This window comes from Triticum urartu, chromosome 2A (genome assembly GCF_056163025.1).
Source record: "Triticum urartu cultivar PI428250 chromosome 2A, HENAU_Tu73, whole genome shotgun sequence".
In the NCBI taxonomy this organism is placed as follows: domain Eukaryota; kingdom Viridiplantae; phylum Streptophyta; class Magnoliopsida; order Poales; family Poaceae; genus Triticum; species Triticum urartu.
The window spans coordinates 522,477,473-522,549,561 of NC_141874.1; the positions used below are offsets into that span (position 1 = coordinate 522,477,473).

The 72,089-nt window shown below is 47.5% G+C and overlaps 1 protein-coding gene and 1 non-coding gene across 2 annotated transcripts; both read left to right on the top strand.

The window, feature by feature from the left end:
* Nucleotides 1-22,329: 22,329 nt before the first annotated feature.
* On the top strand, nt 22,330-24,585 carry LOC125538503 (plectin-like protein). The gene is made up of 5 exons (XM_048701783.2): nt 22,330-22,741; nt 23,115-23,256; nt 23,343-23,444; nt 23,932-24,005; nt 24,167-24,585. The coding sequence occupies exons 1-5, from the start codon at nt 22,561-22,563 to the stop codon at nt 24,262-24,264; spliced, it is 597 nt and encodes a 198-aa protein (XP_048557740.1). The 5' UTR covers nt 22,330-22,560; the 3' UTR covers nt 24,265-24,585.
* Nucleotides 24,586-25,250: 665 nt separating this feature from the next.
* On the top strand, nt 25,251-25,323 carry TRNAA-CGC (transfer RNA alanine (anticodon CGC)). Its single transcript has one exon. It is a non-coding gene; the product is annotated as a tRNA-Ala (tRNA).
* The last annotated feature ends 46,766 nt before the right edge of the window (nt 25,324-72,089 follow it).

Consider the following 72,089-nt stretch of genomic DNA (forward strand, 5'->3'; position numbering starts at 1 on the left):
TTTAGTCACATGGTTCAGTGCAAAGTCATAGTAACCATAGTAACTGTGTGTCTAACACCAAGGGGAAAACCCGAGGAATCACCCCCGGTGAATTCCACTCGATGTTGTCATCAAGGTGAACGTAAGAGGATCCACCCTCGAGGTTCACGTTTGATGGGTTGCATGATAGAGCCGTAACGGAAGTGGTTAAGGAGGAAATCACCCTCGATGACCTCGACCGTAAAGCTACACTACGGAGATCTCATCAGGAGTGATGTAAGAGGTTCCACCCTCGACACTCGATGGTAACTCTGCAGAGTCGTACAACTAAGGGGGGTGATGTGCGGTGTCGGGGCCTGGGCGTCGATCACGTTGATCGAGTCATCGAACATAAAGCGGGGCAACTGGGACAAGGTGGGGGTCACTGATGGATCACTAACCATCCTATTCTAAGCAGTTTAGGATAAGCAGGTAAGGTATGAAAGCAGGTAACAACAACAGGCTATGCATCAGAGTAGGATCATACAGAAAACAGTAGCAGTTCTAATGCAAGCATGAGAGGGAAAGAAATGGGCGATATCAGAATGCTCAAGGGGGGTTTGCTTGCCTGGTTGCTCTGGCAAGGAGGGGTCGTCGTCGACGTAGTCGATCACAAGGGCAGCATCGGTCTCGGGGTCTACCGGAGAAAAGAGGGGGAAGAAACAGTAAATATAAAGCAAACATAGCACCACAAAGCATAACATGGCAATAAGATGTGCCGGGTGTGACCTAACGCGGTAGGAGGTGATACCGGCGAAGGGGGAAAACATCCGGGAAAGTATCCCCGGTGTTTCACGTTTTCGGACAGATGAACCGGAGGGGAAAAGTTGCGTGTTCGCTATGCTAGGGATGCGTGGTGGACGAACGGGCTGCGTATCCGGGTTCGTCTCGTCGTTCTGAGCAACTTTCATGTACAAAGTTTTTTCATCTGAACTGCGGTTTATTTTATAATGATTTTTTAAAGTTTAATTGAATTCTTAGGATTATTATATTTAACTTAAACCGAATTGACTAAGTTAATTTTGACTAGTCAAAGGGCAGGTGTGGCCCACATGTCATAGACTATTTACCTAAACAAATCTAACTTATTTAAAAGGGCCTACATGTCATCTACTACTAGACTAACTTAACACTAATTAAACCTAGTAGTACTAATCTAAGCTAGGGCCGGCCACTAATGGGCATAGCCCAACCGGCCACACGCATGATGCACACATACACACACAGGAGCACACGGCCATGGCCAACTGTACGCACACACACTATGCAGAACACACACTCACCCACACATAGCTCTGTTTTCTGCTAACAAAAGATAGCATTTTGTGATTTTCATCGAATTTAATCTATGCACTAAAAGGATTTGGTCCAATGGAAACATTTGAGCATTGTCAAGTGTACTACCTCCCCATAATTTTTTTAGTCCTGTTAGTAGTTGTTTAGCCTGAGTTTAGGGGCTGTTTAGGGGCTTAGTCAACGTAGAAATCCAAAAGCTAACTAGTAGCAGCTATAGTAGGTAGTAGTAGTACAATAGAGCAGCGAGCAGCATGGGCAGTGGCATGGCTCGGGCGCCATACGCGGGCGGGCGCGGCAGCCGCAACGGCAGGCGAGGCCATACTCGGGCGGGCGCGGGGTGCGGCTCAATGGGCGCGGTGAGGCTGGCCGACAGCAGCAGGCACGGCCGTGGGCGAGCAGGCGGCAGCACACAGTGCCATCAGGGGCGAGCAGCGAGGACGCAACAGCAGCAAAGCATCAGCAGCAGCCGAGCAAGTGCGGGGGTGGCTCGGGCGCGGCCGGCGCGAGGACTGGGCGGCAGCGGCAGGCGCGGGCCACAGCAGCAGCAGCGTGGCAAGCAAAGCAGCGCATCAGCTGCACGCATGTACGCGTACGCGAGAGTTCGAGCACGACAGTGATGGCGGCCTACGGCATGCAAACGAAGGGGAGGGACAGAGGGATTGTACGGGCGGCTCACTGGGATCCCGTAGGGGTGCAAAGGCGGGCTCGGGGAGGATCGACAGCGCCGGAGTCGTTGACGAACGGCGACGTCCGAAGGAGGAAGGAGAGCTCGATCCCCGCGATGTGGGGCTCTCCATCTTGGTCTCGTGGATCCAGGCGACGAAGCAGACCATGGCGGGGCGGAGGGACATGTCCTTAGGCATCGGGGAGGAGGGTAGCCATGCCGGCGAGGGCAACCCTAGCGACGACGGCGTCGGACGCGGTTGGATCTGGAGGAGGGGGTGTAGCGAGAGGGGGAAGAGGAGGAGGGGGAGCGCGAGGGCAAGTGGGGAGGGCTTGGCGCAGCTATATAGGGCAGGGGAGCCGGGGATGCTCGACGCGTGCGGCGCCGGCCATGGAGATGGCGCCACGGCTGCCCTGGCTGCTCCTGTAGCTGGTAAGAGAGGATTGGGGGTGGGTTGGGCCAAAACTACTACCTTAAGGCCCAGAGGCATAGTGATAGGTTTCCCTTTTTTTCAGTTTACTTTACTGTTTGCCTTTGCTCCTGTTTTGCATTATTTTGTGATACTAAATGATTTTTGTAAAAGATGAAATTTGACACATAATTACTTGGCAATATACTGAGTTGTCTCAAAAAGGTTGAGACTGGTTGGAAACCATTTAAATTTCCTTTAAATAAAAAAGGGGTTAAAAGTTGTTGTTTTGACACTGTTTTAAAAAGATTAGGGGCAATTTAATAATTCAAATAATATCGGTTTCTACATGAAAATTACTTAGTAATTATTTTCAACCTAACCAACAATTTTTTTAAAGTTGCAGAAACAATAAATTTGACTTGAGAATTTAATTGGAATTTGACTTCAGAGTTGATCAAGTGATAGCTAGCTCAGTAAAGCATGGTTACATGGCATCATTAACAGGGGGTTACTGTACCATGACACTAGGGGTGTTACAATAGTTTGCTTGTTTTCTACTTTCTATGGTTTATATTTCTCAATATAAATTAAAGAAATGATTTGGTACAGTAGGAATCGTGTGAGAACAATTATGAACCTTGTCTTTGACAGTACCAAATTGAATGGTTTACTCTTTATCATACTAACCTATCTCATGAAGTTTCGTTAAGTTTTGTGTGATTGAAGTTTTCAAGCTTTGGGTGAGATATCGATATGAGGAGTGGAAATACCCTAAGCTTGGGGATGACCAAGGCACCCCAAGGTAATATTCAAGAAAGACTCAAGCGCCTAAGCTTGGGGATGCCCCGGAAGGCACCCCCTCTTTCGTCTTCAAAACTATCGGTATACCTTACTTGGAGCTATATTTTTATTCGTCGCATGATATGTGTTTTGCTTGGAGCATATTTTCAATTTTACTTGTTGTTTGAATAAAATCTTTGGATCTGAAATCTTGAATGAAAAAGAATCCTCCCATGGCTATTTAGTTATTTGACTACTCAGTATTCTTCACTTATATCTTTTTAGAGTAGTTTGTCATTTACTCACGTGCATCACATATATCCTATGAGTAAATGGTTGAATGAATTGAATATCATAAATCTGAATTTATATACGTTTCATATGCTTACAACATGGGGAGTAATGACTTCACACATAATAAGTATAGTAGTAAACTTATTGGAAGTTAGCAAACGTAGAATTGATCACTTGAACAATTCATGAAAGAATATTGAAGGAAGAGAGATTTCACATATAAATATACTATCTTGGACATCTTTTGTAATTGTGAGCACTCATCAAAATATGACATGCTGAAAAGTTGATGTTGGACAAGGAAGATAACTTAATGGGTTATGTTTTTCTATATTCGAAACGTTATATTGTCTTGGATCATCCAACATGTTGAGCTTGCCTTTCCCCCTCATGCTAGCCAAATTCTTTGCACCAAGTAGAGATACTACTTGTGCTTCCGAATATCCTTAAACCCAGTTTTGCCATGAGAGTCCATCATATCTACCTATGGATTGAGTAAGATCCTTCAAGTAAGTTGTCATTGTAGCAAGCAATAAAAATTGCTCTCTAAATATGTATGATCTATTAATGTGGAGAAAATAAGCTTTACACGATCTTGTGATGTGGAAGAAATAAAAGCGACGAACTGCATAATAAAGGTCCATATCACAAGTGGCAATATAAAGTGACATTTTTTTGCATTAAGATTTTGTGCATCCAACCATAAAAGCGCATGACAACCTCTGCTTCCCTCTGCGAAGGGCCTATCTTTTAGTTTTATCTTCTACCCTTATACAAGAGTCATGGTGGTCATCACCTTTCCTTTTTTACACCTTTTCCTTTGACAAGCACTTTATGTTGGATCGATCCGGACATATATATCCACTTGGATGTAGGTTCTCATAAATTATTATTGTTGACATTTGAAAGTGCGTTATATCGAATAGAGGGGGGGGGGTGAATAGGTGATTTTTATGAAAGTCTTCAAAACGTGGAAGTTATGAAGACAAATAGTAGAGATATGCCTATCACTATGCAGCGGAAGTTAGATTACACTAGGCAAGCCATGGTCAAGTATTCAATAGAGTGAAAGCACAATGACAAGTAGCTGTAGTGTAATAAGGATCAGGTAGGAAGAAGTTATGAAGCCAAACAAATCATACAGTTACTTTGTGAAGACAAAAGATATAGCAAGCATGCAATGGCTTCACAATGAGTAACAGTAAGTAAGAGGAAGTGAAGATGAAACCAGTGACTCGTTGAAGACAATGATGTGTTGGACCAGTTCCAGTTGCTGTGACAACTGTACGTCTGGTTGGAGCGGCTAGGTATTTAAACCTTAGGACACACAGTCCCGGACACCCAGTCCTGAACACGCAGCTCAGGACACCAAGTCCTCACCGTATTCTCCTTGAGCTAAGGTCACTTAGTCCTCGCCCAATCACTCTGGTAAGTCTTCAAGGTAGACTCCCAAACCTTCACAGACTTCGTTCACTGGCAATCCACAATGTCTCTTGGATGCTCTGAACGCGACGCCTAACCGTCTGGAGGATGCACAGTCCTCAAGTGTAATAAGTCTTCAGATCACACAGACAAGAAGACTTAAGTGATGCCCAATGTTCTCTGGCTCTGGGTGGTGAGGGCTTTATCCTCGCAAGGAATTCTCTCTCTCAAAGGCTTCGAGGTGGGTTGCTCTCAAACGACAAAAGCCGTGCACTGAAATCTGAGCAGCCAACCGTTTATGGTTGTAGGGGGTGGGCTATTTATAGCCACTTGGCAACCCGACCTGATTTGTCCGAAATGACCTTGGGTCACTAAGGAACTGACACGTGTCTCAAGGGTCAGATTTCAAACTCTCATGGCAACTTTACTTGGGCTACAAGCAAAGCTGACTTGTCCGGCTCTGGACAAGATTCGCTCTCATTGTCTTCACTCGAAGACATAGGTTTTTGGTTTAGGCATCACTTCAGTCATTCTAACTGGTTCTCCTGGACCCCACTTAACGGTACGGTGGTTCCTATGACTCAACACAAAGGAAAAGAACTACGAAAGATCTAAGTCTTCGAGCTCCATAGGCTTCATAACGTGTCTTCTTTTGTCATAGTCTTCAATGTGAATATCTTCATATACCACTTTTGACTTCAATGTCTTCATACATTTTTAGGGGTCATCTCTGGTAGTAAAACCGAATCAATGAGGGACTTCTACCTGTGTTATCCTACAATTCTCACAAACACATTAGTCCCTCAACTAGGTTTGTCGTCAATACTCCAAAACCAACTAGGGGTGGCACTAGATGCACTTACAATCTCCCCCTTTTTGGTGATTGATGACAACCCAGTTGAAGTTTTCAACGGGGAATATAGTCTGTGAAATTGTAAAGGATAAGGAATTGTCTTCATAAGTTGCAAGGGCTCCCCCTGAAGATGTGCATACAAGTTAATTTGCTTTTGGAATGCAAATGCACATGGCAGGTTGTACTTGTGGAGATCCACTTCAGCTTATGATGACAATCCACTATGCATGTGAAGATATATGAAGATAATGACATGCATAATGGAAAATGGACGTCTGCAGAATGAGATAAGTGCGGAATTTATCGTCGCACATGCGGAATTTATCTTCGCAAAACAGAGTGGCAAACAAGTAGCAGACGACCATCTGGTTTAAGTGCTACAACTCATAAGAACCAAATGTAAAACAAGAGTTGTAAGCACGAAGCAAAATATAACAAAACATAAAGCACCCGCCCATATGGACCCGCTTGAAGACCCATATGCTTCTCCCCCTTTTGTCAGCAAGGACCAAAAAGGTTTGAAGACATAGAGTGTCTACTCGTTCCTAGGAGCAGCAGGGTCGTTGGAGGTGTTTGGCGGTGCAGAAGAGCTTGGAGGTGCTGAAGCAGGTGGTGGTGAGGTAGCATCGTCTTCTTCATCAATGATTCTGGCAGTGACTGTGGCAGCAGATGAAGAAAACTCAGAGGCTTCAAGTGATGGTGTGTTGCGCATCACAGCCCTTCTAGGAGGTGTGGTGTCAAACTTGAATCGCTCAGTGAAGCCATCCTCTTCAAGTTCTGCTTCAGTACACATCATTGATAGCCCTTTCCATGTACGACGACAGGTTTCATGAGTGACGAAAGCATTCTTGGTGGCAAGATTTCGAAGACGATTAACATCCACCAAGAGGCTTTTCATCTGACGCTTTAGCCAGTCATGATGCCTATCTTGTTTTTGATGAAGGGCCACAAGAAGCTCTCGGTCAGTGAGAACACGAGCGCGCTTCTTGGGTCTTGAAGCAGTTGCACTGTCAGTGGCTTCAGTTGAAGCCGGGTGTGGTGCACGTGTAGTGCCAGCCAAAGGATACACCCTGGAGATGGCTTCAACACCTTCAACGTTTTGAGTGAAGCTCTGGTGTTCTGCATTCTGAAGACTCAAAGGTTGCTTGGCAGGTTCAGCATAGATGGCTTCAGCAGAGGTATCCACATCTGGCAAGAAGATCCGATGGTTGCGGGCTGAGGGCTGATATGAGATCGCAGAATGAAGCTTGATCAGTCTCATTACCCAAGGAGCATAGAACTTCAAACCAAGTAAATCTGAGCCAGATGCAACAAGTTGGCGTATGAAAAAGTCCTGTGCGTTGAAGCATTTTCCATGAAGGATACAGAATATCAGAGTCTTCATTGCACCCTCGATCTTGGCATTTGGAGAGTGCCCTTTGATAGGCCAGAGAGTCCGCCGGATAATGTGATAGATGGTTCGGGGAAGGTACTCAAAGTTTTCAACAAAGAACTCTGTTGGATAAGGAGCATTGAGGGGCAACGGCTTCATCATGGAGAGCATCTGACTCATATTCGGTTCAGGCCTCTAGAATATGCTCTCAAGAGCTTCAGTGTGTAGTGGACAGCCTTCCTCGAAGAATTCGCCAGGAGTGGGCAGGCCGGTGAGCTCAATGATATCAAATGCATTGGCTTCATGATGGACATTGCCGGTCATCCACTCCAGGGTCCAAGTCTTCGGATCTCTGTTGTATCCTTTGATGTGGAGGGTGGCATAGAATTGCACTAGAAGCTCTTCATTCCAGTGCTCTTCATCAGTCACAAACTGCAGCAGACCCACTTGCTTGAAGCAATCCAATGCTTCCTCTAAACATGGCAGACCAGCAATGGCTTCAACATCAAGGCGCTTGTGCGGGAAGATGCGACCTTGGTTGTATAGGATGCATGAATAGTAGCTGCGCTGAGGATAGCTCCAGAACCAATCTGATGAAATCCTTTCCCTTGAATAGGGGTTCTTGGAGCTGTTGAAGAACGTATTATCTGCCATGAAGCTATTGATGTTAAAGGACCCAGGTGCTGATGCAGGACCTGGGAACCTCGGCAGCCATGGGACTGGCTTCTGGACATGAGGCCTGTGCTCAACATGGTAATCAAGTTGAGGACCTGCAGCAGACTCAGGAACAGAAGTGTCTGGATCAGTAGCTTCGCTGTCTGCTGAAGCTTTTGGTGAGGAGGGCTCCACATTGGCTTCAGTGTTGGTTGTGGCAGCCTCAACATTTTCAGCCTCCACTTGACTAGCTGGAGGGTCAGACTTAGGCACGTTCTCCTGGAGAACTGCTTCATGGTGTAGCGGGGGAGTAGGATCTTGTGGTACTTCTTCAGTTTCTTCGGCTGATGCAGCCGGAATGTCTTCAGCATAGACTTGAGGCCTTGGACCTCTGCGAAGCCTGCGGAACACAGACGACGCCTGTGGGGTTGGAGTGGGCTGGGCCTCAAAGTCTTCTTCCTCTTGAGGGCGATCCGCCCATGACGCATCTTGTGCAATTGGCGTCAGAGGACGACCAATGCTGATGAGTTCGCTGTGTTCATACTGAGGAAGGGTTGTATCATCTTGTACATTGTCCTGATGACCAATGTCTTCAGCAGCGATGAGGTCGACTGCTGGTATGTCTTCAGCTTCAGGAGCCTCTGTGGAAGCAGGCTCATGAACTGTCAGTTGTCATTCTGTGTTCGGGTGAACCATAGAAATAGGTTCAACTATCAAGGGCTCTGTGGGAGCAGCCCGAGATTTCTTGGTCTTTCTTTTCTTCTTGCTGGGGGAAGTAGGAGAGGCTTCAGAGCTTTTCCGCTTCCGGGCTTCAGCCTCAGCAGTTCTTGTCTTCTTGAGCTCTGAAGCTGTTGACCGGCTCTTTGGCTTCGAGCCAGTCGTTGTAGTTGGGAAGACAAGCGGAACTGCTTCCTGCCTTGATGCCTCTGGTTCAGCTGGAATAGTGTTCTTCTTTTTCTTTGCGGCCATCTTAGGGTCAATGCCAGGATGCCCAAGTGCCTTGCGCTTCTCAGCCTCATTGTAGGCTTGTACACATCTTTCAGCCAGAGACTTCATCCGCTCACGTGAGCCCTGAGCTTCCGCATGCTTCTTTAGAAAGTTTTCCTTGAGCTCATGCAACATGGTCTTGAAGCTCTTCACTTCTTGCACGCTGAGCTTGGCCATATTCTTCTTGAACTGAGCCTTTTCATGATCAATTTTCTGCTTCAGTTCAACAATGCGCTGGGCAATGGCAAGTTCTGAAGCAATTGCACCTTGGAAAGCAACGCTGAGGCCAACAGGCAGCTGCAGATCTTCGAAGCTGATGTTTGGTGTGGCAAACCATTCGTCGATGAAGTTGTGGATGATGGAGACATCAAAGAGAGACAAATTGTTGAAGATTTCAGCTTCTTCTTTGCTCTTGATGAGCTGCTCTAGAGCGTCATCTCCAAGATCTTCATCACTTGACAGATCAATGGCTTCGCTGCGCAGAATGGCAGCAGCTGTGAGCTCTTTGCCGGTGTATGGCTGAGGCACCTTGGCCTTCTGGGGCTTGGAGACGCGGGATACGTCTTCAGACTGCACACTGTCTTCAGGAGGTGCAGTTGCCAATGGCTTCGCCTTTGAGATTTTTGATGAAGGGGCAGGTTTTGAAGCTTTTGGCTTCTTCGACTGCTTTGGCTTCGGTACAGCAGGAGCTTCATCAGACTCAGAGTCAGCTGGAGGGTCATTCACGGCAGTCCCTTGGACTAAGATGCGGGTGATGAGGCCCTCAAGATTGGCATACGGACCGATGATATTTGGTTCTGCGTAGCGTGTGCCATCTGCCCTTGGTGCTGAGAGACCAGGGTTGAAGTCTAACCCCAACTTCTTCTTGTTCTGCTTCGCTGATTGTTGGGCAAACTGGAAGTTGCGCTTGAATAGATTGTCGTCATGACACCAGAGTAGTGACGACGGATGTGCATCATCAGGCTGTGGCCCACGAACCATGCATGGATAGAAGCTTTGGGCAATAGCTTCATCTCTGGACCTGGGTACAAGGTTTTTGTATAAGATGTCTCCCCACGGTCTTTTGATGGCACTTTTCTCAGCATACTCTTGGGTTGTGAAGTGGTATTTGAACCATTGTTCAGCCCAATAGCGTCGAATCCATTGGATTCGGGTCTTGCGCTGCCCATAATTCTCTTCAGGATCTGTTTTATACATTTCTGCTAGGTCTTCAGGCAGATCTTTGGAAGTTCCTTCACGTCGCTGTCTGCCCCCCTTCCTTGCTGCTGCTTCTGAAGCCATAAACTTTAACTTGAAAGGCTTCAAAACTTTCAAATGCTTCAAAGGCTTTCTTTTGCTGGACCAACAGGAACTGGCTTCAGGAGAATTTATGTGATGCTGTAGGAATTCTGCAAATGAATGCAGACTATAAGAACCGAAGGATTCTCCCACGGACATGTACCTGTGACAGCATTAAAGTGCGAGGGAAGGGGAAGAGGTCATACGCATTCTCAGAAGGTTTTGAAGATTAATCAGTTTAGAAGACATTGACCTCATCGTGCGAAGACATTCACTCATAGAAAAGAAGTTGGTTCCAGATTTGTACGAACCCACAGATCAGTACAAGTGAGGAATCTAACTACTTCATGAAGCACAAGTGAATATACTAGGCATGTTATGAGATGCAGATTGAGAGATCTAACTTGTGTGAAGAGAAACTTCTTATGGTAGAAAGTGACAGAACCATGGGATCAAAAGGGGCTGTAAAAAGACGTTTTATTTACCACACTTGGAACTGCTAGACGAAGTGGGAGATGATGCCGAGCAGTTCAATCCTCCGTGCCCTAACTTGGCGACGGAAGACACCTACGGCGACGGCAGAGAGAACGATGTCCGCGATCGGCGTGAAGACGGCGTCGGAGAGGTTGCGGCAGCGAAGCGCTTCGTCGCCGGCGTCGTCGAGAGCTAGCGGTGGCGCTAGGGTTCGTGCGAGGGTGGAAGAAGGAGATAATGACCGCGGTAAGTGTGAATTTATAGGCGCAGGGGCGGCACTGCGCTATTACTCAGGTGCCCCTGGCGATTCGCATTTGAGTAGTACGTGGCCATCATGCGGTATTTTGGGGGCAGTTCCACATCCCACGCACGCCTAGATTGTCGGGCGGTCGTTCCTACTTCTCCGGATTTTATGTGGAGGAATGAGCATTGAAAACGGACTTTATGGTTGTCTCTATATCTTTTGCTGACAAGGACGCAGTGAAGACATTCGACAGTTTCAATAGAATGCATATGACTTGGAGAGATAGAATTTGAGATAGAGGGCATAGAGAGATTAGAGTCCGATCACATTCACTTAGTTCAAAAGATTCAACCAAGAAGACATAGCTATAAGTGAATGCTGTAGAGGACAGAACACTAGTATGTATACATCTATATAATCAACGTAGTGAAGATAATCATGAAGACATGTTGAGTTCGAAGCCAAACCAAATGTGAAGATATTGCAAGGTAACGCCATGAGTGAAACACTTCAAAATAGAACGTTTGGTGGTGGCGTTACCCACCGTATAGGAAGTATTAGACCCAGACACGGCGCACAACTATCGTGGCGCTCCGAAGTCAAATTCCACATTAATGTATTCACACTTAGAATGTATGTCTTCATTGATTGAAGATATACTTTACTTTGTGCGTTGCACATCAAAGTCATCATATGCATAAGTGTTAGGATGTGTGCCTGATCACAGGACATTTGAGGATTCCAGGATATTTAGCTCACACCGTAACTTGCAAAATCTCTTCTCATCCAAGGGCTTGGTGAAGATATCTGCCAATTGCTCTTCAGTGTTGACGTGTATGATATCAATGTCTTCCTTCACAACATGATCTCTGAGAAAGTGATGACGAATTTCAATGTGCTTTGTCTTCGAGTGCTGAACTGGGTTGTTGGCAATCTTGATAGCGCTTTCGTTGTCGCAGTAAAGTGGTACTTGCTTCAGATGAATGCCATAATCCTTGAGTGTTTGCTTCATCCACAGAAGCTGAGCGCAGCAAGATCCAGCAGCAATGTATTCAGATTCAGCAGTGGAGAGAGATACACAGTTCTGCTTCTTTGAAGACCAACATACAAGTGATCGTCCCAGAAAGTGACATGTGCCTGATGTAGACTTGCGATCAACTTTGTCACCAGCATAATCAGCATCCGAAAATCCAACCAAATCAAACTCTAAGCCCTTTGGATACCATAATCCTAGAGTTGGGGTGTGAGCCAAGTATCGAAGAATTCGCTTCACAACTAAGTGATGTGACTCCTTTGGTGCCGCTTGAAATCGAGCACACATGCAAACACTAAGCATAATATCTGGCCTAGATGCACATAAATAAAGCAAAGAACCAATCATGGAGCGGTATACCTTTTGATCGAACTCTTTACCATTGTCGTCAGGACCTAGATGATGTTTGGCTGGCATTGGTGTTGTGAAGCCTTTGCAGTCTTGCATACCGAACTTTTTCAGGCAATCTTTGAGATACTTCTCTTGAGATATGAAGATACCATTGCATTGTTGTCGTATTTGAAGACCAAGGAAGAACTTCAGCTCCCCCATCATGGACATCTGATATTGCTCTTGCATCATATATCCAAACTCTTCACTGTACTTCTGATTGGTGCAGCCGAAGATAATGTCATCCACATATATTTGGCACACAAACAGTTCACCATCATATGTCTTCGTGAAAAGAGTGGGATCTAGGGAACCAGGTAAGAAGCCTTTGCTCTTCAGGAAATATTTGAGGGTGTCATACCAGGCCCTAGGGGCTTGTTTGAGGCCATACAGTGCCTTGTTGAGCTTGTATACCATGTCAGGATGTTTTGGATTTTCAAAGCCAGGTGGTTGTGCAACATACACTTCTTCTTCAATCTTGCCATTGAGAAAGGCACTTTTCACATCCATTTGATATAGAAGTATGTTATGATGATTTGCATAGGCCAGCAGTATGCGTATGGCTTCAAGCCTAGCCACCGGAGCAAATGTTTCATCGAAGTCAATGCCCTCCACTTGAGTATATCCTTGAGCAACGAGACGAGCTTTGTTTCTGACAACTTGACCATGCTCATCTTGCTTGTTGCGGTATATCCATTTGGTGCCTATTATGTTGTGCTTCCGTAGATCAGGACGCTTAACCAGTTTCCATACATTATTCAGCTCAAACTGTTGAAGCTCTTCTTGCATAGCTTGAATCCATTCAGGTTCCATGAAGGCTTCTTCAACTTTCTTGGGTTCTGATATTGATACGAATGCGAAGTGCCCACAGAAATTTGCTAGCTGAGTTGCCCTTGAACAAGTGAGTGGACCAGGTGCATTGATGCTATCAATTATTCTGTCAATCTGCACTTCATTGGCAACACGAGGGTGTACAGGGCGAAGACTTTGCTCTTGCTGATCTGTGTTGTTGTTGGGAGGAATGTCTTCAGGCTGAGCATTGTCTTCATGTTGATCAGGTGCTGAGATGATAAGTTCTTCTTCAGGATGAGCTTCAGAAGGTATAATCTCTCCAGTTCCCATAAGCTTGATTGATTCACTAGCTGGAACTTCATCTAGCACATTTGGCAGTTGCTCTCTTTGTGAACCATTTGTCTCATCGAACCGCACATCCACTGTTTCAACTACTTTGTAATGAAAGAGATTGAAGACTCTGTAGGAGTGCGAATCCTTTCCATATCCAAGCATAAAGCCCTCATGTGCTTTTGGTGCAAACTTTGAGGTGTGGTGTGGGTCCTTGATCCAGCACCTTGCGCCAAATACTCTGAAGTAACTGACATTTGGCTTCTTGCCAGTTAGGAGTTCATAAGATGTCTTGTTCAGAAGCTTGTGAAGATAAACACGATTGATTGTATGGCATGCAGTGTCAATGGCTTCAGTCCAGAATTTTCTTGGAGTCTTGTATTCATCTAGCATTGTTCTAGCCATCTCAATGAGTGTTCTGTTCTTGCGTTCGACGACGCCATTCTGCTGTGGCGTGTACGGAGCTGAGAATTCATGTGTGATGCCCAAGGTATCAAGGTATATATCAAGGCCAGTGTTCTTGAATTCAGTGCCATTATCACTTCTGATGTGTTTTATCTTGGTGCCAAAATTGTTCATAGCACGATTGGCGAAGCGTCTGAAGACATCCTGCACTTTAGTATTGTAAAGGATTATGTGCACCCAAGTATATCTAGAGTAATCATCAACAATGATGAAGCCATAGAGGCAAGCAGTAGTAGTAAAAGTTGAGTAGTGAGTGGGGCCTAAAAGATCCATGTGGAGCAGTTCGAAGGGTTGAGAAGTAGTCATGATTGTCTTCGAAGGATGTTTTGCCCTTGTCATCTTCCCTGCTTCACAGGCACCGTATAAGTGATCTTTCTTGAACTTGACGCCCTCGATGCCTATGACATGCTTCTTCTTCGCAAGGGTGTGGAGGTTCCTCATGCCAGCATGCCCAAGCCTTCGATGCCAAAGCCAGCATTCTGAAGCTTTTGCAAGAAGACATACTGCAAGTTGTGTCCCTGCTGAGAAATCTACCACGTACAGATCATCTTTTCGATACCCTTCAAACACTAGAGACTTGTCAGATTCCATTAGTACTAGGCAACGATATTTTCCAAACATTACGATCATGTTCAAATCGCAAAGCATTGAGACAGACATTAAGTTGAAGCCAAGGGATTCAACAAGCATGACTTTATCCATGTGTTGATCCTTTGAGATTGCAACTCTACCTAGACCCAATACCTTACTTTTACCAGTGTCAGCAAATGTGATGTGGCTCTTGTCGGATGGACGTAAGGTTGAGTCCATAAGAAGGCTTCTTTTGCCAGTCATGTGATTTGTACACCCACTGTCAATAATCCATTCTGAAGACTTTGAAGACGTTGGTGTCGTACCCTACAGTGCAGTTAGGGGGATAGGCTTCACGAAGAGAATTGTGAAGCAAAAACATTTGACGAACCAGTGGGTTATGAAAACTTAGATCCAGATTAGGACTAATAGGGAGAGTAGCATGTGATTCAGGAACGAAGTACATAATGATGCCATTCGGGCATTTTATTTTGCGCCCTACAAGATTTTTAAGGTCCCCAGCAATAGCGTCAGAAGATTTTGGTTTTCTGCTGGAGACCTTTCCCTGCAAAAGAGAGTTAAGCTTTCTTAGCCACCCACATCTTCAAGGGTGGCTTAGAAGCAATAAGTCTAAGTGCAGCATCTGAGAATTTTGGCTTTGGAGCCCTAGCAAACAGTCTAGCAGGTGGACAATAGTAGTCATAAGAATAGGCAGAATAACTTTTGGTCATGTGAACATGGCGGTTTGATGAACCGCTCTCATATTCATATGCCTGAGTATGGTTTCCCTGCAAAACATTTGCGTTAGTGCGACTCGGGTGAGTCCTTTGTCTGTATGAAGCCTTTGGACCATATGAAGCCTTTGGTCTGAGGTTTGTCTTCTTCATGTGAGGTGTCATGAAGACATTCACAGGAAGATTTTCCAGATACGTTTTTGGCACCCAGATCTTCGTCATAGGCGGTCCATTCCTGCAGTTAGTACCAATGTACCTGGCAAACACTTCACCATTCTGATTCTTAAACAGTATATAGTTTGCATCAAAGGATTCATCAATGATAATGGGGTTAGCACAAGTGAAGCCAGATAAATTGGATGGATCTGCTGAAGGTTCCTGTGCAGTAACCCACTTGGTTTTGTGGTACTGCTCAGGTTTCCAGTAAGAGCCATCTGCATTTATTTTCCTTACGAACCCAACACCCTCTTTCCTAGGGTTTCGGTTCAGAATCTGCTTCTTGAGGACATCACATAATGTCTGATGTCCTTTAAGACTTTTGTACATCCCTATTTCAAGCAATGTCTTCAACCTAGCATTCTCATCAGCAATAGCAGTGGTATCCTCAGCAGAGGGGTTAGTTACCACATCAACAGTTGAAGATATTGCAACAGCAGTAGCAGTGGAACATTCAGCAACAGAAGTAGCATTATCACGCTCAATGCATTTAAGACATGGTGGTTCAAATCCTTCCTGAGCGGAACTGATCTGTTCGGCACGAAGTGACTCGTTTTCCTTTTGAAGATCTTCATGAGTCGCTCTCAATTTTTCAAGTTCTTGCTTCCTTTGAAGATAATCATAGGAAAGCTTTTCATGAGTTGTTGAGAGAGTATCAAGACGATCTTCAAGTTCCTGATACTTAACGTGAAGATTTTTTATGTCTTCAATTAAGGATTTAGATCGAGTCATTTCAGCACCCAACAGATCATCGCTTCTGTCTAACAGTTTTTGAATATGTTCCATGGCCTTTTGTTGTTCACTTGCAATTTTAGCAAGTGTTTTGTAGCTGGGTTTTGAATCACAATCAGAGTCATCGTCACTGGATGTTTGATAGCGAGTAGTGCGTGTGTTTACCTTGGCACCGCGTGCCATGAAGCAGTAGGTAGGAGTGGAGTCGTTCTTGTCATTTGCATCGGTGTCGGTGATGAAGTCATTGTCTTCAGTGTTGAAGATGGACTTGGCGATGTATGCTGTAGCCAGACTCGCAATGCCAGAATCAGACTCCTCCTCAGACTCCACCTCTGCCTCCTCAGAAGCGGACTCCTCCTCTGAGTCCATTTCCTTGCCAACAAACGCACGTGCCTTGCCAGATGAGCTTTTCTTGTGTGATGAAGACTTTGAGGAAGACTTGGAAGAAGACTTTGTGTATTTCTTCTTCTTCTTGTCGTCAGAGTCATATTCCTTGCTTTTCTTCTTCTTTCTATTCTCATTGTCCCACTGTGGACACTCAGAGATGAAGTGTCCAGTTTTCTTGCACTTGTGGCATGTTTTCTTCTTGTAGTCATGAGCAGAAGCTTCATCATTCCTTGAGCTTGATCGTGAAGACTTTCTGAAGCCTTTCTTCTTGGTGAATTTTTGGAACTTCTTCACTAGCATTGCAAGTTCCCTTCCAATGTCTTCAGGATCATCAGAACTGCTGTCAGATTCTTCTTCAGATGAGGAAACAGTTTTTGCCTTCAAGGCACGAGTTCGCCCATAGTTTGGACCGTAGATATCTCTTTTCTCAGAAAGCTGAAACTCGTGTGTTGAGCCTCTCAAGTATGTCAGATGGATCGAGTGTCTTGAAATCAGGACGTTCTTGAATCATTAGGGCTAGGATGTCAAACGAACTATCAAGTGATCTCAGCAGCGTCTTGACGACTTCATGTTTGGTGATCTCAGTAGCGCCGAGGGCTTGAAGCTCATTTGTGATATCAGTGAGTCTGTCAAATGTGTGCTGGACATTCTCAATGTCATTTTGCTTGAAGCGGTTGAAGAGATTGCGAAGGACACTAATTCTTTGATCTCTCTGGGTTGAGATGCCTTCATTGACCTTTGAGAGCCAGTCCCAGACCAGCTTGGATGTCTTCAAAGCACTCACACGGCCATACTGTCCTTTGGTCAGATGACCACAGATGATGTTCTTGGCAGTAGAGTCCAATTGAACGAATTTCTTGACATCAGCAGCAGTGACACCTTCTCCAGCCTTGGGAACGCCGTTCTCGACGACATACCATAGGTCGACGTCAATGGCTTCAAGATGCATACGCATCTTATTCTTCCAATAGGGATATTCAGTTCCATCGAAGACGGGGCACGCAGCGGAGACTTTGATTATCCCTGCAGTCGACATAGCTAAAACTCCAGGTGGTTAAACCGAATCACACAGAACAAGGGAGCACCTTGCTCTGATACCAATTGAAAGTGCGTTATATCGAATAGAGGGGGGGGGGGTGAATAGGTGATTTTTATGAAAGTCTTCAAAACATGGAAGTTATGAAGACAAACAGTATAGATATGCCTATCACTATGCAGCGGAAGTTAGATTACACTAGGCAAGCCATGGTCAAGTATTCAATAGAGTGAAAGCACAATGACAAGTAGCTGTAGTGTAATAAGGATCAGGTAGGAAGAAGTTATGAAGCCAAACAAATCATACAGTTACTTTGTGAAGACAAAAGATATAGCAAGCATGCAATGGCTTCACAATGAGTAACAGTAAGTAAGAGGAAGTGAAGATGAAACCAGTGACTCGTTGAAGACAATGATGTGTTGGACCAGTTCCAGTTGCTGTGACAACTGTACATCTGGTTGGAGCGGCTAGGTATTTAAACCTTAGGACACACAGTCCCGGACACCCAGTCCTGAACACGCAGCTCAGGACACCAAGTCCTCACCGTATTCTCCTTGAGCTAAGGTCACTTAGTCCTCGCCCAATCACTCTGGTAAGTCTTCAAGGTAGACTCCCAAACCTTCACAGACTTCGTTCACTGGCAATCCACAATGTCTCTTGGATGCTCTGAACGCGACGCCTAACCGTCTGGAGGATGCACAGTCCTCAAGTGTAATAAGTCTTCAGATCACACAGACAAGAAGACTTAAGTGATGCCCAATGTTCTCTGGCTCTGGGTGGTTAGGGCTTTATCCTCGCAAGGAATTCTCTCTCTCAAAGGCTTCGAGGTGGGTTGCTCTCAAACGACAAAAGCCGTGCACTGAAATCTGAGCAGCCAACCGTTTATGGTTGTAGGGGGTGGGCTATTTATAGCCACTTGGCAACCCGACCTGATTTGTCCGAAATGACCTTGGGTCACTAAGGAACTGACACGTGTCTCAAGGGTCAGATTTCAAACTCTCATGGCAACTTTACTTGGGCTACAAGCAAAGCTGACTTGTCCGGCTCTGGACAAGATTCGCTCTCATTGTCTTCACTCGAAGACATAGGTTTTTGGTTTAGGCATCACTTCAGTCATTCTAACTGGTTCTCCTGGACCCCACTTAACGGTACGGTGGTTCCTATGACTCAACACAAAGGAAAAGAACTACGAAAGATCTAAGTCTTCGAGCTCCATAGGCTTCATAACGTGTCTTCTTTTGTCATAGTCTTCAATGTGAATATCTTCATATACCACTTTTGACTTCAATGTCTTCATACATTTTTAGCGGTCATCTCTGGTAGTAAAACCGAATCAATGAGGGACTTCTACCTGTGTTATCCTGCAATTCTCACAAACACATTAGTCCCTCAACTAGGTTTGTCGTCAATACTCCAAAACCAACTAGGGGTGGCACTAGATGCACTTACAACATTACCCTTGAGGTAAAAGGTTGGGAGGCGAAACTATAGGCCCTTATCTTTCTCTGTGTCCAATTAAAACTTTGAACCCATAAATATCACATGAGTGTTAGTAGTTGTGAAAGATTAAATGATAGTTGAGTATTTTGAGTTTGCTGAATCAAAGCTCTTACATAGACCCTTCCCAAAAATAAGATGAATTGCAATTGTTTGATGACTAAGAGCACGGTTTGTTAGTTTTCAAGAAAGTTTATGATCTATACTTTAACATGTGAATAGCTTGTTACTCGATCATGGGAAGTTTTATGAGTTGAGCTACTGTTATGATATATAATGATGCTAGAACAACTGATTGAAACTATCATTGATCAAATTTATGCACTTGCTAGCATTCACACTTCATAAATTATTTCTTTTATCATTTACCTACTCGAGGACGAGCAAGAATTAAGCTTGGGGGTGCTGATACGTCTCCAACGTATCTATAATTTATGAAGTATTCATGCTATTATATTGTCCATCTTAGATGTTTTATATGCATTTATATGCTATTTTATATGATTTTGGGGACTAACCTATTAACCTAGAGCCCAGTGCTAGTTTCTGTTTTTCCTTGTTTTTGAGTATTGCAGAAAAGGAATACCAAACGGAGTCCAATTGATGTGCCAATTTTTGATGATTTTTTATGGACCAAAAGAAGCCTCCGGAGTAAAAGAGTTGGGTCAGAAGAGTCCCGAGCTGTCCACGAGGGTAGGGGCACGCCCCACCCCCCTGGGCGTGGGCCCCTATCTCGTGGACGACTCGGAGACCCCCTAACGTGAAACCGACGCAAAAAATTCCTATAAATACAGAAACCCCCAGAAAATAACCTAGATCGAAAGTTCCGCCGCCGCAAGCCTCTGTAGCCACGAGAAATCAATCTAGGCCCTCTCTGGCACCCTGCCGGAGGGGGCCACCATCACCGGAGGCTATGGAGGAGGATCCCGGAAGGGCAATCATCACCATGAAGGCCAAGGACCAAAGGGAGAACCTCTCCCCATCCCGAGGGAGGCCATGGAGGAGAAAGCATAAGGGGGAGAACCTCTCCTCCTCTCTCTCGGTGGCACTGGAGAGCCATCGGGAGTGGAATCATCGCCGCGGTGATCGTCTTCATCAACATCCCCATCATCATCACCAACCTCATCTCTTTTACGCGGTCCACTCTTCCGCACCCCGCTATAATCCCTACTTGAATATGGTGCTTTATGCCACATATTATGATCCAATGATGTGTTGCCATCCTATAATATTTTGAGTAGATGTCCTTTGTCTTTGGGTTGATTAATGATCTAGATTGGTACGAGTTGTATGTTTTATTTTGGTGCTGTCCTATTGTGCCCTCCGTGTCGCGCAAGCGTGAGGAATTCCCACTGTAGGGTGTTACAATACGTTCATGATTCGCTTATAGTGGGTTGCTTGAGTGAAAAAAGCATAAACCCGAGTAAGAGGGTTGTTGCGTATGGGATAAAGGGGACTTCATGCTTTAATGCTATGGTTGAGTTTTACCTTAATGATCTTTAATAGTTGCGGATGCTTGCTAGAGTTCCAATCATAAGTGCATATGATCTAAGAAGAGAAAGTGTGTTAGCTTGTGCCTCTCCCTCATATGAAATTGCAATGATGACTACCGGTCTTGTTAACAATTGCTTAAGACAATTTCGCACACCGATCCATCATTATTCCACACTCGCTATTTATAATATTTAGTAATATATTCTAACTTTATGATAACAGCACCTACTTTTATATTTTATCTCTCCGATACCATGCAAAGTTATCCTCTTCATACCCACAACATAGTTTTATTTCTCGTTTCTAGTTGGAAGCAAACGTTCGGTGTACGTAGAGTCGTATCAGTGGCAGATAGGGCTTGAGAGAATATTGATCTTACCTTTAGCTCCCTATTGGTTCGACACTCCATACTTATCACTTCCACCATTGGAAATTGCTATGATAATTCCCTGCACTTGGGGATTATCAATCAGCCCCACTGCGAGTCGGCCATAGTGGCGCAGAAAGGGGAGTAAAACGTAATTGCGCGAAGCGTGTAAGGGTAGCAAAAAAGTTGAGAGTTGAGGCTAGAGTTTGATCCATGTGCAAAATTGGTCGACTCCCTCAAAAAAATAAAGTAAAATTGGTCGGGTTTCTTTCTAAAAAAAACGCTAAATTGGCCGTGCCAGAACTGCCTTTTTATTTTGGAGGGAACCGGCCAATTTAGCTGCGTGTCAGCGAAATCATTAGTTGAGGAGTACTCATTGTAAAGATCACTCCAACTCCCAGGTTGCGACAAGTGACGCACATGCAGCGCGCCACTTGTTGCAACCGGGGAGTTTTCCCTTTCGTGGATCTGTTTATTTAAAATGTTTTATCTCTCAAACCGTGCGTCTAAATTTCAAACCGTTTTCACCGTTGGATTTCCCGCGTCGAGATCTTCAAAACTAGATCCCGTGTTTATAGGTTTTGACGAACTTTTTTTCACGAAAAAATCGGCCGAAAAAACCCGGAGAAGAAAACCAAACCAGGAGCATGGGTTTTTCCCTTTCCGAAAGAGGCATGCCCGTGCCTCTCACGAAATCACAACCGTGCCTCTCGCGGAAGCAAAACCGCGACTCTCGCGAAAGAAAAAGAAACATAAAACGTGTTTTTTTCATTTTCGAGGAGGCACGACCGTGACTCTCACGAAAGCTCACCCGTGCCTCTCGCGGAAGCAAAACCGTGACTCTCGCGAAAGGAAAAAAAACAAAAAAAATGCGTTTTTTGGGTTTCGAGAGGCACGACCATGACACTCGCGAAAGCACAACCGTGTCTCTCGTGGAAGCAAAACCGTGACTCTCGCGAAAGGAAAAAAAACAGAAAACATGTTTTTTTTTCTGTTTTCGAGACGTACGGCCGTGACTCTCGTGAAAGCACAACCGTGCCTCTCGCGGAAGTAAAACCGTGACTCGCGAAAGGAAAAAAAATAGAAAACGTGTTTTTTTTTCGTTTCCGAGAGGCACGGCCGTGACTCTCGCGAAAGCAAAACCGTGCCTCTCGCGAAAGCAAAACCGTTACTCTCGCGAAAAACGCGCAAATTTTTTTTTTTAAATTTTTTTCTTTTCGAAAAAGCTAAGGAAGACAGGTGGAAAACCAAGACGTGTTAAAAACCCGAAAAACCGTTTAAATAGGCGAAAACGCGTGCAAAAAAATAAAAAAAACAAAATCCAGAGAAAGCGCCCAGAGCGTGACACGTGACAAATGGCTGAGAGCGCACCAAGTAACGCTGATCGTTGCGAGGCTTTCGAAAAAGCGCTCGTTAACTAATGGCTGCCGTGTGTCAGGCTGGGTATGTGACGTGTCGTGCACGGGTGCTTCTGGGCCGGCCCGCGAAGCACAGCCGTTTCCCTCCCGAGCTTCGGACTTAAATCACTTAACACAGACCGAATTGGGTCTAGGAGGAAAATTGGAGCCCAAACCTGCCATTCTCCTAGTCTCCATTGTTAGAGAAAGTAGTCCGCCCAAATCCATCAGAAATCCATCGCGACGTCCTCCCGGAAGCCACCGGCAGCGCCTGAACGCCGGTGTCCCACGGAGCTCAATCCATCTCTCTTCCCCGGTTCGCGGCCTGTGGAAAGCGAAAGTGGTTGTTAGGGTTTTGCCGGCGCCTCTCCGATGGCGGAAGATGCTGGTAGTCGGATTGAGGTGGCCAACCTCCTTTCCCTCGGCGAGGACCTCGTCGGGGTGCTCCTGGGCAGCAAGGACGGCGAAGCCCTTGCGCAGGCCTGCGACGGGGCACGGATGCTGCGCTCCGCCTGCTGCTCCGAGTCCGGGGACCTCGAGCTCCAAGTCAAAGGTCCGTTCTCTCCGGCTCTGTTGAGATTCCGATTCATGTCGTGTTTAGAACTCCTCGTGTGGTGAAGACGATTTTGGTGCTCAAGTTCAGTGGGGGAAATTTAGGGTCACTGGCAATTTTTGAGTACCTGTGGTTGAAAATCCTGCTTAAAAGGGCCTGATTTTGAATAAAAAACTAGCATATCTAATTTACTTAGCATTCCAGCACTTGCATACCAAAGGATTCAAGGAACACTTTACATACATTAATTCAAGCACCTGTTATGGAAACAAAATAATAACAGTGGGTTACCTTTGAAATAATTAGAGAAGTGGTGATGGTTGACTAGTTGAGAATTTGACAATAAAAGTGGCATGCTTCTTTTGTGCAACAGAGTATGAGGAAAAATTAAACTCCTGCAAGGAAAAGGTTGACAAGTCAAAAGCTGAAACAGTTACTGATGAAGAACTGAACACGCTACGAAATGAGATGGAGGAGAAACTCCGGGGGGAGCAACAGCTTCGCCAAGACTTAAGATAAGTTCTTATTTCAACATCTGTATCATTATCATCTGAATTGCTACCTTAAGTTGGATTGCTGATACAGTTTATGTTGTCAACACAGCGGTGAGTGATGAGCTTGATAACCTAGACCGTCAAAGGGCTTCTATAGAAGAAAGAAAGGATGCTGTCAAGAAGAAGGAGAAAGACATGCTGAAGGCACAGTAAGTCCAGATTTGTATCACCGAGTACATGTATGTACATTTTGCTTTCGTAACTGCTCACATGCCATTAGTGGGAAACTATTTGGATGGTCAAGCTAGCTAGAAAATCTCATCTGGGCTGTATAACTAGCAGCACCATTACGTTGTCCATCCCAACAGTAAGTTCTATGTAGTGGCCTGTTTGATATTCACCGTTATATAAGAACTAGGATTGAAGTTCAAATCGGTATTTGTAGTTCATTTCTAAATTATGAATTTGGATAATGCTACCGCTTCCTTATCTTCCCCCTGACATATTTTGCCATTGCATTTCATTTCATTTCATTGCACACAAGATTGTCGAGCAAAGTTTGGTGATTTTTCTAAACACTGGTTGGAATGTAAATGAATGGTTCCTCCTAATTCAGTATGAGATGAGTTTCAGGACTGTTGCTTGTACCGGTTATCCTATTTCACAGTTAAATTGACCAACTACATTTTTGTGCAGAAGTATGCTCTCCATGTGTGTGTCAGTTACAAATATCATGCCAGATTTCGAAGATCAGGAGAAGATTTCTGGATGTATCCTTTCAATATGTTACTGTTTTGCCTTCTTTTCTTGTACTCAAGGACATCAGTTTCTACCTATGGACGTCGAATAAACTACTATTCTGCATTTTGTCACTATATTATTTTTATCTGCAGCAAACAAAACTTGTGTGCAATCCTTAGCTTTTTATCAGATATTGTTGACAAGAACAGGAAGAAGCTAGATAAGTTCGAATTTGAGAAGACAATGTCACCAGTTGAGATCGGGGACAAGCTTTGGAAAATGATGTAGGGCCTGGTACCTGCAGATTGTAGTCATTGTACATTAGCAGCAATTGCATTTGTAGGCTGTTGTGCAAGGTAACCGCCCACCAATCGGAAGAATGCAACTCTCCCAGTTGCTTCAAATGACCTAGTTGTATGGCATCCTGTTATTCATATCTTGGCAAATATACTAGCTCAGCTCTGTTGTCGATCTGGATTTGATTTCCTGCACTGGCATTTCATTCACTTTTAGTTTGAGAAACCAAATCTCCCTTATATCAGCACCTGCTACTCCATACCTCTTAGGCCTGTACGATGTGTAAAATGTAATGTTTGCCCTGTTTCTTTTTGTTGGATGTTTTTGTCACTTTTACTTGATGTTGCTCACCTGTATTGTTTAAAATCATGTTGAAATAATGTGATCATCATATATTGATGTATGATATGTAGAATATAAATGAAATATCATGTGCTCTGTTTGTTTCAATATATGGTCATTCATGTATTTTCCTCTGTCCATAATTAACGTAAGGTAGAGGCACTTCTTGATTTATTTTTCTTTGACCAACAATTTGTGTAACCATTTTAAGATTGTGCGATGCAGATATATATCATTGGCTTTGACGGTTGATGTTGAAAAGATCACAGCTATTGACTTTCATAGATGATCCACATTTAATTGGATATATTGTGGATTTTGAAAGTTGTGTGCATCGTGTATTTCTGGACGGAAGGAATATGGCACTCTGCATTTCGTCAATCTCGAAATACTAGTACTGTGAAGTTTGTCGAACTTGCAAACCCAGCCACCCAGGTGCTTTAGCTAGTGTTAATTCGAATGGCCGAAAAGGAAAAAAAAACACTTGATTCATGGTATCATCTTCTCAGACCAGGAAAGTGAAGCGCATGGAGCACCTGAATTAACTAGTTGACAGAGAACGTCGTGAGGACAATACTTTTTTGCATCTCTTATACTCTGTATTAATTGTAGGACAGATCAGATACATGCGCCAAGGGGATGTAGCTCATATGGTAGAGCGCTCGCTTCGCATGCGAGAGGCACGGGGTTCGATTCCCCGCATCTCCATTATTGTTTTGTTCTTTCTACTTTAATAATAAAAAATAATGCTTCTGTCCCTGTTTCTTGTTGTTATTTATCGATGATGTTTTAGGCTCGCATCTCCATATTTTTGTACTTAATGCTTCTATCCCTGTTCCTTGCTGTTATTTATCGATGATGTTTTAGCCAAACTCACGTATGAATCATTGGGCTTGCTAAAGCGAAGTCTCAATCTCACGTTTAGCCTTGGACCGATGTTGCTTCTGTCTCGCGACGTTGCCGTCTGTTTAGTGATGATTTTGAGGGCTCGTCAGAGGTGCGCGCTGAGCCTATTTTTGTGCTTTCCTCCTGTGTGTGTTTTGTGGTTCGTATTTGCGTTTTGCTTGTAAACAAAGTGATGCATTAGTATGGGAGAAATATAGTTAAAACGTATTGCTTGTAAAGATCACTTTCACCTTCTCTCATGGTGATAAGTGTCGTAGTGTATGTGTGATACATTTCGTAACCTGAGAGTTTTGCTTTAACGCGCCGGTCACAATCACCGGTTCAAGGCCATTACGTCTGTCATAATTTTGACTAGCCCCAAAGACCAACTAGTCTTTTTTGTGCATTTTATTCTCACTTGTGTTCACTTAGGAACAACTTTCATGTCAGTCACCCATCCTCAAACCGCACCAAGTCAAGAACGCTTAACTTTGGAGTTATTTGCGAATGAGCTCCCGAAAAAGAAAAAAAATCCTTATTGATATGAGTACTCTATCAATTACTATTAAATCAAAATATCACATTTGCGTTTTTTCCGTAGATTTGTTTCTTTAAAACGTTTTGTCTCTTGAACCGTGTGTTCAAATCATGAACTATTTTCACCGTTGGGTTTCTTTAAAACTTGACTGTGTTTTTTCCCACATAGTGTGCTTCACACTGGGAAAAGAAAAAAAGCAAAAAATATCATGAAAACCTACAAGAAACCAAGCACAATCCAAAAAAAAACCCGAAATGCGTATAGAAAAAGAAAAAAAGATGTGTCTCTCGCGAGCGCCCAAAAAACAGGTAATGCAATTACGCTGCTAACATCAACCAACCTAGTCCCAACTGCTAGCATAGATTTAGATTGATAATCATGTGCGTGCAGTTCACATTAATATTAGGCAATACATTAACTGGATTGCACATTAATATTTGGTAAGCTATAAATTGCATGTTAATATTAGGTAGGATATAATTAGTTGGTAAATGCTGACATCGATATTATGCATGATATTAATTAGTGAACTATGCTAACCTATTTAATGCTAAATACTGGAGCGTGATAGACCATTGAGTAGATGTGGCTGAACGAATGAGATTTGTTGGATCCCACAACTTGCTCTTTTATATTTGTATAACATAGATAAATTTTACATGATTTCATCTACTTCGTCATGGCGAGGGAACATGCCCTGCAACCCTCCCCCCCAAGAAGCCGATGCAGCATGGGGAGGGTTCTAGGACGTCGACTCCCTCCCTTCCATGGTGATTCATTCCCTGGGCCCTAGCCGATCCAATCTACTCTAGCCTGATCCACTGTGACACCCTCCATTGACCTCTTGTGGCATCCCTGACAGTCTCTGCTCCGTCCCTCCTTCATTGGACACCTCACTGGACATGACACTTCACTCTAGGACATCTTGTTCCACCACTCGGCCGCCTGCCTCCTTGTGCCATTTATCTCCTAACTGCGCGGGCAAATCCCAAAAAGTGGGTATTGCGTGAGCTGCTATACTGGTGTGAAGCGTGTTCTATAGAGAAAAGTGCCAAGGCAAGCCAGTGTTGAGCTGCATGTGGTGTTCTCCGCGCTACTGCAGGTCATTTGCATGAAGCAAAATATTAGGATAATGCATGTTTATGCTTATGCATACATACTCAGCAATGTTGTTGAAGCACTTTTTTAAAAACACTCACATGTTCAGATTTTGGTGGTAAGATGGATGCAAAATTAGTTACATCACTTCTGAATAGGCAGATCTCAAGAGCAATAAAAGAAAAATATGTGAGCTCTCTAAAATTGTTGGCCATATCGTCAAGTTCAGGTAGATTTTGTGCTCACTGAATTCTTTCATATTTCTCCTAGGAATCATGTGCAAGGATCTATTGTCTAAAAAAATTAGGTGATTGGTCTGACTTCACTGTTGAACTCCATCCAGTGCATTTCAATGCAAATGTTGGTTCATACAACAAAAGCTTGCAAAATCTTGCATTGAAGAAAATGACATGGGTCTTAAGCTGTCACATTGAAGACCGATGTATTCGTAAATTATGTTGCTCAGAGGTTATTAACAATAATTGTTTATCCTAGTGCTATATCCGTCATTATTTACTTGCCTCACCATACACTTTTGAACCAGGTTTTTGAGCATGAGAGGACTGCTTAGATGGAGTTGGCTGCTTAGCTAATTCGGCATTTCTTAGCACTCAACCATCAAATGTACGGTGGTGGTTGTTGTACAAAAGTATTAAATTAAAACTTGTTTATCTATGCCCAAGTTGGAACATGTTCCTATGCTAACTAAGCTAATTCTCAACTCAAAACAATATTCTCTTCTGAACTGTTGTACTTCCTATTCATGGAAATTGGGTATTAGCTATCTCATGCAAAACACAAGCCGATACATCTCCAATATATCTATAATTTTTGATTGTTCCATGCTGTTATATTATCATTCTTGGATGTTTTATAATCATTTTATATCTTTTTTGGTACTAACCTATTGACATAGCCCCAAGTGCCAATTATTGTTTTTTTTGCATGTTTTTTACATCGTAGGAAATCAATACCAAACGGAGTCCAAACGCAGCGAAACTTTTTGCGGATTTTTTTGGACCAGAAGACATCCAATGGTCCAGAGAAGCGCCTCGGGGGTGCTCCGAGGGGAGAACAACCCACCAGGGCGCGCCTGGAGGTCCAAGCGCGCCTGGTGGGTTGTGCCCACCTCGGGTGCCCCCGGACTGCCTATTTGCTCTATAAATACCCCAGTATTCCAAAAACACTAGGGGAGTCGACGAAAATCAATTCCAGCCGCCGCAAGTTCTAGAAACACCAGATCCAATCTAGACACGGAGGGGTTCATCGTGTCCATTGGTGCCTCTCCGATGATGCATGAGTAGTCTTTTGTAGACCTTCGGGTCCGTAGTTAGTAGCTAGATGGATTCCTCTCTCTCGTTTGATTCTCAATACAATGGTCTCTTGGAGTTCCATATGATGTAATTCTTTCGCGGTGTGTTTGTTGGGATCCGATGAACTTTGAGTTTATGATCAGATCTATCTCTTTTTATCCATGAAAGTTATTTGAGTCTTCTTTGATCTCTTATATGCATGATTGATTATAGCCTCGTATTTCTTCTCCGATATCTGGGTTTTGTTTGGCCAACTTGATCTATTTATCTTGCAATGGGAAGAGGTGCTATGTAATGGGTTCGATCTTACGGTGCTTGATCCCAGTGACAGAAGTGTTGGGGAACGTAGCATGCAATTTCAAAAAAATTCCTACGCTCACACAAGATCTATCTAGGAGATGCAAAGCAACGAGAGGGGGAGAGTGTGCCCACGTACCCTCGTAGACCGAAAGCAGAAGCGTTTGACAACGCGGTTGATGTAGTCGAACTTCTTCTTGTTCTGACCGATCACGCACCGAACGTACGGCACCTCCGAGTTCTGCACACGTTCAGCTCGATGACGTCCCTCGAACTCTTGATCCAGCAAAGTGTCTGAAGGAAATATGCCCTAGAGGCAACAATATAGTTGTTATTTTATATTTCCTTATATCATGATAAATGTTTATTATTCATGCTAGAATTGTATTAATCGGAAACTTGATACATGTGTGGATACCTAGACAAACAAAGTGTCCCTAGTAACCCTCTACTACACTAGCTCATTAATCAAAGATGGTTAAGTTTCCTAACCATAGACATGTGTTGTGATTTGATGAACGGGATCACATCATTAGGAGAATGATGTGATGGACAAGACCCATTCGTTAACTTAGCATGTTGATCGTTAAGTTTTATTGCTATTGCTTTATTCATGTCAAATACATATTCCTTGGACTATGAGATTATGCAACTCCCGGATACCGGAGGAATACCTTGTGTGCTATAAAACGTCACAACGTAACTGGGTGATTATAAAGATGCTCTACATGTATCTCCAAAGGTGTTTGTTGGGTTGGCATAGATCGAGATTAGGATTTGTCACTCCGAGTATCGGAGAGGTATCTCTGGGCCCTCTCGTTAATGCACATCATAATAAGCCTTGCAAGCAATGTGAATAATGAGTTAGTTGTGGGATGATGCATTACGGAACGAGTAAAGAGACTTGCCGGTAACGAGATTGAACTAGGTATGAAGATACTGAAAATCAAATCTCGGGCAAGTAACATACCGATGACAAAGGGAATGCCGTATTTTGTCATTACGGTTTGACCGATAAAGATCTTCATAGAATATGTAGGAACCAATATAAGCATCCAGGTTCCGCTGTTGGTTATTGACTGGAGAGGTGTCTCGGTCATGTCTACATAGTTCTCGAACCCGTAGGGTCCGCACGCTTAACGTTCAATGACGATTTGTATTATATGAGTTATGTGATTTGGACCGAATGTTGTTTGGAGTCCCGGATGAGATCACGGACATGACGAGGAGTCTCGAAATGGTCGAGAGGTAAAGATTCACATATAGGACGATATTATTCGGACACCAGAAGTGTTCTGGGGTATCGGGTAAGTATCGGGTCATCGGAAGGGGTTCCGGGCAACCCTCGGCAAGCTATATGGGCCTAATTGAAGGAAATATGCCCTACAGCAGTGGCGGAGACAGGGGGCGAGCAGGGGCCTGGCCCCCCTATCGATCGATGAGACACGAAGCACGTCGTGTTGATTAGCGATGTGATTTCATGTAAACAAGTACTTGGCCCCCCTATCTTAATGTGAATTCTGAAAGAAGGAAATAGCCCACGTAAAAGCCCATTAGTGAGTCATTTTCAAGTTCTTGGGAAGGCTAGATTGGCCTCGCTAAGGGCTGGGAATTCTCTCCGTAATTAGCGTGTGTGTGCGGATTAGCGCTACGCCGCCGCCATTCTGTACTCCCGTGCCCTTGCGGCCTTGCCGCCTGCTCACCTCTGCTCTCCCCTTCGATCGATTCACATGGAGAAGCATGCTAATTCACTGGTCAATTCTTCAGGTTCAGCCAACAAACTAGCCGAGGTTAATACATCAAACTTTTTTCGCGGGGTAGTTAATACATCAAACTATCTGCCAATCTCTCTTACTAGTATTTCTCATCTTACATCGTTAAACATCGTATTTTAATTATTTTTGTTCATCACAATGCTAGGGCTTAGGGCACCCACAATTGTCAGAAATCATGCGCATGCCAATGATGACTAGACGATCTACTTCGATTATTTGACCTAATAGATAGCAGAGGGAACGAGCAAGGGCTGGGTTTGATTCTCTAGGTATTTTCCCTAATACAAAAACACAAAATATGACAATACAACCAATGATGATTTTTAATTCAAACCTATATAAATGCAAGCTAAAAGCCAATCGTTTTGATATACAATGATCGTTCTTGTTTGTATATTTTAAATTTCCATATGAACTTTTTAGTACCATGGCATTTCATGTCATATTTTGCAGTAGTTTGATTATCAAATTCATTATTGACCTTTTAGCTATAGCTAGATAATGCCTCCGGCTGATAAATAAGTGTGTGTCTAGGCAAAGTGAAATATGAATGATATTTGGATACAAAACTATTGGGTACTTTTGTGATGCAATTTTTTTGCTTCACCGACATCGTTTGGCCCCCCTATGTCCAAATCCTGGCTCCGCCCCTGCCCTAGAGGCAATAATAAAGTTGTTATTTATATTTCCTTATATCATGATAAATGTTTATTATTCATGCTAGAATTGTATTAACCAAAAACTTAGTACATGTGTGAATACATAGACAAACAAAGTGTCCCTAGTATGCCTCTACTTGACTAGCTCGTTAATCAAAGATGCTTAAGTTTCCTGACCATAGACATGTGTTGTCATTTGATGAATGGGATCACATCATTAGAGAATGATGTGATGGACAAGACCCATCCGTTAGCTTAACATTATGATCGTTTAGTTTTATTGCTATTGCTTTCTTCATGACTTATACATATTCCTCTGACTATGAGATTATGCAACTCCCGAATACCGGAGGAACACCTTGTGTGCTATCAAGCATCACAACGTAACTGGGTGATTATAAAGATGCTCTACAGGTGTCTCGAAAGGTGTTTGTTGGGTTGGCATGAATCAAGATTAGGATTTGTCACTCCGAGTATCGGAGAGGTATCTCTGGGCCCTCTCGGTAATGCACATCATAAGAAGACTTGCAAGCAAAGTGACTAATGAGTTAGTTGTGGAATGATGTATTACAGAACGAGTAAAGAGACTTGCCGGTAACGAGATTGAACTAGGTATGAAGATACCGACGATCGAATCTCGAGAAAGTAACATACCGATGGACAAAGGGAACTACTTATGTTGTCATAAGGTTTGACCGATAAAGATCTTCGTAGAATATGTAGGAGCCAATATGGGCATCCAGGTTCCGCTATTGGTTATTGACCGGAGAAGTGTCTCGGCCATGTCTACATAGTTCTCGAACCCGTAGGGTCCGCACGCTTAAACGTTCGTTGACGATATAGTACTATATGAGTTATGTATGCTGGTAACCAAATGTTGTTTGGAATCCCGGATGTGATCATGAATATGATGAGGAGCTCCGGAATGGTCCGGAGGTACAGATTGATATATGGGATAATAGTGTTTGGTGTCCGTAAGGGTTCCGGAGTTCACCGGAAGGGTTTCTAGATGTTTCCCGAAATGGTTGGGTACGAGAACACTTTATTTGGGCCGAAGGGGAAATCCCACAAGGTTTTTGGAAAGCGCAAAAGGAAGTTTTGTGGAGTCCTGGGGCCAGATGCCAAGGTCCCTGGCGTCTGGGTCCAGACATCGGGAACCCTGGCGTCTAGCCCTGGAGTCCGAGAAGGACTCTTGCCTTTTGGGTGAAATCGACACTACTAGGGCAAACCCTAGTAGTAGCGCGGGTTTTGAGGCTATCAACAGCGCGGGTGACCGCGCTACTACTATGGCGCTACAGCTAACTGTTAGTAGTAGCACGGTCTATACCCGCGCTACTACTACTGACTATATCAGCAGCGCTTTTTGGGAACACGCTACTATTAATTAGCTGTAGCGCTTTCCTATCCCCGCACTACTGCTATATCTTTCATCATTTCCCCCCTGCTTCCTACCCCGTTTCAATTAACCGCAATTTCCAGATACTAGGTAGTACTAGATATCAATTTCATAAAGCATTATAGGTACTAGGTAGTACTAGATAACAATTTCATATATAATCAACATGCATCCTCAAGCAGTACTAGGTAGTCTTACAGCCACACATATATAGCAGTTCTACTAGGTATATATAGTCATACAGCCACACACACATATGTAGTTCTAGATGATATTGACGACGATCATCATCCTCAAGCCTGGGCGGTGGGTGTTCCTGATAGTAATTAGGATGGCCTGTCCAACACGAAGATTCTTGCCAATGAGGAATCTCTTCCACCCAACCGAGCTTAAGTTTGTGCGACCGCCCATGTCCATGCGGTAAGTACAGGTGGTGAGGGAGCCCCTTGCGGTAAGGCGTAGTCCAGTTGAACCTTCTTCATCAGGTTCGATACCACAACTCACAGATAGGCTCTTTGGCAATTTCTAAATAAGAAAAACATATCAATTAATAAGTAGCCTCGCACATACTCTTGCAAATATATTTCTATTAAGTATAGATTTCTACATTATCAAAAGACACAGTACTACACATTTGTACTAAGAATGAATTCTACTAATAAGTATATATGGATTATCTACACTATTAAGAGTTCCTTGGATTCTACACTAATAAGCATGTGATCGGACTCTACACTAAAGCATATCACCGACTAGATTCCACACATCATATCATTGGGCTCTACACTAAGCATATCATCGGATAATTTGCATTTGTAAGTATCATCAAATTACTACAGTTAGTATAACATACAACTACCTCTTGAGCATGCATTGGTTTTCCCTTGAAGAGGAAAGGGTGATGCAGCAAAGCAGCGTAAGTATTTTCCTTAGTTTTTGAGAACCAAGGTATCAATCCAGTAGGAGACCACGCGTGAGTCACCTCGTACCTACACAAACAGATAAGAACCTCACAACCAACCCGATAAAGGGGTTGTCAATCCCTTCATGGCCACTTGCAAGAGTGAGATCTGATAGAGATAATAATAATAAGATAAATATTTTTGGTATTTTTATGATATAGATTGAAAGTAAAGATTGCAAAATAAACAGTGACAGAAATAGCTAGTTGACGGGAGATTAATATGATGGAAGATAGACCCGGGGGCCATAGGTTTCACTAGTGGCTTCTCTCAAGATAGCATAAGTATTATGATGGGTGAACAAATTACTATCGAGCAATTGGTAGAATTGAGCATAGTTATGAGAATATCTAGGTATGATCATGTATATAGGCATCACGTCCGTGACAAGTAGACCGACTCCTGCCTGCATCTACTACTATTACTCCACACATCGACCGCTATCCAGCATGTATCTAGAGTATTAAGTTCATGAGAACGGAGTAACGCTTCAAGCAAGATGACATGATGTAGAGGGATAAACTCATGCAATATGATATAAACCCCATTTTTAATACAATACATGTCGTTTCCCTTACTGTCACTGGGATCGAGCACCGCAAGATTGAACCCAAAGCTAAGCACTTCTCCCATTGCAAGAAAGATCAATCTAGTAGGCCAAACCAAACTGAAAATTTGAAGAGACTTGCAAAGATAACCAATCATACATAAAAGAATTCAGAGAAGATTCAAATATTGTTCATAGATAATCTTGATCATGTTGGGGGTTGGGTGTGACATATGCCAAAGGATGGCTTATCATGGTGGGGGCGAGTAGAACGTCGCCGGTGCCTGGAAACGGGATGAGGCAAAGACATGCACGCCGGCGAATCTTACCCAGCTTCAGGGCTCTCCGGGGAGATAATACCCCTACTGCTGCTCTGCGGGGTCTCCGCATGATCACTACGGCAAAGTGTTTACACGATTGCTCCTTGAGCTGTTTCCTGAAGGTAGGAGAAGGCAAGGCTAGCTCTCTCCTTCCTATATGGTCTGGTCTAGTGCTAATGGGTTCCAACCCTTTGCATGGGTGCCCTGGGGGTTTATATAGGCCTACCCCCAGGGGTACAATGGTAATTCGGCTGGACGCGGACCCAGCCATCAGTGCTTCCAGCCTCCGTCTTCTCCGCCGACTACTGGGGCCCGCCGACTGGTGGGCCCCGCCGACTAGCTAGGTACGGAGCCGACAGGCCGCGTCCGCCACGGGCGGGTCTTGCCGGCTGCTGATTACTGTAGCCGTGCTTCTGATGACGCGGGCTTGGTCATGGAGTCGTGGCAACAGCCCCGCCGCCTAGCGGGCGATCACTATTGCCACTCTCCGTCACATCTGATTAATGGCTCGTGGGCCCCGGGGGAGGAGCCGGTCGACTCTCAGGGGCCGACTCCCGACGGGTCCGACTTGTGGCGCACTTGTCGTCTTCTGGGATCCTGCTGGCCGGTGGGACCTGCCGCCCAAAGGTCGTACAGACAAGCCGTCGTGGGCGCAGGATTCGGTCCACCGGTGCTGATGTCAGGGCCAGCATGGCAACAATGCCACGCCGAACGGAGATCTTCACGGGTACGGCGTACTGTGACCATGCTTGCCTTTGGAAAGGGGTGGGAGCAGTCTTCACTGTAGCCACTCCCCTGTCCTGTCCCTCTTGATGAGGACATGGGGTTTTGCTGGAGTCGTGGGCCGACTCCCCAAGGCTGGCTTCTTGGGAAGTCGTCAGTCAGGAGTCGGTTTGTCCTGAAGTCGTCCGTGGGACTCGGCCGCGAGTGGCTAGATAGTGGCCTTGCCGCCGACTCCTCAGAAGGCAGCTCTTTGTCCTGGGGTCTTGAGGGGCGCAGCCTGCCCCGATGTCTTGAAAGGTTCTGGGACTCGGGTTAGCCTACCCGTGGCCTATTACTCCGACAGTAGTCCCCGAAGCTGATGAGGCGCTGTGGACGATCGGCTGAGGAGCCCCTCGGCTTCGCAGCCCATGAGGCTATAAGTAGGGGGAGGAGGGGGGTGCGGCAGAGCACGCGCGCCCCTCCTTCCCACTACTCCTTGCTCTTCTCCTTTTTCTTCTTCCTCGCCCCGCCGTGCGCCCAAGCTTTGACGAACGCCGCGGTGATCAGCTCACGATGAGTTCTTATTCTGCCGCCGCGCCTCCCTCGGTGCGTTCCGGCACCTGGGACGGCTCAGAAGTTCACGGCGACCACATCGAGTTCCTCCGCAAGACTCGTCGGCTCCCCGGCGAAGATTACGTGCGGGTGCGTCTTGCACCGAGGGAGGAGATTTCCCCAGCACCGGAGGAGGGCGAGCGGGTCATCTTCCGCTCGCACTGCCTGCGCGGATTGGGGCTGCCGGCGAGCAGCTTCTTCCGCTCTTTTCTGGAGTTCTACGGCCTCCAGCCGCACCACCTCACGCCCAACACGGTGGTGCTGCTGTCCGCCTTCGTGGCCTTGTGCGAAGGCTTCCTCGGAGTCCTCCCCACCCTCGAGCTCTAGGGGGAGTTCTTCTACTCCAAGCTCGGCACCCAGGCTGCAGGTGTTCCGGCTCAATGCGGCGCGTTCATCGCCGGGCGGAGATCGGGAGCCGACAACCCCTTCCCCACCATCAAGCTGATAAAGTCGGTGAAGATGTGGCAGCGATCGTACTTCTATGTGAAGAGCGTCTTCGCGGGGGGCGATTGGGTCAACCTACCGGCCTTCGAAGCCGGCCCACCGGCTGGGAGACTGCCCAACTGGTCGTTCCGGGCCAAGTCGCTGACACCTGCGTGAGCCGGTGCCGTCGCACGACTCCGAGTGCTGACGCAGTCGGAGGGCCTGACCGGTCCGGACCTGCTGGCCGCCTTCGTGGCGCGCCGAGTTCTCTCGCTCCAAGGCCGCCCCCACATGATATGCCAAATGAGCGGGCGCCGTGACCCGAGTCGGATGTGCACCAAGGACATGCCTCACGAGGAGGCGGCCTATATGGTGAACTACCTCTCGGATAGCAAGCTGCTGGAGGACTGGCGGTTCGGCAAGGAGCCGTACTCCCGCGCCAACCCCCCACCTATAGTGAGTTGCCCTTTCTTTCTTTCTTCGAGTTGTCTTCTTTCTTGCCGAGTTTGTTTTGTGCGACCTGACCAGTCGGCTTTGGTCAGAATCCCCTCCTCCATCCACCAGCCAGCACCTCGGGGCCGGCCCACGAGTTCCTTGCCGACCGGGCGGAGAGCGACGTCGACGACCCCGATCTGGGGGCGGCGGCTTTGGAAGACGACGCCGAAGGAGGAGGTGGCCCGCGGCTCGGGGCCAGTCTAGAGGACTGGCCTGACAATGATGAGGAGGTCTCCCCCCGCCCCCAGCCAGGTGCCAGCCATCCCGGCGCGGGCTCTTCTGTCGCGTCGGGTGCTCTAGGCGGCGGGAAGAAGCGCAGGGCCGTGCCGACTTTGTTCGGTAGTCGGCTGAAGAAGCCCAAGAGTTCGGCTGCGGCGACCAAGCGGGACGAGGCGGCCGCGAAGGCCGTCCGCTTCCGCAAGGAAGTAAAGAAGCTGCCACTGGTCTCCGCGTGAGTATTCCGTCTTAACACTTTATTCTTTCTTGTAGCTTTGTCTGAGTCTTTTACTTGCTTCCCTTGCTTCAGGGCTCCCCTCACTCTTGAGAGGGTCGTCGCCGCCTCCGTCATGGGGTCAGCGGAGACGTCCGCCACCACTCGGCGTATTGACCCCGCCGCCGACCTCCGGGAGGCGATGGAGCGGAATGCGCAGGAGAAGCGCAACGAGGAAGAGGCCGCCCGCCTGGAGAAGGTGGAGGCCGATAAGGCGGAGGTCTCTGCCAAGAAGAAACTGGCCGAGGCCGAAGCCGTCGCCGCGACGAAGCGGCAGGCTGAGGAGGCTGCGCATCGCCAATTGGCGGTGTTCGTCACCCCGCTGAACTCTGCGCCGCCGCCTCCGAAGTTCACGGGGTAGACTGGGGAAGCCGGCGGCGAGAACCCCATCCTGGAGAGGGAAGGCGGCGACTCCTCCACGCCGGACGTGATCGTTCCGCCGCCACCTCCACCACCGTCTGGGAGCGCGCAAGGCGAACAGCCGGCGGTCCCGCCGGTGCCGCCAACCGAAGACGAGGCCGTGGCGAGGCTACTCCTTCAAGTCGGCTCGCCAACGCGCCGCCGTCTTGAGAAGGCGACTTCGGCGCCACGCCCCCTAGAGACCGGCACCTCCAGCTCGGCGATCCCAGACGCCGAAGCGACGAGCGCCGCGCCCATTGGGTGGGTGCGAGGAGGCGGCACGGGGCCGCTGAACCAGGCGCTTCTGGACGTCCAGACGAAGCTGCGAGTTGAGGGCGATGCGATCCAGAATTGCACCAAGGCATACCTGGCGTCGCGAGCAGCTGTCCGGGTATGCTTTCTCTTTGGTCCTCTTTTTTTCTTGTTTTTGTTCCTCTCTGTGGGGGCGCGCCAGCGCACCCACTGGGTGTAGTCCCCGAGTTTCGGGTCGGCTACTGAGCAGGCGGCCCGGAACTCCAATTGGTGAGTTCCGGGTACTTACTTCTGTCTGAAACATTTTGTCGCAGGACTACCAAAACCTCCGTGTTACTGCCTTCAACCGCAACGTTGAAGAGCTGGGCAAGCGGACCGCCGACTTGTCGGAGAGCCGGAGTGAGTCCTTTTTCTTCTTTGCGGGGGCGCGCTGGCGCACCCGCGGGCTGTAGTCCCCGAGATTCGGGCCGACTGCTGAGCAGTCGGGCCGGATCTCCCCGGCGACCTTCTTTACTGATGACTTAACGCCTTCTGTCTTCCTTCTCTTCAGAAGCCAACGCTGTTCTTCAACAGCAGCTGAGCGAAGCCAACTCCGCATTGCAAGCCAAGGGAGAGGAGTGCAGCAAGCTCGCCACAGAGCACGATCTGCTGGCCACTCAATTGGCAGAGCAGAGGGAGCTGCTTGCGAAGACGCAGAAGGAGGCAGAAGAGGCGGAAACCGCCCTCCTGGCTGAGTTCGCGAGCGAGCGCTCCTCCTGGACTGACAGAGAGGCAATGCTGGCTTCCGGCTTCCATGAGATTGAAGACATTGTTGATGGTGAGTTTCTTTACTTTCTTTCTTCGAGCTGCCGATTATTAATCGTGCCGACTCCTGGTTTTTGACTTGTTTCTTCGTTTCTTCCGTCTTGGGAGACTTCTTCCCTGGGCACTCGCAGGCCGCCATCCAAGCCATCGAGGCTGGCCGTGAAGGTCGGAGAGCGGAAGGTGCAGAGATCGCCGCCGACGCCCCCCGAACCCTTGATGAGCATATCCTGAGCATCGAGGCTCGCCTTCGGCCGACTCACCGGATGCTGCGCCGGCTTCAACATGTCGGTGCCCAGGCGATTGCTGCCCCGTGGCCGGACATGCAGGCTCCGCGCACCCCCAGTCGGACTGCCGACTGGCTGGAGGTCGCGGCTAGTCGTCTTGAAGCCTGGAAAGGTTCCTCGGCCCGAGCTGGAGCGCGCCGGGCCTTGGAGTTTGTCAAGGCGTGGTATCCGGGGCTGGACCTAGACCGGCTGGCCACACTCCGGTCAGAGGCCCAGCCGGAGTTGGCAGCCGCGGAAGACGCCCTCGTCAAGCGTGCGACGGCGATCACCGAGTACACCGACACCAGCATCTTCATCCCCGAGCGGTCTGAAGACGACGAGGAGGTACCGCTGGAGTGGTTTGGGATGAACCCAGACTATGGCGAGGACTCGGCGGAGGTGATCGATTCCAGCGCCGAGGAGGAAGGCGAGGCGGAGGACGGAGGCGAGGCAAAAGAACCAAAAGACGGAGCGGACGGCCAGCCTCAGCTCGACCGTGCCTCCAGCAACGAGCCGCGTGCGACCGAGCCGACTGCCACCGGAAGCGATCGAGCTGAGACTGGCCAGCCAGCCGCCCCAACGCCCGAAGTTGCCGTCTCCTCCGACCCTCCGAATCCGTCTGCCGCATCTTAGGCTGCCGCCTATTTTATCTGCTTTAGTAGTCTTTGAAGAACTTGTTAATTTGCACAATTCCACCCGCGGGGTGTATTTTGAACTTCTGCCCGAAGATTCGGCCAAGGGCCTATGCTATGTAAATATTTATCCGAATTCTATCTTTTCTTGCTCATTGCTCTTTTGGCTTTTTTCCTTTGCCGCTTTCCCTTAGTTGCCTGTCTTGCCAGTCGGACAGCCTCTCTGTGGATTGCCGTTGGATCAAATGCTTGGCTACTTTGCGAAGGCAAGTACTTAGCCGTTTTAGAGCTTTTAGCAAGTTGAATAGAAGGCGGTGAGCCGACTGCTTAATAGTCGGTTTGCAAAAAGAAAAAAGGAAGGCTGGAAGCCGGCTTTAAGCTATGTTCTATGCTTTGAGTCCTTAGCCATTTTTCATGCGAACGCCCATTCTACCTTGTTCCTGCCCACCGTACAGTCGCTCTGCGAGCTGCGGCTTCTGACAGGAGACGGCTTAGGCGCCACACACTACTTGTCCGGCTGCAGGAAGCATTTCATAGTGCAAGGCGGCAAGTCCCCGGGCCGACTTGTCGAGCCCGGTGCCAAGCGACAATCAAAGAGTAACATACCAGTAGGCATAACTTTTATCATATAGACAAAAGAGGGCAGTCCCCGAGCTCGTCTCGGGGGCCCCGAAGTCTTGGTACTTTAATACAAAAGGTAGCGTGGTACATACTGCATCAACTGTAAAATCTTCGAAGGAGATTTACATTCCATGGCCGCTCTGTCTCTTTGCCGGAGTCGTCCCTCTTGTGTGCTCGGGGCTTCTGAGCGTCAATCAGGTAGTAGGAGTCATTTCCCTGCACTTTGCTGATGATGAAAGGGCCTTCCCAAGGTGCCAACAGCTTGTGCTGGCCGGTTGTTCGCTGGATCAGCCGGAGCACAAGGTCGCCTTCTTGGAAAGATCTTGGCTTGACCTTCCTGTTGTAGTATCGGCGCAGGCTCTGCTGGTAGATGCTGGACCGGCTGAGTGCCAACAGCCGGCCCTCTTCCAGCAGATCGACACCGTCTTGACGTGCTTCTTTTGCTTCCTCCTCGGTGTACATGGTGACTCGCGGGGAGTCGAACTCTATGTCCGTTGGGATGACGGCTTTGGCACCGTAGACGAGGAAGAAAGGCGTGAAGCCGATTGACTTGTTTGGAGTCGTGCGCAGACTCCAGAGGACGGCTGGCAACTCATCGAGCCAGCAGCCAACCGAGCACTCCAGAGGCTCGACCAGCCGGGGCTTGATGCCGGATAGGATGAGGCCGTTTGCTCGCTCCACCTGGCCGTTTGACTGTGGATGGGTGACGGACGCTAGGTCCAGTCGGATGCCCTGTGTTGCGCAAAAATGGGCCAAGGGGCCTTTGGCAAAATTTGTGCCGTTGTCGGTGATGATGCTGTGTGGTATGTCGTACCGAATTGTGATATCGGAGATGAAAGTCACGGCAGTCGGACCGTTCAGTTTCTTGATTGGCTTCGCTTCTATCCACTTGGTGAACTTTTCCACTGCGACAAGTAAGTGAGTTAAGCCACCTTGTGCCGTCTTGAATGGTCCCACCATGTCTAGACCCCAAACTATGAAAGGCCAGGCAATGGGGATGGTCTTGAGTGCAGAAGCCGGCTGGTGCGGCTTGGAGCTGAATTTCTGGCACCCTTTGCATTTTTGGACCAATTCCTTGGCCTCTTCTAAGGCAGTTGGCCAGAAGAAACCGTGTCGAAAGGCTTTTGCGACAAGTGCTCTTGAAGCCGCATGGTGGCCGCACTCGCCTTGATGGATGTCTTTGAGAATTTCTTGGCCTTGCTCTGGCTCTACGCAGCGCTGGTAGACACCAGTGACGCTGCGCCTGACCAGCTCTCTGTTGACTATGGTGTAGGCTGCCGCTCGGCGTTGTACTTGCCGAGCTGAGGTCTCATCAGTCGGCAGCTCTTTGCTCACCAGGAATTTGAGGATGGGCTGGGCCCATGAGGATGCTGCTATTTCTTCGACTGCCAGAACTGCGACTTGGACGAGGGCGGCTGGGCTGGGAGGCGGCGGGTTGGAGTCAACAACCGCTTGCTGGGTTAATGAAGTCCCCAGGCCGACTGGCGCGGCTCTTGGGCCGAGTTCTGGAGTCTTCGAGCCCGCCGCCGCAGTCCCCGGGCCGGGTACTGCAGTCCCTGGGCCGGCTTTGACTGTGGCGCCTTTGGAGCCATCTGCCAAAATCCCCGTACCGTCTGCCGGGGCTCTGGAGTCAGATCCAACTTCTTCGGGAGGAGCCGGCATGAAGATGGAGTCTGATTCTGGTGAAGGCTTGACAGACGGCTTGAGGAGGCGTTGAAGGGCGACGCCGGATGGTATTGCTTGGCAGGTAGAGCCGATTCGTGCCAAGGCGTCTGCTTGGTCGTTGTTGTTTCTTGGCACATGGAGGAACTCGCACCCCTCGAAATACCCACTGAGTTGCTGCACGAGGAAACGGTAACTCGTCATGTTTGCATCTTTGGCGTCCCAGTCGCCAGATGACTGTTGGACCACTAAGTCCGAGTCTCCATAACACAGGATCCGGCGAATGCCGAGTTCTTTGGCAAGCCGGAGCCCGTGAATGAGCGTCTCGTACTCGGCGACGTTGTTGGAGGCGGCAAAATGGATTTGCAGTGCATATTTGAGCTTGTTGCCTTTAGGGGAAGTGAGGACGACGCCGGCTCCCAAGCCGGTGCGCATCTTGGAGCCGTCGAAATGCATCTGCCAATGGGTGGAGTCGGGCGCTGGAGGTAGGTACTGGGTCTCGGCCCAGTTGACGAGAAAGTCGGCCAGTGCTTGTGACTTGATGGTGGTGCGGGGCTGGTAGTGGATGGTGTAGGGAGCCAGCTCTATGGCCCACTTGGCCACTCGGCCAGAAGCATCTCAGCTTCCGATGATCTCGGCAAGTGGGGCCGTGCAGACCATAGTGATTGGATGCTCTTGAAAGTAAGGCTTCAATTTCTTGGCGGTAAAGCGTACGCCATAGCACATCTTCTGGTAGTGGGGGTAGTTCTGCTTGGAGGCCGACAGTACTTCGCTCAGGTAATATACCGGTCTCTGGACAGGTAGTTCCTTGCCTTCCTCCTTGCATTCCACTACAATGACCGTGCTGACTACCCGGCTGGTGGCGGCGATGTACAGGAGCATAGGTTCCTTAGGAGTCGGAGCCGCCAGAACGGGTGGAGTAGTCAGCATCTTCTTCAACTGGAGAAAAGCTTCGTCCGCCTTGTGGTTCCATTCGAAGAAAGTGGTCTTCTTCATGAGTTGGTATAAGGGGAGAGCTTTCTCGCCCAGCCGACTGATGAAACGGCTGATGGACGCCAAGCAGCCGGTGAACTTTTGCACGTCCAGCAGTCGGCAGGGTACCTCCATCCTCTCAATGGCCTTGATCTTTACATGGTTGCATTCTATGCCGCGTTCGGAGACCAGGAAGCCAAGGAGTTGGCCGGCTGGTACTCCGAAGACGCATTTCTCAGGGTTGAGCTTGATCTGGAATCAGCGCAGGTTCTCAAAGGTCTCCTTGAGGTCTTCAAGCAGTGTTCCACGCTTTTCCCTCTTCACCACCACATCGTCCACGTAGACATGGGCGTTTCTCCCGAGTTGCTTGAGGAGGCACTTCTGCATGCAACGTTGAAAGGTGGCGCCGACATTCCTCAAGCCGAACGTCATGGTGAGGTAGCAGAAGGCTCCAAACGGCGTGATGAAGGCGGTCTTCAGTCTGTCAGCCAGGTTCAGCTTGATCTAGTGACATCCTGAGTATGCATCCAAAAAGCTCAACAGCTTGCATCCGGCGGTGGAGTCTATCACCTGATCAATTCTTGGTAGAGCAAACGGGTCCTTGGGGCAGGCTTTGTTGAGGGTCGTGTAGTCAATACACATTCGCCACTGCTTGTTCTTCTTCAGTACCAGGACCGGATTGGCTAGCCACTCTGGAAAGAATACTTCCATAATGAAGCCGGCCGCTAGGAGCCGGGCTATTTCTTCTCCGACAACTCTTCTCTTCTCTTCTCTTCTGATAGGCGGCGCAGGGGCTGCCTGACCGGCTTTGCATCAGATCGGACATGTAGCTTGTGCTCGGCGAATTCCGTCGGTACACCTGGCATGTCTTTGGGGGACCATGCGAAGATGTCCCGATTCTCACGAAGGAAATCGACGAGCTCGCCTCCCTATTTGCTGTCAAGGTTTGCGCCTACGACAGCGTACCTCTCTGGGTGCTTCGGATCCAAGGGTATCTTCTTTGTCTCCTTGGCTGGCTTGAACGAATCCTCAGCCTCCGACTCCTTTGGGTTGGGCGATACTTCTGGCTGCTTACCGGCCATCGCCACAACCCGCTCAAGGAGCCGCTTCTCAGCCGCGATTACCAGGGACTCGGCTAGCCGACTGCTCTCAGCCGCACAGGCAGACGACTTCCGGTAGTCACCGGCTATGGTCAGAATCCCCCTAGAACTGGGTATCTTGATTTTGAGGTAGGCGTAGTGGGGGACCGCCATGAACTTGGCCAAGGCGGGTCGGCCGAGTAGTGCATGGTATGGGCTCTCAAGGTCCACCACCTCAAACCAAACTGACTCTCGGCGGAAGTGATCTTTGTCTCCAAAGAGGACATCCATCAGGATCTTGCCGATTGGTGAGCAGGAAAGCCCAGGAACAATGCCGTGGAACACAGTCCAGCTGTTCTGAAGCTATCTTTGCTTGATTCCTAATTTCTCCATGGTGTCCTTGTACAGGATGTTAATGCTGCTGCCTCCGTCTATCAGAACTCGCGAGAAACGAGCAGCTCGTCTATCCGTGGCAAAGGTGGCATCCAAGACCAAGGCATAAGAGCCCGGACTCGGCATCACCTCTAGGTGATCAGCCCTGCTCCAGCTGATAAGCTTTTCGGACCAGTGCATGAACTCTGGCGTCTCTGATGCTACTGCATTCACCTCTTGTCGCTGCAGCCGCCTGCTGCGTCGATCATCAGCCATACTAGTAAATAACACGTAGGCTCTGTGTTCTTCGGGGTATTCGTCTTGTACTGCGCCGACTGGTCTGACAGCCGGCTGCTGGGGCGGAGGCGGAGGCGGTTGCCCAGCAGGCGGGGGAGGTAGGTGGCCGTCTCCCTTGGCGATCCTGGTGAGCCAGTGGCACTTCCGAGTGGTGTGATTCGACGGCTTCACGCCGCTATGGAACTAGCAAGGTCCATCCAGAGTCTACTCGTAGGAGAAGGCCGGCAACCAGTTGGGCTTGCCGCCTTTCTGTCGCTTGGGCGGAGGCTGCCCATCCGGCTGCTGGGCTTCAACTATCGCGACCTGCCGGCTGCTGGAAGCCGGCTGCGGGGCCTTGCGCTTGTGGTCGCTCTGCTGTTGCCGCCGACTGGCATCTCCCGCCAGAGTTCTTAGAGCTTGAGGGGCCACTTTGCCAGTTGCGCTAACTTGAATCTCCGCCTTCATGGAGGAGTCGGCAGTGGCGTACTTGTCTGCTATGATCAGAAGCTCGTCGAGGGTTTCTGGCTCGTCGCAGAGGAGCTTGTGCTTGAGGAGGGTGCCTTCTCTGCACCCGGTGATGAAGTACTCGATAGCCTGCACCTCGTGCACGCCCTCGCAGGAGTTCCGAAGCTCGGCCCAACGCGTGAGGTAGTCGTGAGTCGACTCGTCGGGACCTTGCATGCACAAGGAGAGCTGACGAGGCTTGGGAGGACGCTTGTATGTGCTGGTGAAGTTGCGGACGAAGGCTTCGGTGAAGTCGACCCAGCTGTTGATGCTGCGGTGCTTCAGGCTGTTCAGCCATGTCCAGGCCGTGCCCTGGAGCATGAGCGGAACGTATTTTACGGCGACACGCTTGTTGCCATTCGCTATGCTGACAGCCGTGGAGTAGTCGACTAGCCAGTCTTCCGGCTTCACGGAGCCGGTGTACTTGGGCGTGTCTCTTGGGAGCGTGAACCCTTTGGGAAAGGGCTCGTCTCGAATGCAGGGCCCGAAACAAGGCGGACCCAACTCGTCTTCTTCTTCCAGTGCCAGGGATCGGTGAAGCCGGTCTATCCGGTGGCGGGCGTCGTTTTCCCCGACTCCCTCTCGGCGGCCAAGGCGGTCGCCAAGAGTCGGATGATCAATAGGCGGTGGGGAGACTCGCCTTTCCCTGTGAGGAGGAGGAGGCGGACAGTCGTCCCGTCGTTCTACTGCTCTCGAGCGGCCGTCTCGGTCGCGCTCTACGGTAATGCAAGTCCGATTGTGGCTGACAGTTGGATCCTTGTCCTTTCTTCCTCGGGTGCCACCAGTCGGCGTCCGAGACGTCGCGCCTTGGTCTCGGCGAAGGTCGTCGTTTCGCTGTGGCGCCTCTGTGCGGCATCCGGCCTCATTCTGCGCGGCAGCCGCGTCGAGGAGCCGCTGGACTCGCTCCATCATCAGGCGGCGCTCTTCGCCCTCGAAATTGTCCAGCTCGTCCGCCGCCACCTGGGCGGCTCGAATGTTCTCCGCAGGCGTGGCGTACACAGGGCGACTTGCCCCGATCAGGTTGGCGATGGCTACGCCGCGCTGCTGGACCGCGCCGAGGCGGCTGGACCCAGCTGGGGCTGGCGAGCCGCCAACAGCACGATCCATCTCCTGCCAGTAGGCGTCTGACAAGCGTCTCATGCTAGCCAGCTTCTTCGCGCCTTCGATGAGCTGAAGGCGGCGCGCCTCCAACGTCTCCACGTCAGTGTCTTCCGGAATGGGCGCAGTCAGGTCTTGTAGCGCCGCGCCAAGTGGGTCATGTGCTCCTCCGCTGGGAGGCTCGTCATGACTAATGACGAGCACCTAAGTGACGGTGCTTCCGTCGCTCTCCGCGTGAGGGAGAGGTTCGTCGTAGACCACCACATTAGTGGGGAATGCGTCGAGCGACGCGGTGTCGGAGTCGACCAGCATCGGGTCGGTGGAGCCTACAGACCCCAAGTCCACGGCAGGCTCGCCGGAGACGTGGAGTTGATCGAGGAGGCCCGCGAGGAGGCTCTCGGAGCCGCCCGTGCCTGCGTCGGATGCAGGTTCGTCGGAGATGCGAACCTTGCCGACAAGTTCGGCGAGGCGGCTAGCTGCGCAGGCGATCTCAACGCCGTGCAGCGCGTCGGCGCAAACTCCGTCTGGCGTGCCTGGCTGGCTGCGCTCGCCAGGGAGGAAAAGGGTTCCCGTCCAGAACAGGTCTCCGGACGACGGTGCACCATGCCCCACGGTGGGCGCCAAATGTCGGGGGTTGGGTGCGACATATGCCAAAGGATGGCTTATCATGGTGGGGGCGAGTAGAACATCGCCGGTGCCTGGAAACGGGATGAGGTGAAGACATGCACGCCGGTGAATCTTACCCAGTTTTAGGGCTCTCCGGGGAGATAATACCTCTACTGCTGCTCTGCGGGGTCTCCGCATGATCACTACGGCAAAGTGTTTACACGATTGCTCCTTGAGCTGTTTCCTGAAGGTAGGAGAAGGCAAGGCTAGCTCTCTCTTTCCTATATGGTCTGGTCTAGTGCTAATGGATTCCAACCCTTTGCATGGGTGCCCTGGGGGGTTTATATAGGCCTACCCCCCAGGGGTACAATGGTAATCTGGCTGGACGCGGGCCCAGCCATCAGTGCCTCCGGCCTCCGTCTTCTCTGCCGACTACTGGGGCCCGCCGACTGGCTAGGTACGGAGCTGACAGGCCACGTCCGCCGCGGGCGGGTATTGCCGGCTGCTGATTACTATAGCCGTGCTTCTGATGACGCGGGCTTGGTCATGGAGTCGTGGCAACAGCCCCGCCGCCTGGCGGGCGATCACTATTGCCACTCTCCGTCACATCTGATTAATGGCTCGTGGGCCTCGGGGGAGGAGCCGGTCGACTCTCGGGGGCCGACTCCCGACGCGTCCGACTTGTGGCGCACTTGCCGTCTTCTGGGATCCTGCTGGACGGTGGGACCCACCGCCCAAAGGTCGTACAGACAAGCCATCGTGGGCGCAGGATTCGGTCCACCGGTGCTGATGTCAGGGCCAGCATGGCAACAGTGCCACGCCGCACAGAGATCTCCACGGGTACGGCGTACTGTGACCATGCTCGCCTTTGGAAAGGGGTGGGAGCAGTCTTCACTGTAGCCACTCCCCTGTCCTGTCCCTCTTGATGAGGACATGGGGTTTTGCTGGAGTCACGGGCCAACTCCCCAAGGCCGGCTTCTTGGGAAGTCGTCAGTCAGGAGTCGGTTTGTCCTGAAGTCGTCCCTGGGACTCGGCCGCGAGTGGCTAGACGGTGACCTTGCCGCCGACTCCTCAGAAGGCGGCTCTTTGTCCTGGGGTCTTGAGGGGCGCAGCCTGCCCCGATGTCTTGAAAGGTTCTGGGACTCGGGTTAGCCTACCCATGGCCCATTACTCCGACAGATCATAAACCCACAATTCATCGGATCTCGACAAACACACCGCAAAAGAAGATTACATCGAATAGATCTCCGAGAGAATCGAGGAGAACTTTGTATTGAGATCCAAAGAGAGAGAATAAGCCATCTAGCTAATAACTATGGACCCGAAGGTCTGAGGTAAACTACTTACATATCATCAGAGAGGCTATGGTGTTGATGCAGAAGCCCTCAGTGATCAATGCCCCCTCCAGCAGAGCGCCGGAAAAGGCCCCAAGAAGGGATCTCACGGGTACAGAAGGTTGCGGCAGTGGAATTAGGTTTTCGTGGTGCTCCCCGATGTTTTCAGGGTACGTAGGTATATATAGGAGGAAGAAGTAGGTCGGTGGAGCCACGAGGGGCCCACGAGGGTGGAGGGCGCGCCTAGGGGGGAGGCGCCCCCTACCTCGTGGCTTCCTCGTTGGTTGCTTGACGTCCACTCCAAGTCCTATGGATCACGTTTGTTCCAAAAATCACTCTCCCGAAGGTTTCATTCTGTTTGGACTCTGTTTGATATTCTTTTTCTGCGAAACACTGAAATAGGCAAAAAACAGCAATTTGGGCCGGGCCTCCAGTTAATAGGTTAGTCCCAAAAATAATATAAAAGTGTATAAATAAGCCCATTAAACATCCAAAACAGAATATATAATAGCATGGAGCAATCAAAAATTATAGATACATTGGAGACGTATCACATACCATATCATGCCGATCGACCATGGTACTTGTCACGCAGGTCACGAATGGCACCCCGACAAAGTCATCACGTGGCGGAATGTCCCATAGGTTGCACACCTCCTCCTCGCTTAGCCTCATTCTTTGGGCTATGATGGCTTCATGAAGTGGGTCCTCGTCATCTTCATCGAGTGGGTCCTCATCATCTTCCACCAGGTTGATATAAATGACAGCCAGCTTGGGTCTTTCTGCTCTGAAGGAGAAGCTGATCAACTCACCACGAGTAAGACGCATGCAGGCGAGGAAACAGGCCCATCCATCTCCTCCAATCTGCGACATATTGCGTCCTTTCTCGACCTCCATGGTGTAGGCCCCCCCAGGAGCCTCAAAGGTCGTAGTGTCTCCTGTCAGATTGTTGAATTTCAACCTCACATTGCATGGGAAAATCTGTGTACAAAAAGCAAAATAACACAATGCATTAATGCCAACAATAAAAACAAAATAGTTGTTACATTTCATATAATTTCTTACCGCCGCATGACAAAAACTCGGCTGGAAGTAGATGCCGAATAGCTTGCCAGTTGCAAGCCTGCAGACGTACCTTGATTTGCACAGTCGAGATGGTGGTGGTGGTCGCACCATTTTCCTAAAGCAATATGAGCAAAGATGAACGATCCACTTCACAGGAAAGAAAAAAATAACATAAAGTTCTCAATGCATCGATCTTAGTCGGAAAACAAAATGTTCAGGCTTAGTAACTAAAATTAACATATAAGATGATATGTGGTTAGCAACAGACATTACATATAACAGGAACTGCCATGCTACTATTTTCAATCTTTGTTGTTTATCTTGTGCCAAACTGAATATATTTAACAAGCTAGCATCAATGCTAATCAAACAAGATAAATGGATCTAACAACCACATGTAGCAACTTAGCATGGGATGATCATCAAGATCAACATGCAAAAGTGTTATATATGACAGATGCTTATATCAACTAAATCAAAGTGTTATATATGACCAAAGGCTTATATCAACTATGTCTAAATTTTTACTTATCAGTTACTCATACCAAATCAAAATTGTTATATATCAACTACAAACTATTAACTAAATCAAAATGTTGCATATCAACAAGAAAATATCAACTAGCCTACTAAATCAAAATGTAGGAGGGGCGGGGGGGGGGGGGGGGCGTTTGGAGGAGGGAGGATGGAGAAGGAGGGGCGATTGGAGGAGGGAGGAGGAAGGAGTACGGAGGAGGAAGGTGGAGCGAGGAGGGGCCGGCCGGTGTCGAACGGAGGAGTGGAGGGAGGACGGAGGGGGCGGGTGTAACACACCGGTTGTAACTTTCCCAATTTGTACTCCAACTCTGGCCGTTTCCGGCGTTAAGTTAATCTATTATCTTGGGTTCGAGTCTTTGTCTCCGTGTGTTGTTATCATTGTCATGCATCTCATATCATGTCATCATGTGCATTGCATTTGCATACGTGTTCGTCTCATGCATTCGAGCATTTTCCTCGTTGTCCGTTTTGCATTCCGGCGCTTCGTTCTCCTCCGGTGGTCATTTCTAGCTTTCTTTCGTGTGTGGGGATTAAACATTTCCGTATTGGACCGAGACTTGCCACGAGGCCTTGGTTTACTACCGGTAGACCGCCTGTCAAGTTTCGTATCATTTGGACTTCGTTTGATACTCCAACGGTTAACCGAGGGACCGAAAAGGCCTCGTGTGTGTTGCAGCCCAACACCCCTCCAATTTGGCCCAAAACCCACCTAAGTCTACTCCATCATCTAGAGCGTTCGATCACGATCGCGTGGCCGAAAACCGCACCTCATTTGGACTCTCCTAGCTCCCTCTACCTATATATTTAGCCTCCTCCCCGAAACTCCGGACGAAACCCTAGTCCCCCTCCTCCTCCAGCCGCCGGACAAAATCCGGACGGCCGGACGTGTCTGCCCGATCTGCCCGGACCAATCGCCGAGCGCCACGTGGCGCCGTGCCCACTTCGTCGCCTCCCGCCGCCGCCGGCCCGCGGGGCCCGCGTCTGGCCCGCGGGGCCCGTTCCCCTCCGCCCCTCCGCGCCAAGCTCCAGGGAAAGTAGCTCCCGAGCTCCGGCGACCTCCGCCCGGCGTCCTCCGCCGCCCGCTGCCCGGAGTCGCCCGCCGCCTCCAGCCGCCTCCGGCCGCCTCCGCAGCGCCGCCCCACCGCCGACTCCGCCCCGGCCAGATCCGGCCGCCGCCCCACCAGATCCGGCCACTACCTCCTCTCTCCGGCCGTCTATAGTGCAGATCTGGCGAGGTCCTTGATTTCCGCCCTGGGTCAAACCCTAATTCGGAGGTTGACTTTTCTCAGAAACCCTAGCCCATGTGCCCTTCTTCCTAGCCCCATAACTTTGCATCCGTAGCTCCTATTCATGCATATAGCATATCAAAATGTTCATCTCAGAGAGTACATCATTTCATTCCATTGCATCATTTTCATTTGATTTCATCTTGATGCCCGAAATGCTGTTAGAAGAGGGCTACTTGAGTTTATTGTCAGATCTGCTTATCCGTTTAGATTTTTGTCATTTTTGCCATGATTAATGTGTGCATGATATGCCCTGATGCTCTACATGTGTTTGGTTAAGGGTTTTGTCATATTTCCAGAGGTGCAACCCATGTATTTTTGTGATGTGTGTGGTGACTTGTGCAAGCTTGTAAAGTGGTGCACTTGCTAATTCTGTTTTTCAGAGACTTAGCAATTCCACTAAGTCCTTGATCTATTTATCTCATGATGCCATATGTTCATGTTGTTTCCTAGTGATCCGTGCCTCTTTTGAGGATGATCAGTAAGGATGTTTTGTTAATATTGTAGTGCTCTATCCATCCATGTCTTTGTTTGCAATTATGGAGCACCCTAGCTTGAGTCAATCAAGCTCTAGTTTTGCTACTTTGCGAATCTGGGCAGATTGTCAACTTGTTTGCAATTTTGCCGGTGATGTTGTAGTTGATCTGTGCTTGCTATGCTATTGTTCTTGCCATGTCTAGATTGCATTTTGTGCCTTCTTGATGGGTGTATGCTTGTCTTGTCATGACTTGCACCGTAGGGAGTGCATCGAGCTCGTAAACATGCCTACTTGAGTTATATTTCAGCATGTGTCAGTTTTCACAAAGTCTGTGATCTGATTATGTTTTTGCTATGTTCACATGCTTGCAATTGTATTTTCTGATCCCTTTTGGATAAAGGTCACTAAGGGACTTTTGTTAAGCTCTTTGAGTAGCTCCATGCCATGCTTTACTTTTCCATGTTCAGTTCCTGTAGAATATAGTTTTGTTGCTCCGAAGAGTGCTACCTGATCTGAAATTCCAGACAAGTGTTAATTTCACTAAGTGTGAGATCTGTTTGTCATATGCATTTTTGCCATGCTTGTTTGAACCTGTTAATGGATGAATTGGCCGTAGCTCAGTGCTATACTTTTGTTAAACATCTTGTATACATCCCTACCATGTATTTGGTTGTCATGTTTGGGTGATGTAGCATGATCATCTCATTGCATTTAGATGCCTACTTGCTGTAAATCGCAGACCGGTGTCATTTTTGAATCGCTTGCCATTTCCAAACCGTAACTCCGATTCCGGCGTTCTTTATATCGTTTTCAAGCGATTTCATCTCATCTTTCCAGTGGCACACTTGGTTTTCCAAGTTGAGGCCATGTTCATGCATTTCCTGTCATATCTTGCATTTTGCATCCCGCATCGCATCCCGCATAGCATATCATCTTTGCATTGTGTTGTTTGGTTCTTGCATGTGGTTGATTGTGTCCTTGTTGCTTGTTTGTCTTGTTTGGGTAGAGCCGGGAGACGAGTTCTCTAACAAGGAGCCCGTTGAGTTTGCTTTCGAGGATCTAGTCAACTCTGACAACTGTGCAGGCAAGATGATCATACCCTCGAAATCACTACTATCTTTGCTTTGCTAGTTTGCTCGCTCTTTTGCTATGCCATTGCTACGATGCCTACCACTTGCTTGCAAGCCTCCCAAATTGCCATGTCAAACCTCTAATCCACCTTGTCCTAGCAAACCGTTGATTGGCTATGTTACCGCTTTGCTCAGTCCCTCTTATAGCGTTGCTAGTTGCAGATGAAGATTGGAGGCCGTTCCTTGTTGGAACATTTATTTACTTGTTGGGATATCATTATATTGCTATGTTATCTTAATGCATCTATATACTTGGTAAAGGGTGGAAGGCTCGGCCTCTCGCCTAGTGTTTTGTTCCACTCTTGCCACCCTAGTTTCCGTCATATCAGTGTTATGTTCCCGGATTTTGCGTTCCTTACACGGTTGGGTTATAATGGGAACCCCTTGATAGTTCGCCTTGATCAAAGCTTTTCCAGCAATGCCCAACCTTGGTTTTACCATTTGCCACCTAGCCTTTTCTTTCCCTTGGGTTCTGCAGACTCAAGGGTCATCATTATTTTAACCCCCCCGGGCCAGTGCTCCTCTAAGTGTTGGTCCAAACCGTCAGCCGCCGGTGGCTACCAGGGGCAACTCTGGGCTGGCCTACCGGAAGTTTGGACAATCTGAGTGTGCCCTGAGAAAGAGATATGTGCAGCTCCTATCGGGATTTGTTGGCACATTCGGGCGGTGCTGCTGGTCTTGTTTTAACCCGTCGAATTGTCTTGAAGAACCGAGATACCGAGTCTGATCAGAACGTCTTGGGAGGAGGTCTATTCCTTTGTTGACCGTGAGAGCTTGTCATGGGGTAAGTTGGGACTACCCTGCAGGGATTTGAACTTTCGAAAGCCGTGCCCGCGGTTATGGGCAGATGGGAATTTGTTAATGTCTGGTTGTAGATAACTTGAACCTTAATTTAATTAAAATGAATCAACTGAGTGTGTTACCGTGATGGCCTCTTCTCGGCGGAGTCCGGGAAGTGGACACGGTGTTGGAGTAATGTTTGCGCAGGTTGCTCTCTAGTTTCTCGCTCGCGCTTTGCCTCCTCTTCTCGCTCTCTTTTGCGAATAAGTTAGCCACCATACTTGCTAGTCGCTTGCTGCAGCTCCACATATTTTTACCTTGCCATACCTATAAGCTTAAATAATCTTGATCGCGAGGGTGCGAGATTGCTGAGTCCCTGTGGCTCACAGATTACTATTACACCAGATGCAGGGCCTGATGATTCCGCTCCAGGAGACGCGTATGAGCTCAAGTGGGAGTTCGAAGAAGACTCTCAACGTTACTTTGTTTCCTTTCCCGATGATCAGTAGTGGTGCCCAGTTGGGGGTGAACGGGACTGTTGTCGCATGTTGGGTTCTCTTTTATTTTGGCGCCGTAGTCGGGCCATGAGTGTTTGGATGATGTAATGTTATTTATGTACTTGATTGATGTGGCGAGTGTAAGCCAACTATGTTATCTCCCCTTTTATTATTATATTACATGGGATGTTTGTGAAGATTGCCTACTTGCAACATATACCTTCAATGCGATTATGTCTCTAAGTTGTGCCTCGACACGTGGGAGCTATAGTCGCATCGAGGGTGTTACAAGTTGGTAATCAGAGCCTTCCCCGACCTTAGGAGCCCCATTGCTTGATCGTTATTAGCGGCCGAGTTGTGTCTAGAAAAATGTTTTGAGTCATTTAGGAATTATATATCGGAGAGTTTAGGAATTCTTTTTACTTCCCAGTCTCCTCATCGCTCTGGTAAGGCATCCTGACGTAGAGTTTTGACTATTCTCTCCTCAAATTTCACTAAATTTTTTTAGGATCACGCGGGTATCTTGGAATCATTCCGATGGTTTTATGATGAGAACATTGTCTTGGTGCCTCCTGTCAGGGGTTTAGTGGAAGTGTCCCGGGGAGTTGAGCTCTGAGGTGTTGTCATCATAATTTTATCATTGCAGTTCTGGAATACCTGGGTCTAGTACGCCGACATCAAAAATCTCTTTTATGCAGTTCGTTGGTGAGATAACCTCGACGCCACCCAGTACTGGGGCGGGAGTTCGGGAGTATCGCCATAACTTTTATAACGGATGCTTTTCAAAGGTTGAGGTAGATGGTTTCCGAAGTTTTCTTGGTTATGTGTTGAAGGATGGATACAGCTGGATGTAGGATTTGCTAGTTTGGGTGAGATATTATGCTTCCCCTGTATCCCCAACACCTGATTGCATAACCGGAAAGGTTCAGGAGTTTCATAGGTGGGAATTCTTGTAGCTCTAGTTCTTCTTCCACGGATATTGGTTTGAGATTGGGATTTCTTACCGATTATTCGTTCTTGATCCGTACCTTGTTGATTTATTTCTCTACCTTAATTCTACGTGGCTTCTCAATTTATGGATATGTGACCATTTCAAGAGGAATGCATTCGTTCATTTTGTTCGGATGTGAAGACTATATGTTGCAATTTTCATTCCGTCGGATTCAGCTTCAATATTTGTCTATCAATGTGCTAATGGTGGTCAACCTCTTCAGGATGGCTCCTCCAACGCGCACGACTCCGAATCCTGATCCGCCACCACCTCCACCTCCTCCGGAGGCATGGCAAGCTGTGATGGCCGCAACCAATGCAAACACACAGTTGATCATGCAAATTCTTCAAGAGCGCAATCAAGGCAACCAAGGAAATCAAGGCAGCAATCAGAATCACTTTGCTTCACTCAACCAGTTCCTTGCTAACGGGCCAAAGACTTTCAGCAATTGTGTTGAGGCAACCGATGCTGACGATTGGCTTGTGGATCTGTGCAAGCATTTCGAGTGCAGTAACGTTAGGCCTGAGGACTTTGTCAAGTTCGCTTCCTTCCAACTCAAAGATCAAGCTGCAGAATGGTTCCAGCAGTACAAGGACTCCAGAGGTGGACGTGTTATCACTTGGGATGATTTCCGTCGAGATTTCTGAGCTCATCATATTCCTCAGAGCGTGGTTGAAAGTAAGCGTGAGGAATTCCGCAATCTGAAGCAAGGCTCTTTGTCTGTCTATGACTACAACAAGTTGTTCCAGAAGCGCGCCTGCTTTGCCAAGCAGGACGTCCCTGATGAGAAGAGCATGATATACCAGTTCAGGGGTGGTCTTAGAGAAGAAATTCAGCTCGCTCTTGTCCTCTTTGAGCCTTTGAGATACGATGAGTTCTACAACATGGCATTGAAGCAAGAGGCTGCTTAGTTGAGGTGTGATGCTTCCAAGAAGCGAGTCAGAGATGTTACTTCTTCTTCCTCTACTCAAGTGGCCAAGCAGCAGAAGTTTTGGCTTCCTCCTCCTCCGTTCTGTCAGCCGTATCAGCAGAAGAGCAAAGGTAGAAGTGGTTCTTCCCACCCACCCAACCCTGGCTTTCAGAACAAGACTTCGTCTCAAGCTCCAAGATCAAGTGCTCCGTATCACCGTCCGCTTTCAGAGGTCACGTGTAACAAGTGCCAACAGAAGGGTCACTATGCCAACAAGTGTTTCAACCAGAGGCGTCTTCCTCCTCCTCCTCCTGTCAGATCGGCAAGTACAGCTGTGGTCAAGCATAACCCCAAGCACACCAAGGTCAACTTGATGAACGCAGCCCAGGCAGAGGACTCGTCAGATGTGATGGGTAACCTTCCTGTTAACGATGTTCCTGCAAAAGTTCTTTTTGACACTGGTGCATCGCATTGCTTCATCTCGAAACCTTTTGCATCTAAGCATGAGTTGACTTCCCAAGTTATGTATAAACTGTTAGCAGTTGTCTCTCCGGGTAAATGTTTGCTCGCTAATCACGAGATTCCGGATGTTTCTATCATGATGGGTGATTTCAAGTTTCTGGCTTCTCCGATGGTTCTTGGTAACTCGGATATTGATCTTATTCTCGGAATGGATTGGCTTTCTAAGCACAAGGCGCATCTTGATTGTGCTGCCAGGCAGATTCAATTGACTCATTCGTCTGAGGATGTAATTGTCTTTGCCGCTCGTGATAATACCATCCGTCTGTTTTCTCTCAATGAGAAGGGTGAATTGGATGCTATCTCTCAAATTCCAGTCGTTTGCGAATATCAAGACGTCTTTCCAGAAGAGCTTCCAGGAATGCCTGCGCACCGGCCAGTTGAATTCGTTATTGATCTTGAGCCTGGCACGGAACCTGTGTGCAAACGTCCTTACAAGCTCGGACCTGAAGAATTGAAGAAGCTGAAGAAGCAACTCGATATTCAAGAGAAAATGGGTCTTATCCGGCCTAGTTCTTCTCCGTGGGGTTGTGGTGTTCTTTTTGTGAAGAAGAAGGATGGAACGAACCGACTTTGTGTTGATTACCGTCCAGTGAACAAGAAGACCATCAAGAACAAATACCCACTTCCCAACATCAATGGGCTGTTCGAACAACTCAAAGGTGCCCAAGTATTCTCCAAGCTTGATCTCCGTATGGGCTATCATCAGATTCGAATCCGTGAGCAAGATATTCCCAAGACGGCTTTCAGGACAAGCTTTGGTTCATATGAATACACTGTCATGTCTTTTGGCCTCGTCAACGCTCCTCCGATGTTCTCTCGCATGATGAACTTCATCTTCAACGCCTACACCAATGACTTCGTTTTGGTCTATCTCGACGACATTCTGGTTTTCTCGAAGAACAAGGAAGATCATGCCAAGCACTTGCGTTTGGTTCTCGATAAGCTCAGGGAACATCAGTTCTACGCCAAGTTCTCCAAGTGTGAATTTTGGCTCGATGAGGTTCTTTATCTTGGTCATATAATCTCTGCCAAGGGCATTGTCGTGAATCCTGAGAAGGTGTCTGCAATTGTGAATTGGGAACCTCCTCAGAACATGAAGCAACTCCGCAGCTTCCTCGGTCTTGCAAGCTATTGCCGAAGATTCGTTGAAAACTTTTCTAAGATCGCGAAGCCTCTCTCTAATCTTCTCCAGAAGCACGTAAAGTACGTTTGGTCTCCGGAGTGTGATATTGCTTTCAACACTTTGAAAGAGAAATTGATCACTGCTCCAGTTCTCACTCCGCCTGATGAATCCAAGCCGTACGAGGTCTTTTGTGATGCCTCTCTCCTAGGTCTTGGCGCAGTATTGATGCAAGAGAAGAAAGTTGTTGCTTATACCTCTCGCCAATTGAAGTCTAATGAGAAGAACTACCCCACTCATGATCTCGAGTTGGCGGCAGTTGTGCATGCTCTTTTGACTTGGAGACATCTTCTCTTGGGAAGAAAAGTGGACATTTTCACTGATCACAAGAGTCTCAAGTACATCTTCACTCAGCCTAATCTCAACCTCAGGCAAACTCGATGGGTCGAAATGATTCAAGAGTATAATCCGAGTATTGAGTATACTCTAGGCAAGGCTAATGTGATTGCTGACGCTTTGAGCAGGAAAGCTTACTGCAACAGTCTGATTCTCAAGCCTTATCAACCCGAGCTTTGTGAAGCTTTCCGCAAACTTAATCTGCATGTTGTTCCTCAAGGTTTCCTCGCCAACCTTCTAGTCTCTCCTACCTTGGAAGACCATATTCGCCAAGCCCAGCTTCTTGATGCTATGGTGAAAAAGGTGAAGATTGGGATTGCCAAGAGTCAGTCCAAGTGCAAGTGCTACCGCCTTGATAACAAGGACACTCTCTTCTTCGAGGATCGTATTGTTGTACCCAAAGGTGACCTCCGTAAAGTGATCTTGAACGAGGCTCACAATTCTCTCCTCTCCATCCACCCTGGGAGCACGAAGATGTATCAGGACCTTAAGCAGGCTTATTGGTGGACTCGAATGAAGCGCGAGATCGCTCAATTCGTGAATGAATGTGATGTCTGCAGAAGAGTGAAGGTAGAACACCAAAGGCCAGCAGGTCTCCTCCAACCTCTTGCCATTCTAGAATGGAAGTTTGACCACATTGAAATGGACTTCGTGACTGGGTTTCCAAAGTCCAAGCGTGGCAATGATGCTATATTCGTTGTCATCGACAAACTCACCAAAGTGGCTCATTTTCTGCCTATCAAAGAGTCGATCACTGCAGCTCAATTGGCGGAACTCTATACCTCTCGTATTGTCTCTCTGCACGGTATTCCACTAGTGATCTCTTCAGATCGTGGCAGCATCTTTACCTCGAAGTTCTGGGATTCTTTTCAGAAGGCCATGGGCACGAACATCCGCTTCAGCACAGCTTTCCATCCTCAAACTAGCGGTCAAGTCGAGCATGTCAACCAGATTCTTGAAGATATGCTCAGGGCTTGTGTGATCGCTTTCGGCATGAAGTGGGAGGATTGTCTTCCTTATGCTGAATTCTCCTACAACAACAGTTTTCAAGCAAGTTCGGGCAAAGCCCCATTTGAAATTCTGTATGGCAGGAAGTGCCGTACCCCTCTCAACTGGTCTGAAACCGGTGAACGTCAGCTTTTGGGTAATGACTTAATCACAGAGGCAGAGGAAATGTGCAAAGTCATTCGTGATAACCTCAAAGCAGCCCAATCCCGCCAGAAGAGCTACTATGATAGTAAGCACCATGATTTGGCTTTCGAGATCGGAGATCATGTTTACCTCCGTGTCTCTCCTATGAAAGGTACTCGTCGCTTCGGTATCAAAGGGAAGCTTGCCCCCAGATACGTGGGACCTTTCAAGATTGTCAGCAAGAGAGGCGACCTCGCCTATCAACTCGAGCTTCCTTCAAACTTTGCAAATGTTCATGACGTGTTCCATGTCTCTCAGCTTCGAAAGTGCTTTAAGACTCCTGACCGCACCGTCAACTTCGAGGACATTGAGCTCCAAGAAGATCTCTCTTATCGTGAGCACCCAGTTGCTATTCTTGAAGAGACTGAATGCAAGACTCGCAACAAGTCAATCAAATTTCTCAAAGTCAAGTGGTCACACCATTCCGACCGTGAAGCTACCTGGGAACGCAAGGATCACCTCCGTTCTGAGTACCCGGCGTTCTTTCAGTCCTAGATCTCGGGACGAGATCCTTTCGTAGTGGTGGAGTGTTGTAACACCCCGGATGTAACTTTCCCAATTTGTACTCCAACTCTTGCCGTTTCCTGTGTTAAGTTAATCTATTATCTCGGGTTCGGGTCTTTGTCTCCGTGTGTTGTTATCATTGTCATGCATCTCATATCATGTCATCATGTGCATTGCATTTGCATACGTGTTCGTCTCATGCATTCGAGCATTTTCCCCGTTGTCCGTTTTGCATTCCGGCGCTTCGTTCTCCTCCGGTGGTCATTTCTAGCTTTTTTCGTGTGTGGGGATTAAACATTTCCTTATTGGACCGAGACTTGCCAAGAGGCCTTGGTTTACTACCGGTAGACCGCCTGTCAAGTTTCGTATCATTTGGACTTCGTTTGATACTCCAACGGTTAACCAAGGGACCGAAAAGGCCTCGTGTGTGTTGCAGCCCAACACCCCTCCAATTTGGCCCAAAACCCACCTAAGTCTTGTCCATCATCTAGAGCTTTCGATCACGATCGCGTGGCCGAAAACCGCACCTTATTTGGACTCTCCTAGCTCCCTCTACCTATATATTTAGCCTCCTCCCCGAAAATCCGGACGAAACCCTAGTCCCCCTCCTCCTCCAGCTGCCGGACAAAATCCGGACGGCCGGACGTGTCCGCCCGATCTGCCCGGACCAATCGCCGAGCACCACGTGGCGCCGTGCCCACTTCGTCGCCTCCCGCCGCTGCCGGCCCGCGGGGCCCACGTCTGGCCCGCGGGGCCCGTTCCCCTCCGCCCCTCCGCGCCAAGCTCCAGGGAGAGGAGCTCCCGAGCTCTGGCGACCTCCGCCCGGCGTCCTCCGCCGCCCGCCGCCCGGAGTCGCCTGCCGCCTCCAGCCGCCTCCGCCCGGCGCCGCCGCCTTCGGCCGCCTCCGCAGCGCCGCCCCACCGCCGCCGCCGACTCCGCCCCGGCCAGATCCGGCCGCCGCCCACCAGATCCGGCCACTACCTCCTCTCTCCGGCCGTCTATAGTGCAGATCCAGCGAGCTCCTTGATTTCCGCCCGGGTCAAACCCTAATTCGGAGGTTGACTTTTCTCAGAAACCCTAGCCCATGTGCCCTTCTTCCTAGCCCCGTAACTTGGCATCCGTAGCTCCTATTCATGCATATAGCATATCAAAATGTTCATCTCAGAGAGTACATCATTTCATTCCATTGCATCATTTTCATTTGATTTCATCTTGATGCCCGAAATGCTGTTAGAAGAGGGCTACTTGAGTTTATTGTCAGATCTGCTTATCCGTTTAGGTTTTTGTCATTTTTGCCATGATTAATGTGTGCATGATATGCCCTGATGCTCTACATGTGTTTGGTTAAGGGTTTTGTCATCTTTCCAGAGGTGCAACCCATGTATTTTTGTGATGTGTGTGGTGAATTGTGCAAGCTTGCAAAGTGGTGCACTTGCTAATTCTGTTTTTCAGGGACTTGGCAATTCCACCAAGTCCTTGATCTATTTATCTCATGATGCCATATGTTCATGTTGTTTCCTAGTGATCCGTGCCTCTTTTGAGGATGATCAGTAAGGATGTTTTGTTAATATTGTAGTGCTGTATCCATCCATGTATTTGTTTGCAATTATGGAGCACCCTAGCTTGAGTCAATCAAGCTCTACTTTTTCTACTTTGCGAATCTGGGCAGATTGTCAACTTGTTTGCAATTTTGCCGGTGATGTTGTAGTTGATCCGTGCTTGCTATGCTATTGTTCTTGCCATGTCTAGATTGCATTTTGTGCCTTCTTAATGGGTGTATGCTTGTCTTGTCATGACTTGCACCGTAGGGAGTGCATCGAGCTCGTAAACATGCCTACTTGAGTTATATTTCAGCATGTGTCAGTTTTCACAAAGTCTGTGATCTGATTATGTTTTTGCTATGTTCACATGCTTGCAATTGTATTTTCTGATCCCTTTTGGATAAAGGTCACTAAGGGACTCTTGTTAAGCTCTTTGAGTAGCTGCATGCCATGCTTTACTTTGCCATGTTCAGTTCCTGTAGCATATAGTTTTGTTGCTCCGAAGAGTGCTACCTGATCTGAAATTCCAGACAAGTGTTAATTTCACTAAGTCTGAGATCTGTGTGTCATATGCATTTTTGCCATGCTTGTTTGAACCTGTTAATGGATGAATTGGCCGTAGCTCAGTGCTAGACTTTTGTTAAGCATCTTGTATACATCCCTGACATGTATTGTGTTGTCATGTTTGGGTGCTGTAGCATGATCATCTCATTGCATTTAGATGCCTACTTGCTGTAAATCGCAGACCGGTGTCATTTTTGAATCGCTTGCCATTTCCAAACCGTAACTCCGATTCCGGCGTTCTTTATATCGTTTTCAAGCGATTTCATCTCATATTTCCAGTGGCACACTTGGTTTTCCAAGTTGAGGCCAGGTTCATGCATTTCCTGTCATATCTTGCATTTTGCATCCTGCATCGCATCCCGCATAGCATATCATCTTTGCATTGTGTTGTTTGGTTCTTGCATGTGGTTGATTGTGTCCTTGTTGCTTGTTTGTCTTGTTTGTGTAGAGCCGGGAGACGAGTTCTCTAACGAGGAGCCCGTTGAGTTTGCTTTCGAGGATCTAGTCAACTCTGACAACTGTGCAGGCAAGATGATCTTACCCTCGAAATCACTACTATCTTTGCTATGGTAGTTTGCTCACTCTTTTGCTATGCCATTGCTAAGATGCCTACCACTTGCTTGGAAGCCTCCCAAATTGCCATGTCAAACCTCTAACCCACCTTGTCCTAGCAAACCGTTGATTGGCTATGTTACCGCTTTGCTCAGTCCCTCTTATAGCATTGCTAGTTGCAGGTGAAGATTGGAGGCCGTTCCTTGTTGGAACATTTATTTACTTGTTGGGATATCATTATATTGCTATGTTATCTTAATGCATCTATATACTTGGTAAAGGGTGGAAGGCTCGGCCTCTCGCCTAGTGTTTTGTTCCACTCTTGCCACCCTAGTTTCCGTCATATCGGTGTTATGTTCCCGGATTTTGCGTTCCTTACGCGGTTGGGTTATAATGGGAACCCCTTGATAGTTCGCCTTGATTAAAGCTTTTCCAGCAATGCGCAACCTTTCTTTTACCATTTGCCACCTAGCCTTTTATTTCCCTTGGGTTCTACAGACTCAAGGGTCATCATTATTTTAACCCCCCCGGGCCAGTGGTCCTCTGAGTGTTGGTCCAAACCGTCAGCCGCCGGTGGCTACCAGGGGCAACTCTGGGCTGGCCTACCGGAAGTTTGGACAATCTGAGTGTGCCCTGAGAAAGAGATATGTGCAGCTCCTATCGGGATTTGTCGGCACATTCGGGCGGTGTTGCTGGTCTTGTTTTAACCTGTCGAATTGTCTTGAAGAACCGAGATACCGAGTCTGATTGGAACGTCTTGGGAGGAGGTCTATTCCTTCGTTGACCGTGAGAGCTTGTCATGGGCTAAGTTGGGACTCCCCTGCAGGGATTTGAACTTTCGAAAGCCGTGCCCGCGGTTATGGGCAGATGGGAATTTGTTAATGTCCGGTTGTAGATAACTTGAACCTTAATTTAATTAAAATGAATCAACTGAGTGTGTTACCGTGATGGCCTTTTCTCGGCGGAGTCCGGGAAGTGGACACGGTGTTGGAGTAATGTTTGCGCAGGTTGCTCTCTAGTTTCTCGCTTGCGCTTTGCCTCCTCTTCTCGCTCTCTTTTGCGAATAATTTAGCCACCATACTTGCTAGTCGCTTGCTGCAGCTCCACATATTTTTACCTTGCCATACCTATAAGCTTAAATAGTCTTGATCGCGAGGGTGCGAGATTGCTGAGTCCCTATGGCTCACAGATTACTATTACACCAGATGCAGGGCCTGATGATTCCGCTCCAGGAGACGCGTATGAGCTCAAGTGGGAGTTCGACGAAGACTCTCAATGTTACTATGTTTCCTTTCCCGATGATCAGTAGTGGTGCCCAGTTGGGGGTGAACGGGACCGTTGTCGCATGTTGGGTTCTCTTTTATTTTGGCGCCGTAGTCGGGCCATGAGTGTTTGGATGATGTAATTTTATTTATGTACTTGATTGACGTGGCGAGTGTAAGCCAACTATGTTATCTCCCCTTTTATTATTATATTACATGGGATGTTTGTGAAGATTGCCTAACTTGCGACATATACCTTCAATGCGATTATGTCTCTAAGTCGTGCCTCGACACGTGGGAGCTATAGTCGCATCGAGGGTGTTACAGCGGGGAGGAGGGCGACCGGCGAAGGATTACCGAGTCCAGGGAGGAGGAGGAGGTGACGGGGGGCCCAGAGGGAGGAGGGGTAGGCACCGGCGGCCGGCGGGGGAGGACCGGTGTGGGGGGATTGAGGGGGGAGATCGAGTGAGTGTGAGTGTGAGTGGAGAGAGGAGAGTGAGGGGCGGCCAGTTGGGGAAGATAGAATGGCCTACCGGTAGCATGCTATAGGGAAATGCGCTACTGCTAAACGCCCTAGCAGTAGCGCCTTCTGATAAAATGCGTACTGCTATGTGTAAGCATGCAAAAATATACATCAAAAATACATTGATCATCAATGATCTTTTTGTGTACAATCTGAATTGTCAATATGAGTCCTCACCGGTTTAGAAACCGGAGAAGACTCATATTGCAGCCACAAATTCTACACATAGAGTTCAATGAAGACCAAGTGGTTGTGATAGTTTGAGAAGTAACATATTTAAGGTGGTAAACACCTTGTTCGCTTAGCAGTATGGGACTAATCTTAGTTGCAAGAGGGGACGGTGCTTAGCAGTAGCGTGTTTTGGTGAAACGCGCTACTCCTAAGTACTTTAGCAGTAGCACGTCTATGGAAAGAGCACTACTACTATACCTAGTCTGGAGGCAACGCCCTAGCAATTTTAGTAGTAGCGCTCTTCTCTACTAGTGCGCTACTGCTAAAGGGATATTAGTAGCACGGTTTTATAAAGAGCGCTATCGCTATTTAGCAGTAGCGTCTGTTTTTAAACCGCGCTTCTGCTAAGTTTCCGTGTATAAGCTTTTCCCTAGTAGTGCGACTTTGTGGAGGCTTTTACTCCAAGTTTTGACCCGTAGGCTCAACATATAAATAGAGGGGCAGGGCTAGCACCAAAGATACATTAAGAATCACCAAGCCGTGTGCCGGCAACCCCGTCCCCTCTAGTTTATCCTCCGTCATAGTTTCCATTGTGCTTGGCGAAGCCTTGCGGAGATTGTTCTTCACCAACACCGTCACCACGCCGTTGTGCTGCCAGAACTCGTCTACTACTTTGGCCGTCTTGTTGGATCAAGAAGGCGAGGACGTCATGGAGCTGAACGTGTGCTGAACGCGGAAGTGCCGTACATTCGGTACTTGATCGGGATGGATCGTGAAGGTGTATGACTACATCAACCGCGATGATAAACGCTTCCGCTTTGCGATCTTCAAGGGTACGAAGATGCTCTCCCCCTCTCGTTGCTATGCATCTCCTAGATAGATCTTGCGTGAGCGTAGGAAAATTTTGAAATTGCATGCTACGTTTCCCAACACTAATGGGCCTAGACGGGAAACACACCAGCCACTAAGGGGCTGGTGCGCCCCCCATATGGGCTGGCCAAATTGGAGAAGGAAAGGGGAAGAAGGAAAGGAAAAAGGGAATAGGATTCCCCCTCCCCCCTCTTCCCTTCCTACTCCGAATAGGAATAGGAAAGGGGGGAGGCCAAATTGGGAGGACCCCAAGTAGGATTCCTCCTACTTGGGGTGCCCCTTGGCTACCTCTCCTCCCCTCCAACCGATATATATATATATATGTATATATATGGGGGGGAGGCACCGCTAGAACACACAACAAACATTGTTAGACATGTGCGGCGCCCCCCTCCACAGTTTATGCCTCCGATCATATTCACGTAGTTCTTAGGCGAAGCCTTGCGTGGATCACTTCACCATTACCGTCATCGAGCTGAATGTGTGCAGAACTCGGAGGTGCGGTACGTTCGGTACTTGATCGATCGGAATGAGAAGAAGTTCGACTACATCAACCGTGTTGTCAAACGCTTCCGCTTTTGGTCTACGAGGGTACATGGACACACTCTCCCCCTCTCATTGCTATGCATCTCCTAGATAGATCTTGCGTGAGCATAGGAATTATTTTGAAATTGCATGCTACGTTCCCCAACAGTGGCATCCGAGCCAGGTCTATGCGTAGATGACATGCACGAGTAGAACGCAAAGAGTTGTGGGCGGTGATCGTCATACTGCTTACCACCAATGTCTTATTTTGATTCGGCGGTATTGTTGGATGAAGCGGCCCGGACCAACCTTACATGACCATGTTCATGAGACCGGTTCCACTGACAGACATGCAACTAGTTTTGCATAAAGGTGGCTGGCGGGTGTCTGATTCTCCTACTTTAGTTGAATCGAATTTGACTGCGGCCGATCCTTGTTGAAGGTTAAATTAGCAAACTTGGTAAATCACCATTGTGGTTTTGATGCGTAGGTAAGAAAGGTTCTTACTAGAAGCCCGTAGCAGCCACGTAAAACTTGCAACAACAAAGTAGAGGACGTCTAACTTGTTTTTGTAGGGCATGGTGTGATGTGATATGGTCAAGACATGATGTGATATATGTTATTGTATGAGATGCTCATGTTTTGTAGAAGTTATCGGCAACTGGCAGGAGCCTTATGGTTGTCGCTTTATTGTATGAAATGCAAACGCCATGTAATTGCTTTACTTTATCACTATGCGTTAGCGATAGTTGTAGAAGCAATAGTTGGCAAGACAACCACGGCGCTATAATGGAGATCAAGGTGTCAAGCCGGTGATGATGGAGATCATGACGGTGCTTTGGAGATGGAGATCAAAGGCACAAGATGACGATGGCCATATCATGTCACATATTTTGATTGCATGTGATGTTTATCTTTTATGCATCTTATTTTGCTTAGTACGGCGGTAGCATTATAAGATGATCCCTCACTAAAATTTCAACGTATAAGTGTTCTCCCTAAGTATGCACCATTGCGATAGTTCCTCGTGCTGAGACACCACGTGATGATCGGGTGTGATAAGCTCTATGTTCACATACAATGGGTGCAAGACAGTTTTGCACATGCGGAATACTCAGGTTAAACTTGACGAGCCTAGCATGTACAGACATGGCCACGGAACACTGGAGACTGAAAGGTCGAACGTGAATCATATAGTAGATATGATCAACATAGAGATGTTCACCATTGAAAACTACTCCATCTCACATGATGATCGGACATGGTTTAGTTGATATGGATCACATGATCATTTAGATTACTCGAGGGATGTCTATCTAAGTGGGAGTTCTTAAGTAATATGATTAATTGAACATAATTTATCATGAACATAGTCCTGATAGTATTTGCTTATCTATGTTGTAGATCAATAGCTCACGATATAGCTCCTATATTTTTTTGATATCTTCCTAGAGAAAAGTTGAAAGATGATAGTAGCAATGATGCGGACTGGGTCCATGATCTGAGCATTATCCTCGTTGCTGCATAGAAGAATTATGTCCTTGATGCACCGCTAGGTGACATACCTATTGCAGGAGCAAATGCAGACGTTATGAACGTTTGACAAGCTCGATATGAAGACTACTTGATAGTTTAGTGCACCATGCTTTACGGCTTAGAACCGGGACTTCAAAAATGTTTTGAATGCCACAGAGCATATAAGATGTTCCAAGAGTTGAAATTGGTATTTCGGACTCATGCCCATGTCGAAAAGGTATGAGACCTCTGACTAGTACTTTGCCTACAAGATGGAGGAGAATGCCTCAGCTAGTGAGCATGTACTCAGAATGTCTGGGTACTACAATCGCTTGAATCAAGTGGGAGTTAATCTTCCAGATAAGATAGTGATTGACAGAGTTCTCTAGTCACTATCACCAAGTTACTAGAACTTCGTGATGAACTATAATATGCAAGGGATGATGAAAACGATTCCCAATCTCTTCGCGATGCTGAAATCAACGGAGGTGGAAATCAAGAAAGAGCATCAAATGTTGATGGTTATCAAGACCACTAGTTTCAAGAAAAGGGCAAGGGAAAGAAAGGGAACTTCAAGAAGAATGAAAAACAAGTTGTCACTCCCGTGAAGAAGCCCAAAGCTGGACCTAAGCCTGAAACTAAGTGCTTATACTACAAAGGGAATGGTCACTAGAAGCGGAACTGCCCCAAATACTTGGCGGATAAGAAGGATGGAAAAGTGAACAAAGGTATATTTGATATACAGATTATTGATGTGTACCTTACTAGTGTTTGTAGTAGCCCATGGGTATTTGATACTGGTTCAGTGCTAAGATTAGTAACTCGGAATAGGAGTTGCAGAATAAATAGAGACTATTTAAGGGTGAGGTGACGATGTGTGTTGGAAGTGATTCAAAGGTTGATACGATCACCATCGCACACTCCCTCTCTACCTTCAGGATTAGTGTTGAACCTAAATAAATGTTATTTGGTGTTTGCGTTGAGCATGAATATGATTAGATCATGTTTATTGCAATGCAGTTATTCATTTAAGTCAGAGAATAATTGTTGTTCTATTTACATGAATAAAACCTTCTATGGTCATACACCCAGTGTGAATGGTTTATTGAATCTCAATCGTGGTGATACACATATTCATAATATTGATGCCAAAATATGCAAAATTGATAATGATAGTGCAACATATTTGTGGCACTACCGTTTAGGTCATATTGGTGTAAAGCACATGAAGAAACTCCATGCGGATGGACTTTTGGAATCACTTGATTATGAATCATTTGATGCTTGCGAACCATGCCTCATGGGCAAGATGACTAAAAATCCGTTCTCCGGAACAATGGAGCGAGCCACTGACTTATTGGAACAATACATACCGATGTATGCAGTTCGATGAGAGTTGAGGCTCGTGGTGGGTATCGTTATTTTCTGACCTTGATAGATGATTTGAGCTTATATGGGTATATCTACTTAATGAAACACAAGTATGAGACATTTGAAAAGTTCAAAGAATTTCAGAGTGAAGTGGAGAATCATCGTAACAAGAAAATAAAGTTTTCACGATATGATAGTGGAGGCAAATATTTGAGTTATGAATTTTTCCTTCATTTAAAACAATGTGGAATAGTTTCACAACTCACGCCACCTGGAACACCACAGCGTAATGGTGTGTTCGAACGTCGTAACCATACTTTGTTAGATATGGTGCGATCTATGATGCCTCTTACCGATTTACCACTATCATTTTGGGGTCATGCATTAGAGACAACTGCATTCATGTTCAATAGGGCAGCATCTAAATCCGTTGAGATGACACCATATGAATTGTGGTTTGGCAAGAAACCAAAGCTGTCATTTCTTAAAGTTTGGGGTTGCGATGCTTATGTGAAAAAGCTTCAGCCTGATAAGCTCGAACCCAGATCGGAGAAGTGCATCTTCGTAGGATACCCAAAATAAACTGTTGAGAACACCTTCTATCACAGATCCGAAGGCAAGATCTTTGTTGCTAAGAATGGATCCTTTCTAGAGAAGGAGTTTCTCTCGAAAGAAGTGAGTGGGAGGAAAGTGGAACTTGATGAGGTAATTGTACCTTCTCTGGATTTGGAAAGTAGCTCATCGCAGAAATCAGTTCTAGTGATGCCTACACCAACTAGAGAGGAAGCTAATGATAATGATCATGAAACTTCAGATCAAGTAGCTCATCTAGAAGTCATGTTACTAGACCATGACGAACCTATGAACTATGAGGAAGCGATGATGAGCCCAGATTCCGCAAAATGGCTTGAGGCCATGAAATCTGAGATGGGATCCATGTATGAGAACAAAGTATGGACTTTGGTTGACTTGCCCGATGATCGGCAAGCCATTCAGAATAAATGGATCTTCAAAAGGAAGAAAAACGCTAATGGTAGTGTTACTATCTACAAAGCTCGAATTGTCGCAAAAGGGTTTTCGACAAGTTCAAGGTGTTGACTACGATGAGATTTTCTCACTCGTATCGATGCTTACGTATGTCTGAATCATGTTAGCAATTGCCGCATTTATGAAATCTGGCAAATGGATGTCAAAACTGCATTCCTTAAATGGATTTATTAAAGAAGAGTTGTATATGATAGAACCAGAAGATTTTTTCAATCCTAAAGGTGCTGACAAAGTGTGCAAGCTCTAGCGATCCATCTATGGACTGGTGTAAGCATCTCGGAGTTGGAATATACGCTTTGATGAGGTGATCAAAGCATATGGTTTTATACAGACTTTCGGAGAAGGCTGTATTTACAAGAAAGTGACACTACTGCAGGATGCTGCTAACGCGACACTACGATCAGAGACCCTTCGAGAAACTGTGTGCGATGCAATAATCGCAAACGGTGCTGTATGAAAACCGTCAAAAATGATGCAAAACGTTTGCGTTGAATGATACATCAAACACGGTTCAGATTATAGTTGCGTGTGCGATGAGGGGCATATGGTTGATTTGTATGAACTATTTGCGATGAGATAGAACAACAGAAACGGGCAGCCAAATCAAGGTGTGTGCGATATACGACATACATTTCACTCCAATGAACCGTTTGCGATGAGTGAGGTGAACACAAACGATTCGACATCCCATACGGTCTTTTTTGTGAATTGTGTGCTCGTCAGGGCACACAGTTCAACAAACCAACCTGTTGGCGATAATGTAGAAGATCTCTGTCGAATACACATTACTAACCGTCTGCGATGAGATTGATAGGATTAACAGAGATATATACAGTCTGCTTAATTTAGTACTTCTTCTGCCTTTTGTTCTTGTTGGATGGCCCCGCGACATCGTCATGGCGAGGATGCTTCTTGTCGCTGACCGTTGGCTTTTCATCACCGCCGCTGTCGTCATCGTCGTTGCTGTGATCGTCGTCCTCCTCCTCGTTCGACTATTCCTCCTCCACATCATCGTCGTCCTCTTATTCATCCTCAGACGGCTCCTTGTCCGTCTGGTTGTCGTCTGACGACCCCGGAGGCGGCGTCCCTTCCATGAACCGGATATAATCGAGGTCTGGGCTCGACGCCGGACTCATGGAAGATGAGCGGGATGATTCCGATGTTGACCCATCATCGGGTGCCAGACTGCTGGCCGAACTATCGTCCTCGCTATCGCTCGACATGGATGCAGAGTGTGTGCCAGTGTGTAGCGTGGCCTGCCGGGGACGATGAAGAGGATGGACACTTAAGCGAGGTATGCAGAGAAGAGGAACTACCAATTGAAGCGGGGATTGAAGCGAGGGTTGACGTATTATCTAACCGCTGATATAATCAACCGCAATTATTTGTACCCAGTCGCTCCAAATTCCCGGGGTTGCGCAGGACTCCTATTGGCTATTTGGCTGGTTTCCTTTTTCACGACGAAAACAAGGAATGCGTTTTGGGATTATGCACCAGTACCGGTAAGAACGGAGTAGGACAGTTGTCAAGCAATACATTGAGCTCTTCTTATTGATAAAGCTAGTAATAATCAAACTAGAAAGGAAAAGAAAAAAGACAAAGAAAAATATCTGCATGAATCTTCGCGTAACATCAATGGCATAGGACCTAGATGTGCATTACTTAGAGCACATCTAGATGTGCTGTAGCAATACTGTCAAACAAAACCCCTAATCATCGTTACAAACAGCGCATAGAACATGGCTAATGCGACAACCACAACTACACATGCTAGTTCCTTCTTGTCTCTTGCTTTCATCTGTTACCTGCGATTGATTCTTTCTTGCTTCATCGTACTGATTGTACATTCCAGATCAGCCAGTTTCTTCTTCAGCTTTACGTTATCTTCTGCGAGCTTGGTGATAACACTCCGAGCCCTGCCATGTCATTCTTCATCCAGCCAGTTAACAAAGGCACAAGCCTTATATCCCTGCCAATGTTAAATAGTATTCTGCATGAGTGGTGGCATTAACTGAAGTAAAATGATGAACTTAATTAGCACTAACCTCTAAGGGGCAACGGAGAAACCGCCTGCCAATGCCGAATCCCTCCGTACATACATGTCGAGCGGGAGTGTGCCCATGCACACAACTCAGCTTTTGGTACTTCTCGGTGGCGCAAAACCCGGAGTCAAACTCGTGTTTCGGGAGTCTGGAGTCAAGCTCCGGATCCGACGGCAGATCGCTTTCCTAGGGGTGGGGTGGGGGGGGGGGGGTTATTCAGGACGAATTCAGCAAGGATCTATACTTTGGACATGCTAAAAAAGATCGAGATAGATTGGAACTTGACAGGACGATTCAGATCCGTAGTACACGTGGCTTCTGATGACCTTAGGCAAGTGCTCGACGGCGTTACGAGCAGGAGCAGCCGCACCGAAACCATCAGCACCACTTGTCCGCATTCCCCCAATGTCAGCGCCACGCGAGGGAATTTGGAGGCTATGTAGGGATTTGGGGCAAATGGGGAAACTGTGGAGAGCTAACGGCCGGGAACTACTAATGGCACTATATATATGTTGTATACGGCACACTGTTTGTAAATGTCGTCTGTGTTGGGTATTACAACGTCACACATGATTTCAGCACCAAACCGTATGAGAAGACAACGTAGGTTAGACACGGTTGCCATTACATAACCGTATGTGATGTAATACCCTATATATATAATTGAGTTACGGTGAGATACCGTGTAAACAGGCGCT

Coding starts and splice junctions, on each gene's coding strand:
- LOC125538503 (XM_048701783.2), top strand. CDS start 22,561: ATGGCGGAAGATGCTGGTAGTCGGATTGAGGTGGCCAACCTCCTTTCC. Junction 23,257..23,342: donor CAGCTTCGCCAAGACTTAAG/ATAAGTTCTTAT, acceptor TGTTGTCAACAC/AGCGGTGAGTGATGAGCTTG. Junction 24,006..24,166: donor TCAGGAGAAGATTTCTGGAT/GTATCCTTTCAA, acceptor GCTTTTTATCAG/ATATTGTTGACAAGAACAGG.